Genomic DNA, 72,089 nt, shown 5'->3' on the forward strand with positions numbered 1-72,089 from the left:
ATGTTCGCGACCGGTTCGGTTAAATCAGTCACGCGTCTTGCGGTAGCGGTACAGACATATATACTTTATGGGGTCGGAGATTCTTACCGCTTTGGACTTCTGTCAAATTTTAAAATACAATGATCAATTAAAGATATATTTGCAAAGAAAAAATCGACAGTCTATGAAATAATTCGTATCTTATTCATTTAATAGTACATCTTTTATATTTTGTTGTGCTCTAATTTTTCAAGCCAGATTCATTTGATATAATATTTTTTTTGTTTGAAGTGTTTAAGTATGGGCGATTAACCCATTCCGTGTCAGCAGCCTTTATATTTTCCAGTGTTCCAAGTTTAATTTGATATAACTTGAGAACAAATCTTGGACCTATTTCGCTGAGACTTAATTCTCTATTTATGTTTTTATACTGATGATGTCTAAATATAATGGAATCATTATGGTTTAAGAAGGATATTATTCGTTGGGATTTTTCTTTCGGTACGGGAAACAAGTGCTTTAGTATTTGAACAATTCTTAATCCAACAGGACTTTGGAAATTATTAAAGATCAAATGGGGCTTCTGCTCACTCATATGTCCTATATCTGGAATATCATGACGCATTATAACATCAGATATATTAAAAAATGAGGTTGGACCATATGGAAGATGACAAACCACTAGACTATCTGGTATGCCTCGATGCTCATGTACAATCATAAAATCAGTTACATTATTTGCTCGACAAGCGTGCATAAGCGTAGTCAACTGATATTTTCCCCTGTTCATTTGTTGAGCATTTGGAAAAATCAGACGAAGTTCTTTCATAAACATTTTTAGTCTCGATGAGGGGTTATGTGATGTCGTTAACATTATTTTTGGATCCTGACAACCAGCGTGATCGTATTCATCATTTGAAGAGCGGATTTCAATTCCTGAAAAGCCAAAATATATTTTTAATCAGATACTTAAATTCATTCCCAACAATAATACAGTACAGTATAATATTAAATGGTTATTATTTATTTCATGGTTTAGTGTATTTAATGTATGTAAAAATTTTTTGAAAATGAATATATTTATACCCGTACTCAAAAAAGAGTTAAGGGGTATATTAGATTTGTGGTAAAAGTGGATGTGTGTAACGCAGAGAAGGAAAATTTTCCGACCCCATAAAGTATATATATTCTTGATCAGCATCAATAGCCGAGTCGATATAGCCATGTCTGTCTGTCCGTCCGTCCGTCCGTCTTGTTGAGCGCCTGGATCTCAGAGACTATAAGAGTTAGGGTAACCAAATTTGGTTTCCACACTCATGTGATATCACACTGCTACAAGTGTATTTCAAAATTTCGCCCCGCCTCCTTCCGCCCCCACAAAGGACGAAAATCTGTGGCAGGCACAATTTTAAAGATACGATAAAACTAAAAGAGCAGTATCGTAGAGAATGCCCATATCTACCAGATTGCCAAATCTGAATCAGATCGGATCATAATTATAGCCAGAATGAAGAAATTAATTTTCTGTTGCTTTCCCTGCCCCCCCTCCAGCCAACGACAACTCAACTCATTTTCCATCTCGCTCGCACACTCTGCCGCGTTGAGTGCGCGAGCAACCCCTAGCGGAGGAGATGTAGAATCTAATTGGAACATGTACAATCTACATGTTAGATGTAGAATATATATTGTATATGTAGATGTAGATAGCATATGTAGCAAAAAAATGTAAAATGTAAAATTTTTTTTTTTTCTAAAATTCTTAAAAATCATAAGCTCAAAAATGTATATAGTGACTGAGTACGGGTATAAGTAGAGTCGCGTCCCCAGAAGCGACTCACACGTTCCTTCTCGTTTTTTATTGTAAAACACGAAAAATGTCAACATTTTTTAGTTTTTAGTGCGAGACAGCGTCACTGTTATCGATGTAGAAGCCAAAAAACTCAAAATTGCAAAAAAGGGTAGAAAATAGGTAGGTATATAGGTATAGGTAGAAAAGAAAACAATTTCGGGAATACAAAAACCTACTTTTTTTTAAATTCAATTCAAAGCGGAAAAACAACCCAAAAACTAGATGGTTTGGAAAATACTTTTTTCTCTATAACTGTCTATGAAACGGACCAGTTTTTTAATGAATATTGATAAAAAAAAAAAGAATACACCTAGTAAAAGATACTAAAAACCAAATGATACCTCACACAGTTTACTTTTTATTCTACTTGAAAGATGCAGTGTGTCAATAAAAGTTTAATAAAAGTTAATACGTTTTTAAGCACGGAAATAATGTACCACTTTTATGCTCAAATCTCCTAAAGCCTAGTAGTCAGATCGAAAAACTGTTTGCTAGCAAACAGATGTCATATATTTTTCGAGCGACCAGTGGTGTGACCAGAGGTGTGCACTGCATTCCGAACGGTTCCGAACTGCTCAGACCGCTGCTGGGTTTTGTTTAAAGTTAACAAAATGCACTTCTTCGGCTGGGGCAGCTCTTCCCCAGGCAATCCTGGGCTCCACAATATTTTATTGGCAAGGTAATGTGTCTGACTATCAGCAGCAGAAGATGGCGACGCCACCCGTGCCGACCACCGTGAAGACAAACTGTTTTGAAAGCAATATTTGTTTTATATTTATGAAAATTAATAAAAATATTATATTATAATATCCATATAATTGCCCTTTATATAATGCTGCATTAATTAGATTCTATTTGTCTTCATTATTAAAATATTTATTTGGTTTTTAGTTCTCTTATTGCAATGTTTGCTTCGTGTTTGCTGGCAAAAGATATCAAATTGATATCTTTTTCGAGGTTGGTCGAAACATACCAAAAAAACAAGCAAATACTTCTGATACTTTTCCAGTATATACCGACCTTTTTGTTTTTCTATCCCTTCCGTACAGGCCAGCCTAGAAAACAGTTTTTGCCGTAAAAAATTTCTTATCGGTTTCATACGAATATCAACCCTGATTCTGTTTGCCAGGGTGTTTTGTTTCGAGGCTTAAACGTAAAGTCCGATTTTTTTATTTATTTAATTTTTTTTTTTGGTTTTGCACATTGTATCACCCTTGAAGGTTCTTGCTAAAATTGTCCTTGATATCATTGGCATTTTGAAAGGCTGTTGTAATTTATCTAATTTTAACAGATTTTAAAATAATTTTCTTCTTACGCTCAGTGAGCTTCAGTGACCTACCAGATCGGGGCTTGGACTCACAGGAACCGGATGAATTAAAGTTTTCAAGTACTTTTTGAACCTAGCTCTACCAATTGTGCCTCCGATTTCCCAAATCGTTTTCCCTTTATCACCAAAGGGAAAATGTCAAGATCCATTTTTTTAAGTTTTTTCCCCATTATAAATTTAAACTGTGATCACACGATAAATGTGGACAAAAATTATCAGCAGTAAGTGATCAATGTCACAGCGTAATTACGGTTTTTGCGTGTGCATTCATTTGTACGCATACTTTCTCTGATCGACGAATCAAACGAATTAATTAAGTAAGTTGGAGTGTTTAATCAAAGCAAGGCATAAAAAATATACTATTATTCATAAAAAATTTAAATTTCTAATTGTTTTTTAACGATACATGCAAAAAATGTTTGTACGCATAGTTATTCTGGTAAGTGTATATGTATGTATGTAGGTCAGAAATTACCATCTCTGGAATGCAACATTCTTATAAACAAGTATTACAGCCTGCGAACATATCCTAACTAAAGTAATGTACAATGTATGTACGTACATACATACCTTTATCATTGTATTTTAGAGAGCTATATACATCTATGCCTTTTGTGACAATCGGTGAATTAATCGTTTTGTTTTGGTCTAAACTTTGAACGATACTATCCTGAACCTTTTGTTTTGATTTGAGACGTTCGCTTAGTGCCTTAGAATATAAATATTCCCTTCTTTGCCTGGCTTGTTTTCGTAACATATTTATTTACTAAATTCAACCACGTGTGTAACTCGGTGAGCCGTTATCAGTGTGACCAAATATTGAGAGGGAAGGAAAGACCAACGTAATATATTTAAATTTTTCTCGAGCTGATAATACCATATTTTCTAATGGTTTATGCCCTCTGCACACTGATCCCATACCGGGAGAATGGTAAGAATTTTTGAAAGATGTGAAACACCGATTCAAATTCACTCCATCCACCATCCATGAGAAAACAGCTGATGCTCACAATTTGCGTGCGGTGAAAAATTTGTTCACATCTATAATTTAAATGAATATAAATAACATTGCAATGGTTGTGAATGTGATTCAGCAGCAAAACATATTCTTGCACAAGCTAATCATGTTGCTGGACATGGATGATGATAATGCGGCTAACATTGACGAGGAGAATTTATTGGAGTGGATATCTGTTTTGAAAACAACTGAAGCGTGGTCATTTCAGACTGCTTCTACTAAATCCAATCAATGTTTTAAATACAAATAAATATTCTATGTTTTCTGAGAAGTGATTTGGGACATTTTGGGAGAAAAATGTACCCGAAAATAACGAGGCGTTTTCTATAGATCTAGCATTGTATACTTTGGGCTCTTTTTCTGAGTACAGAGGAGTCGGAAAAAGCGAGTGTAATAACCTGCATGAGTTTTGCAGAGCATTCATAAAAAAATTCCCAGAGGATTCCCGAGTTGTGTGCCTGAGACAATTCTGACATATCAGATGTTATTTTGTTTTTTTTTTTATATTTTCCCGTCTGTCATTGTTTACATTTTCGTAGTGAATTTCGATTTTTTTTTGTGAATGTCAAATATTTATGGTTGTATTTGACAATTCTCGAAAAAATACCGCACAGAAACGTGCGAATTGGGAACATCCCAGATGGATGGTGGAATAACTGGGAAATTTTCGGAACGGCAAAACCTTACGGACCATCCCAGAAATGTATAAATTTATATGATCTATAATAAGAATTCCGGAGTTCAAAAGTAGGTTTTTAAAAAGATTTTTTATTTAACCGAACTTATATTTTAGAACATAGGATATGATAATGAATTCCCCAACTCAATGTTAGAAAGTCTCAAACGGAACTCTCTTCTTGTTCTCGAGTTATTGATCTCAAGACCTCTGTTGGGAAGCTTAAAGCTTATCTCCTTAAGCTTTTGGCTTCGTCTTCGTAATTGAGTGATGATGGCTTCGGCTGAGAGAGCCGAAGCTTCGGTTGCGAGAGGCGTTGCTTTGGTGAGAGCGGCTGATAAGCGATGCGTTGGCCTATGTGTGGGAGGCTTGGGAGATGCGTCGGCTTGGATGAAACAGACAGCCGCAGCTGGTGATTGGTGTCAGCTTTCATCTTGAGAACTCACTTGTTTACAAGAGTTCTCCCTTCTATTGGAGTGTGGGACTGATTCTGAATTATTCATAGTGTGGAGTGTGGGAACGAGCTGATAACGTATTGGTCAGCGACGTTCTATTGCATTCCAGAGTTTTGGGTTGCATGGGACTTCCTGTTGATTTCGGTATGGACGAATCATGCGTTGTTTATTCAGGTGTTGGGGTATCTTCTTATATGTTTATCTTATTTCATATAGATGCGAATATATGGGTGTAAGGGTGAGTGCTAGGCATATGCATAACGTGTATAGGTGTGGGTGTGGTTATGAATATGTCAAGTGCTTAACGTATACTTAATGCGTATGTGGGTGTAGGGAATAAGATAAGGGAATACGATAAGAATTTTCGCCTAGCAAAATGTGTTCGTTAGCTGCAGTACGGCAGTCCTCACAAAAAAATTTAAAAGATTAATATTGATACCGAGAAAAGCATCAGATTGTATTTAACGTTTTTCACATTCACTTTGTGTTTTACTTTACAGCAAAAAGTCATACTCTTCATGCGCTCTGGATTCCGCGAAAGTCGATTTATATACTCTCTGTACTGTTAAACACAAAATTTACTGCTGTTATACCCACGAGTTAAAGCTAGCTCTTACAAAAAGGCGTCTGTTATATATAACAAAGATTTATTGATAACCAAACCAGGCTGCCACAGCTGCCTGAATGAAGACAAATAAATTAAATTTAAGGACGTCAAATGAAGGAAAATTTATATGTATACATTATTAAAATTATTAACTTACATGAATATAAAAAACTTTTGATTGTTGCTCCTCCGCCACAACATGGACTGTCTTTCCCATTTAGTAAAAGCTCATTCTTTTTGTTTTTTGTTTGTCTATTAAGGTACTCTCGTCCCTGTCCATGACCATACTCTTCAAAACATATTATATTCATGGTGGTCGCCAGCACGGGAAGCATCGCCATCTGCTGCAGCTGCTTATAGCTGCTTATAATAACACTAGGGGCAAGCCCCCGCGCACTCGGTTCACTGAAGTACCAGCCCCCAGACTCACTGACCTGGGGATACATTTTTCGCAATCAAAATTTGCTTTTATGTCAAATTACATTTACATTTGTTTGCTGCCAAAACAGTTCTTTCTGTCAGCCATGCATGATTTTGGTATTGTGTTTGTACATCTGGGAACACGCGATAAATGAGCGAATTAAGACAAGGCTACGTTAAGGCGGTAGCTGGAGAGAGAAAACCTGCCCCCAGCTCACTTGGTCCTTCTCATGGCATAGCACAATCCCATCTGGGCAGTGATAGAAGAAGTGGGTGACTGACTTCTCCCCTTCCTCGTCCCTGCAGCTTCTACAGAAGTCATTGTTAGGGGTTGACAGCCTGGCAGCGACTGTGCCAATGTGCCAGTGTCCCGTGATGGCTCGGGTGCCGGTGGAGCACTGTACTTTGCTGAGTGTGTAGAGCTCTTCCGAGCTTCTTCGATCGACTTGGCCTGATCGATCTGGAAATTTTGCAGGTGATGGTTAGCTGCCATCGCCTGTCGCCAATTTTTTCGAAAATTTCGTGCGTTAGAAGGCTTCACTTAGCCAAAGGTATCGACTTGCCACTTGTCCTAACGGAGAGATGTTGTAGTGCCCTGCTTGGCTAGTTCGTCGGCAGCATCATTCCCGTGGATGTCCCTGTGTCCGGGACCCATATTAGGGAGAGACCTAACTGCTCAGCGGTCTCATTTAGAGACCTGCGGCAGTCGTTAACAGTAGTTGAGTTTGACGATATTAAGCCAAGTGCTTTGAGAGCTGCTTGGCTGACTGAAATGACGCACACTGAGTTTCTGTCTGGGGACAGTTTGGAGACGATAGAGATAACCTAATTTTTTTCTACATTCTCAGCTTGGAACACACTATAACGCACGGAGGTCTAACTTTAAGCGAACAGTGTTTGCAAGCGCATTTTCAGGTCCATGTTCGCCCCTCTCCCAGTCCTCCCTTAGTGGGATTGATACCAGGAAAGGTTTCGAAAGTTGGTCACTCGGTATACAGTAATCTTTCCCCTCTTGTAGTTGCGGGAGTCTCTTCAAGATTCCCGAGTGGCCAAACGCGGATGTTTTGTAAGGTTTGGATTCTCTCATTCTGAGAGCGGAAAGTGTTGTTAAGAGAATTTTGCGAATCAACAATTGCAAATTTTATACTGCCAGTATTTGCATTGATAGCAACTTCTCCATCGCCCATCACTACTATTAATTTGTAGAAAAAAATCTGTGTATAAGCGGCTATTTCCGCAACGCGTGCACCAAATTGCATGCTGTCTTTGTAAATGATAGCCGGAGAATGTGCAATGATTGCACAAATAAATTTCTACTTTTCTATAAATAGGTTCCTCAAGAATTAAAAATTAATCAAAAAAAATCTTAAATTTGGTCCAAAAGTGTATGTTTGAACGCATATTTCATTTAATTCCTCCGCAACGCGTGCAACAAATTAAATATGTTTTTTTAAAATGTTATCCAGAGTATGTAGCATTGTTTGTATACAAAAGTTTATATGAACAATTTTGTTTTGAAAAAATTGCAATTTTTGTATGTATATATGTTGCCTTTGGTTATCATTGTTTAGTTTCGATGAATTCCTAAACATGAAATGCATTTTTAAGGAAAGATTTGTTTAATCATATCAAATTGTATACCTTGGGCTCATTTTCTGAGTGCAGAATTGTCGGAAAGCTGTCAGCTTAAAGCGTGTGCAATATACTGCATGAGTTTTGCAGAGCATTCATAAAAGAGTTCCCAGAGGATAGTCCACAAACCGAGTTTTTGTGCCTGAGACAATTCTGACATATCAGATGTTTTTTTGTTGTTTTTATAATTTTCCTGTCTGTCATTGCTGTTTGTCGGATCGTGTCACGTCATCAGTCGAATGTAACGTCAATATGCGACAAAAACAGCTGTTTGCTATCGATACCCCAGCGATAACCGTCGATACCCTAATAATTGCATTATTTTGTAAAAATACTAGAGACAATACGGCAACACTCTCCAATGATATGCCGCATGGTTTAAGATGCTCCACATCATAGTCTTCTTCTATCCACAGGGATCTTATGGGCATCATTGTCGCATATTCCACATAACGGAAAAATCCAATGATGTTAAAAGGCTATTACTGATTTCATACGAATATTAACCCTGATTTTCTTTGCGATCTAAGTACTATGCTCTATTAGAAGCAGTTTTTACTACAGCAGTGACATTTCGCACGATATTTTATTTTCTGCCTCTTCTTCTTAATTTTTTTTAAATAGCACCCCTCTCCTCTTTATTCTTCCTGTAACTCTCAGAGGAGAGTTGGCCACCTCTGTCTAATACGGCGGCTCAAACCGAAGAGAGCCGAACGGTAGAACTCCCAGCTGAAGCTGAGATCGAGTCGAACCTGGGAGCTTTCACTTCAAATTTTGAAGTGAACATCGGAAACAATCGATGTTCGGCTATTTTATAACCACCGCTTATATCGATGGCGCTATCGATTTTTTGCAAGCCATATTTTGCATCACTATTACACTGCATATTATAAACAAAAACCTTAAATTTATAATTTTATACATTTTTAATGTGGAAGTTCTATATTTGTAGTATACTGAATAGAAGTCGTGTGAATTCGTATATGTACATGTATATCTTATAACAATTCTCAACATGGTAAATAAATATGTATGCAAAAACCTTTCGCAATGAAATTATATACATATTTTACTGAGTAGTGCATCATTATTAATGCTGATTGAATACTAAATTGTTTAGTATTTCAGCTCCACCTACATATGTGTTTCTTGTGCCTAATTGGAATAGGGATACTAATTTATTTCGTTCATCAGCGGCCTTCATGTGATTATAAAGGAATGTTATTGAGTCGTAACAAAGTGTACGTATAAAAACTCTTGCATTAAAATTTAATTTTATATTCACATTTATATGGCTCAGACACTTAGATACATAAGCGGACCAATAAAATCCTGATATTTGTAAGCTAGCTTCGAAGCGGCGGGCTGTTTATAATCATATAATTAACCAAAATCGTATAGGATACATTTTTAAATCATAGAAAGGTTCGATATTCATTAATTAACTAGTCGTTTTCATATGGTGTGGGGAAAAGTGTCAACAAAACTAAAAAGTAAAATATGCCAAATAACGAAACCAATATCGCTTTGCGCTAAAAAATGTCAAGTTGTCGCGCTATTAGTTCCTTTTGGCTATTAAGAGTTTTTAATAGCCGTTGAAACTCAGTTATTATTAAGAAAAAGTCTAGCGTTTCAATGGTTAATGTTGTACAATTTATTTCGTATTGGTAAGGGATATAATAAAGTGATGCGATGGATACGAAGATTCCCTCTCAACTAACTACAAGGGCAGATGGGCCGACTTGCCAGCGCCCTATACAGCAAGTCTTGATAGAAAGCGAAAGCGAGAGATGAAAGGAGAGCAGCTCGGGGCAGATGCTAAGCCGAGCACGAACGTCATATAGAACGCGAGAGAGACCAGCTTAGATGCTGCAACTGAAACAACAAAGCGAAGAAGGCGAGATAGATATGAAAGAGCCGCCACTGCCGTGCATAGACATAGGCTAATTAACAGTGATTTGTACAGTGGACATTGCAAATAATAAACAATGAATTCTAAAGAATTTACGACTAAATAACGGGCTGGGAAACCCGACAAGTACCACAGTTGGACTGAGTCATAAAGAGTTCTAAAAGCGTGGTACGATACTCCTCAAAGCAAGATCGAATTCTAAAGCTACCAACGTGGAAGATTGCTAAGAAATTCCTTTTTTAAGCTTTATTATCAATATTATAACATGATGTTGATTTTTTTCAATATGTTTTCTTTTTAGGTAAAAGATTATCTAAGAAAAGTTGGAATTACGGAATGGACTTTCACGGAAATAGTATTGATCTTAATCGGGAGTCAAGAAGTTTTTTTAACAAAGCAGAGACACAAAACTGTAGCTTATCTAGAAAAAATAATGAAAAAAGTGTATAATCAGAAAAAAAAATGCATGACTGCGAAATTAAAACAAGTTATGCAGAACAAACGGCGTCCAATAAAAAAAATATTTTAAATTAAATCCTTAATTATTTAATATGGCTCATGCTTCAACACAAGGTTCACAAAGCTCGAATTGACTACGTACAAACAAAGATTCAGTTATTCGCTCTTCGTGGCTTGAGCTGGAAGCAAATGTTCGGCTATCCCCTTACGTAATAGGCTTTTTCTCCTAAAGAATTAAAAGTATTTCTCTAGTTACTTAAACCATTCTTCTTGTAGTTTTCGTCCACAATCTGCTTAATGAAAATGTCTACTGTGAGGAATGGATTAGCCGTGTTACTTTTACTGTGAAGAATTTTAGCTTTCCAGTTAGTGCCTCTGTTTAGTCAATGCATATGTCCTGCTGAATCGTTTGCTCTAACCATATTAAACTTTATTACCTTAAGTATACGGACAGGTTCTATGTTATAAACAGGCAGATATTAATGGTTTATGGACTTCTTAAATGTGCTTCGAATAGTACATTAGCAAGCCATACAAGTGTTTTTAATCACGTGAACGGTATTTATTGACGTATAAATAATATCCTGCACATATTATCTTTTATTAAACAGGCAATCATCCAGGACACCTCTCTACATCGTAGTAGTCTGCTGTGGTCAACGAGTACAAGAGACACTTGTAATGATCAAATCAGCAATCCTTTTTAACTATGAACAAGAGTATCTCAAATTTTTTATTTTTACGGAGAAAGAAAAGGATGATGAATTAAGAGAAAAGTTAACAGACTGGCAAACTACCATCCTACCATCGTTATTTGCTTTTGAGATTTTACCCTTGAATTTTCCGAGTCAAAATGAGATTGAGTGGATGAATCTGTTCAAGCCCTGTGCCGCCCAGCGTCTATTTTTGCCGGTAAGTCCTAATTCAGTTGCATGACCAATTGTATTTCTATATGTATGGTTCTAAAACATAACAAAATGCCGCTACAGTGCTTTTGCCTTTCTCACGAGACCACCAGTGCAAGTTTTAGGGCTACGCTACGTCATATTTCAATTATGAAATTATTTCGTCTATAATTTAACAACAAATTTAACACTGTTACAGAGGCTTTATATTTCTCTCAAAATTTCGATCAATGTGAAAATAAACTTAACTTGAATGTTGTCTCATACTAAATATTAGTATATGCATTTTTCATTTTCCCTTTTTTAATATAAACTAGCGGACCCGGCGAACTTCGTCTCGCCCAATTTAACACCTTTAGATAAACTTCAGAGTGATAATAGAACATAGATAGTTCCAATTTCAACATGATTATTTAAATGGAATAGAAATCAGCTCTTCATTGAAGAACCTTGTTATATACTACATTTTTTGTTTGTCGCAAGAACAAATAAAGCGGATGATCTGCCGACACGTGAACATGCCACGTACAACTGTCCATGAGAAAAACAGGGATTATCTAAGTTTAGACTACAGACGGTCAACGATGGGCCTTGTGATTAATTAATCGTCATGGCGAAAGCAAGTTGAATCGGGAACTGAATTCGTTTAAACTCAATGGGTATATCCGTTTGGATCTTTTAAACCCTCGGAATAAGGACTAACTCATCTTTAAATTTTCATTTAAGTATCGTCGCGTGAAGCACATTACTCATCAGTTCCATTGCATAGTTTTGGTGGGTTTAGATTTCGAAGCATGATGAGTACCGAGCCCACCTTTACTTGTAAATTGCGCGGTGGTAAACCACGCATATCCAAGGTGTTTAAAAATTCAGTAGGATAATTAGTGTAGCGGATTCCAGCTAATTGTAGTCCACCAACGATTTGATTCTGAAATGTAAAGCTTGAGTCGTTCACATTGCTCGTTTCGTCGACAGGAACACGGTCATTAACCAAAAGTCGGCAATTGCTTGGAGACATCTTCAGCAGATGGGTCGTTCAACAATGCAACTGTCATGTTTGCTGCCAGTTGAAGTTTCTTCACATAGAACCACAGTTTTGATGATTTGAGGCAAGCGTCTTTCTTTTTGATTTATGTAACACACTCCATACAAAATATCAACCAAACGTTTGACAGCCCTAGAAAGGCTTTATACAACAACACTAACGTTTTTCGAGCGCGATTTTCCGTGCGCCATCGCTTTTCCAATGTTTTTAAAAGTTATTTTTCTATTAGGGATGGAGACAAACTCAAAAAATTCAAAGCCATGAAAATCAGTCCAGCCGTTCTAACATCGCGATTTTCCTAGACGCGGTCGCCTTGTCCATAGTCTCACCAACCTGGATGGAGACAAATTCAACAAATCAAATTGTATTAAAATCGGTCCAGCCGTTCTCGAGTTATAACGGACACGACTTTGTTTTATATACGACGACGAATCAATAAGTCCGAGACCTTTTGAATATTTCACCACTTTATTGATATGGCAATCATATTTCTGTCAAAAGGCATCTATGAGCTGATTCCTTTCAATATTTGAAAAAGCTGCGCCAGTTTGTTTGCGTTTTAAAGCCATTGATAGCAAGCTTCCTCGTTCTGTGAAGACAAAATGGAGAAGAGTGAAGTTCGTGCTCGCATTAAGCATTTTTTTTGCGAAAAAAACCACGACTGAAACAAAGAAAAACCTTGATACATACAATGGGATTTCCTCTCTATCGATTTCAAAGGTAATAAAGTGGTTTAGTGTATTTCGTTTTGACCGTACAAGCACAAACGATGACACCCATCCTGAACGCCTAGGTTTGGTCCCACGATATGGTGTTGGCCGATCGGAGATGGAATATGCAAGATATTCTGGAAGCCATAACATCCAGATGGCTAAGTGGTTTCAATTTTGAATGATCACTTGGGTATGAGAAAGCTTTCCGCAAGATGGCTGCCGCGTTTGTTCACAATCGACCACAAACGAACTCAGACAACTTCGAAGGAGTGTTTAAGCACAATCAGGACGAGTTTTTTCGCCGTTTCGTGAACGGGGTTAAACCGTGGATCCACCAGAACACACCAAAAACCAAAGCAGTCAAAACAGTAGGTTCCTCAGGGTGATTCTAAGCAAAAGAAGGCTAAGGTGGGTTTTTCAGCCAATAAAGTCATGGTGAAAGTTTTTTGGAATGATTGCGGTATTAACCACATTGATAACCTTCCGAAATAGTAAAACATACAATGGCGAACATCATGACAACTTATTGGATCGATTTGACAACGACATCATTTGGCCAAGAATAAAAATCTTTTCTACCAGAACAATTCAAGGGCGCAGACATGTGCAGTTTCCATTGCGAAAATCCGTGAATTAGGCTACGAATTGATCCCTCACTCACCCAATTCTCTGCATTTAGTCCTTAGTGAATATTTCTTGTTTTCAAGCCTGAAAAAATGGCTCTGCGGAATAAGATTTGAGTCCAATGATGAAGTCTTTTCCCATCGTATATATAGATTACGGGAATGTAGCAATTGCATTAGTACTCAATATCGTTCCATTGTTTTTTATAAGGGAATTAATACGGGATAGCAAGGAAACACCTAGCGATTTTAGTGCGAATGGATTGTAAGTTGCCTAGAAGTTACAAACTGTCTCCTGTTCTTAACAATTTTGGCAGATAGGATACCTTCAATGGGATTGAGGTTCGAAATTAAGAAGCTTTAGGTCCAGCACCTACACTAAACATATTTTGTGTGCAGGCTCCTGGAATATCGCACGGAATCAGGTTTTTTATCAACGAATGGTCTAGTCTTGGCTCAGAGTTGTTTAGAACAACACATATCTAAATTCTTTTTTAAAATAAAGTCTGCATGAATTGTACAAAGTAACTCTCTGTTTGAATTCCTCAATCCGGAAATACACATTGTAGAAACGCAACAGCTTCGATCTCGAGACAATTCAGAATTACACTGAAGAAGTACAGTACTCTAGAAAAAGAAATGTACACATGTACATACATACATATGGGTTAATCCTGCGTTACGGACGTTACATTCGTACGCAAATTTACTTGTTCAAATTGACACAGCTGGCGTTCACATTGGTATATTTTCATGAAATTTTTACGAAATGCAGTTCTTTGCCCGTTCTTTTAAACTAACTTTAAAATAAAACGTTTACTGTTTTTGAAAAAAAAAATGCTTGCTTAAAGTTCCGTTACGGACGTTACAAAAAATGGAAGTCGACTTTGAGGCCGCATGCATTTGCACATTTTTTAGCGAATTTTGCACAATAAACAAAAAAAGTTCACATACAACAAATTAAGTGAAATATATGACCATATTAATCCAGCAAAGAAAATAAGCATAAGTAGTCCCGTTGAAAAGAAATCGTAATTTTTGTCTGTTACGGACGTTACGTTACGGGTAATTTTCCATCAAGCAAATTGTGTAAATGGAAAATATTTATGTATTTACAAATCCTTTTAACCTTGAAATTATTAATTTATTACATACAAAAAACGTATAAGATATTTCATTACTATTATATTACATGTTTGGGGGGATCTTGGGGGATCACATGTTATTTAAACACACTTTTTTTGTTATTGGTAGGTTAAGTTTTTCGGATTCCCGGCAACCTAGACGAATTTGAAGCCCAGATTCATATTCAGCAGGTGAAAATCCAATTTAAACACGTACTTTCACCTCATAATATTAAAATACAATTTTTGAGTATTCATGCCGTTACGGACGTTACACACTTTGCCATTAGTATTTTTCAAAATAATGTGTAATGAAGGTATTTTTTTTTTCATTAGATTAAAGTGCATAAAAAACTCTGTTTATAAAGCTTGTTTGGAAAACAAAATTGTTCAAATTCATTCTGTTAAAATAAATAAACCCTTTTTTCCGTTACGGACGTTACACACAGTGTGCCCATTTTTAGTTCAAATTTTTTAATATATATTAGATAACTTACAAATATGATTTGTATCTTAAATAATAGAAAATGAAACAAATTTTAAGATTTTTTAAGCGCTAAATACTGTAAAGACTGTTTGCCCACTTTTTTGACCATGGAAAAAATCCTTTTTTTTACAAGAATACTTGAAATCAAGAGGTACGTGTAGGTTAGCCTCAGCCAAGAACAAACAAACCACCGTAAAACCATATTGCTCATATCTTTTGAAGCTTAAATATGTATCTTATTATTCCATTAACAAACATTTGGATTTTGGAAAACTTTAAATTTCTGCCTTTGGTTTAAAAATTTTCGGATTAGCCCATATGCTTAGCTAGAGAAAGATATAGCCAACAGATATATACAACAAAAGTACAAGTCCCTTTCGTTTGTTTTACAGTAAAATTCGATTTTGAGATTTTTCTAAACGATACTTTAAACAAGGCTTAATTATCGCGCCTTTTCGAATAAAATAAAGAAAATAGCAAAAAAAATCATTTTATGTCGCATTTATTTAAACCGAGAAAAAAAATAAACAAACTCATTTTGCTTTTGAAAGCCTAATATTTCCCAACCGGTAAGCTTAAGCATCAAACTTGTAACAGACTTTTGAGAAATAAGTTTGTAAATATTTATGATTTTGATTATAATGATTATGTTAGCGGTATTCCCAAATTCTAATATTTATAAATGCCACTAGATTTGGTGCATTCAAAAAGTTTATTGAAACTTTATTCATGGTGATATCTGAAGAGTGCGTGTACAAGAAGTCGGCAGTTGGTCTAGCTCGTATAGTCTCCGACATTAAGGCGTATCGCAAAATCGACGAGCAAACTAACGGTCAATAGTATCGGCAGCTACGGCCTTTAAAGGTAGACTTCCTCTTTAGTTAATAAACGTGTAGTATATAATTTCAAAACTAACTCACTATTTTAAAATTTACACTAACCTTTTTTCGATAATATACTTTATCATTTTCTAGTCTTTGTTGACCGATGTGGACTCATTGCTATATGTTGACACAGATATATTATTTTTGTCACCAATATCTGACATATGGAACTTTTTTAAAAAGTTTAATGACAGTCAAATTGCCGCGCTGACGCCTGAACACGAGAATGAAAACATAGGTTGGTACAACCGATTTGCACGTCATCCATTCTATGGCCGCCTTGGTGTGAACTCCGGCGTCATGTTAATGAATCTGACACGAATGCGGGAATTTCATTGGGAAAAACATATATTATCTATACACGAAGAGTACAAGCTGCGTATTATATGGGGCGATCAAGACATTATAAATATACTTTTTTATTATTATCCAGACAAACTATTCGTAATGCCCTGTGAATATAACTATCGCCCAGATCACTGTATGTATATGAGTATTTGTAACATGACACACTCTGGTGTTAAATTAATACACGGTAATCGGGGATATTTTCATGCCGACAGGCAACCACTTTTCAAAATTATTTACGAATCCATGGAAAGTTATCAGCTTGGATCAAATGCAAATACCAATTTTTTATTGCCTCTACGCACGGCTTTAAATCGAAAATTAGTAAATGAATCTAGCTGCGGAAAGATCTCAACAGAAGTGCTGAAAATGGCTACTAAACTTTTTGGTAATATCTATTAAGGGATAAAGCACAGATTATCCGTGGGTCGATAAAAAATGAATCTAGAATTATAAAACAAATTGTATACAACTAATATACTTAAGACCTAGAGTTAAATATATTCCTAATTAAAAATAAATAAATAAAATAAATAAATAAATAATAAATAAAAATAAAATAAATAAATTTGAATAAAAACAGCACGAAGCTAAGAAACCTGAAGTTTGAAATTGTTTAACTTATCATTCATGTTATTTTTAGGAAATGGTTTAGAATGGTTGTATGTGGTGCCACTTGATGCTATTGAACTTTATAGTTATTTTTTTTCGACATGAAGTTGGATGAGCTCTTCCCGTACTGCCTTCTCCGCAGCTATGAGTCTGGAAGTTTTTCTACCCAGTCGGTGCTTACACGCCGCACGAACTGCAACATGATTTTTGGGGATTGTACGAGTAGTGTAGCAAGCCGAGAGGGTCGAAAAACGACATGATGACTTGGATAACTTTCCTCTTGGTTGGGACAGCGGAGTTTACAAGCTAGCTTTTAAGCAGTCGATGTACAGAAGAATTGTCACAATGCTCTGTACAAACGTGGCCATTGAGCCATGAAAACATGGCTATTTCGACTCTGACGCTGTAGCGGGAATTCTTGGAGTGCGGCAGCGACGCAAGTGTTCCGATATAAATTATAACTATTTTTATACCCGCACTCAAAAAAGAGTTAAGGGGTATATTGTATTTGTGGTAAAAGTGGATGTGTGCAGCGCAGAGAAGGAAACGTTTCCGACCATAAACTATGTATATTCTTGATCAGCATCAATAGCCGAGTCGATATAGCCATTTCTGTCTGTCTGTCTGTCTCGATGAGCGCCTAGATCACTCATGTGATATCACACTGCTACAAAAGTATTTCAAAATTTCGCTTACGCCTCCACAAAGGACGAAAATCTGTGGCAGGCACAATTTTAAAGATACGGTAAAAATGAACAAAAAATACTTTTTGGAAGGTTGCGAGCCCAACTGCCCATTGGGAACAAAGGAACGCGATCAGGTACCAAATGTACAACCCTTGCTCGTTTGCTTTGTTCCCAATTGGCAGTTTGGCCTTCAACCTTCCAAAAAGTATTTTTTGTTCATTTTTTCCATATTTTAGGTTTGGTTACCGAATTTTAGCTCCAAAGTCTCTCCATAGATTTTAATAAGCGATACCTTAAACGACGCCAAATTAACGCACCTATAGTGATATCGTAAAAAGTCAGACAAATAACACGTTGTTTGCATTTGTGGCAAAAGATACACATTTTACGAAAGGTAAACACACAACGCATCATGGTTAAGATCATTGGTACGATTAACTATACTGAAAAAATATGTAAACTATTTCCCACAAAAACATAGATCTAGGCAAAACTAATGTGTACGCAATTGAGCAAGACCTCTGAATTTATTTTCATTTAAATCCATATGCATATAAAGGAATATGCGCCGGAGAAAAAGCTATGAAATTCGTGGATGTTGCATCAAAATCAATTTGAATTTCAATTTGTACTTCAATTATACGTCAACTGGCCGTCAGCCGTTCGGGTGATACAGGGGGACTAACGGATGAAGGAATGTCTCACCATAACTGTACCCTCGGACTAGGGGTATGGGTGTTTCGGGTCAGGGCTTGCCCTGATCCGATGCGGTCTTGCTCCTGGTTTCTAGGATGCGGGGGGATCACGAGCGACCCGTCACCCGCCGTAACTGTACACACCGGTGGAAGTGCGACTATACTCTCCTCGTGGGGGCGGCTCTATACAGGTCCTGGTACGGTCAAGTCTCTGCCACGGATGCTGGCTAATTGTAGTCGGGCGGAGAAAAGAAAACTCTCGTAGTGAAATTACCCCAATCCACCGTGAAACAGGATATGCTAATGGATGCGTGGCCGAGGGGGATCTCGGTGCTGTATATGCGAACTCTGCCGACCTCCAGTTTAAATTAGGCTTCCCGGGGCAACCGCGCTATGCCTCGGGTGACCATTCCCTTCCCGCCTTCTCGTGAGACCAAACATGTTAATTTCAAATATTAAGCCAAGTAACCTAAAGGAGATCGGTACTCCTCCTAAATTACCGGAGGGAAAAACCAATCCCTCTACATCAACGCCTGGGAAACCGGGTTCTAAGAAGACGAGGAAGGAGACTCAGTCGGTGCGCCGTCTTCTAGCAGCTACCGATGCTAGGAGGGCTCCGATAAGCCAATCGGGCCCATTCACGTCGGGGGGCACCGGGGGCAAACAAGTTATCGGGGTGTCTGCCAAGCAGAACGTAATTGCGGCTGGAAAGCGCCCTGTGACCGGGGAACCCCCGTCAACCTTGGAGGTACTGCACCACAGGGGAAGAAGCCGTCCTACTAAGACAGAAGGCGCGCTGCTTTCATCCTGTCAAACGACGACCCGGATTTCAAGTCGTCGGAAAAGGGGTTGGAGCAGATGCTATGGGCCATCTCGATAATCCGGATCCGAATCCCGGGTTTCCAGCCAGCCAAAGCCGGAAAGGGTGCAGCCAGGGCTCCGACCAAGCGACAACGCTCAGAGGAGGATCCCGCTATACAGCCAGGCTAAGCCCAGCAAGCTAAGCGTTCGCAAAACCAACCCGGCGAACAGATATTTTGCTGCGGTCGGTAATGTCCCTCGGGACAAATGGAGCGTGGGGCTCGGTGAAGCCTGCAGAGCCGCAGAAGATCCTGAAGGTTCTGCAGGTCTGCAACCCCCCGTCCTACAGCCGATTGGAAGGTGGCCAAGGTGGATGAGGTTACTAGACAGGGGCCCCAGATAATCCTCGTCCTCAATGAGGTGTCTCTCGTACTCCTGAAAAAGTCGGATGATGTAGTTTACTATGGCTACCGGAAGGTGACCATAGCCCCCTACAAATCCGACTCTAAGGGCAGGCAAGCAGAGATCCAGCCAGATCTCGAGCTGCCAGAGGTCCCGAAAGCGGAAAGCCAAACCGCGGCGTCGGACGTAGCGTCTGAAATGTCGGACGACATCTTGGACCGCTACGAGTCCGATGCAAGCGACCTAGCCAGGGGTATTGGACGCGTCGATGTCGAAGAGGACACGGAGTCCACCGAGAGCGATGCCTACGACACAATGGTGGAGTCGAGTCTCAGGAATGTCCCTGACACTCCTACAGATAAACCTCCACCATTGTAAGGCAGTATGCGCTGCCCTACTGCTCCACCTAGCCAAGGGTGGAGCCGACTTAGTCCTCATTCAAGAGCCCTGGATCCTCGGAAACAGGGTATCCGGTCTGAGGACTCAAGACTATAAGCTATATGTAGCTGAAACCACAGGTAAAACCCGTACCTGAATTCTTGCAAAAAGAGAGTTAAACTTATTTTTGCTCCCAAATTTCAGCAATGAAGATCGCACAGCGGTGAGTCTCCAAGGCCAGGGGACCTCACTAAGGATGTGCTCTACATATATGGGTCACGACCAATCACATTGTGGGATGCGATGCCAACATACGGGGAAGCGCTAGTTTTTAGCAATAATGCCAAGTATCTTGTGCTGATCCTCGATAGAAAGCTCGATTGGAAACTGAGCACAGAGGATATGGTAAAGAAGGCCACTGTGGCCCTCTATACCTGCAGAAAAATCATCGGACTTAAATGGGGAATGACACCGTATATAGTCCGGTGGCTATATACCGCAATCATACGACCAATCCTAATGTACGGAGTGGTTGTATGGTGGCCAGCACTGGACAGGAAAGCAAACTCAGCCGGACTACGCACAACCCCAAGCGAAGCCCTCGATACCATGTTGTACTTTCTTCCTGTAGAACTCATGGGGAAAAAGGTGGCAACTCTTTCCGCTCTCAGAATGAGAGAATCCACGTTTGGACTCTCGGGAATCTTGACGAGACTCTCGCAACTATCGGAGGGGACAGATTACTGCATGCCGAGTGATCACCTCTCGATGGCCTTCCAGGTATCAATCCCACTAAGGGATGACTTAGAGAGGGGCGAACCTGGTGACCTGCAAAGGCGATCCACATATATACTGATGGCTCAAAGTTAGACGGCTGTGTGGGTGCAGACGGCAGTTCTCAGAGCACTTGGCTCAATATCGTCGAACTCTACGACTGTTAACATATGCCGCAGGTCTCTTAATGAGACCGCAGAGCATTTATATCTCTCCCTAATATGGGTCCCCGGACACAGGGAGATCCACGGGAATGATGCTGCCGACGAACTAGCCAGGCAAGGTACTACCACACCTCTCCTACCGGAGAAGAAGCAAGTAGCGATGCCTTTGGCTACGTGTAGGTTACTAACGCACGAAGCTTACGAGCTACTTGTCGACAGATGATGGCAGCAAACCATCACCTGTAAAACTTTCAGGTCGATCTGGCCAAGTCGATCGAAAAAACGCTCGGAAGAGCTCTACAGACTTAGCAGAGTACAGTGCTCCACCGTCATCCGGGCCATCACGGGACACTGGTAGATCGGCACACACGCTGCCAGACTGTCAATCCCTTATAACGACTTTTGTAGAAGTTGTAGGGACGAGGAAAAGGAGGAATCGGTTCCCCACTTCTTCTTTCACTCCCCGGCCCTGAGAAACCGTAGTCTACGGCTTCCTGGGTCTCCTTTTCTCACCGACATTTCGGACCTGTCCGAAATCAGACCAGGGATCTTATCCAAATATACCCAATCCACCGGATGGGACTGTTCTTAATCTTACAATAATATTGCTCACCCCGGCTTAGGGGAGAAAGGGTACAAGCCAATGCGGCATCACAACGGTCCTGCAACAGGACCAAGTGGGTTTTCTCTGTCTCCAACTAGCTCCGCTTTAACCTAACCTAACCTAGATCTGGGAAGCCTCCTTGGTTTACCAAAGAGTTATCCAGTCTAAAATCAAGACTTAATAAAAATTTCAAGAATTTCTTCTTCTCTCGCTGGCTATGTAACAGCTCGTTCACATTTTTCCGTTCTTAACGCTCAAAGCTAAAAAAATTACCTTTCTCGATGCAGGAAACGATTTTCACAAGACCCCAAACAGTTTTACAGCTTCGCTCAATATGTCAGTAAGTGTTTAGAGTGAGGACGGCGCTGGCCGGGCAACAGCTCTGTGGGCATTCCAGCCACACCACTGTTAGCAATCCAGCTACGCAAGCTGTTGCCCTCGTTCTCGCTCTCACGCTTAGGAGCGTTTTTCCCCCCGGTGACGCGCTCTTGCGCGCATACTCACCACACTTACGCTCCCGCCCACGCTCACGCACCCGCTCCCGACAGCCGTCGGCAGCTGACTTCGACGGGAGTAAATGATTCGCTTTTCCACCCTAAGCAAAACGGCCGGCTTTTGCACGCGACTATATATATACGAATTAACCCTACGAATAAACCTGAAAACTTGTGAAGAAAATGGAACTAGCTGCCTCTTGTATTTATCTGTGGGAAATCATCTGTGGGACTTCGCATCGCCTCTACGCTCAAACAGTAAGCAATGATCATGCAATTGCCGATCTTTTTGCCAAATTTTTCCAAACAACCTATTCTTATGAAAGCTACCCTGGTCAGCCGTATAAATACAGTATACGAAGGTCGAACGGCATTTTTAGCCTCTTGCTAAATGAAAGCTCACTGCTTCATGATCTTCGACTAGTTAAGCCGGTGTTTTCACCAGGTCCCGACGGAGTTCCCGGCTGTGTACTCAGGTAATGTGCCGACGCTCTTTGTGGACCTCTGCTTAAACTATTTACCCTATCCATTAACTTTTCATGCTTCTCCCCCATCTGGAAGGAATCTTTTATTATTCGGCTCCATAGAAAGGTAGCAAATATGATTCAAATAATTATAGAGGTATATCTAAATTATCCGGTATTCCTAAAATTTTTGGAAAAATTTTTACTCCGCACTTGCAAAATCTCTGCAATTCACTTATATCTCCATCTCAGCTGGGATTTTTTTTTTTATTATTACCGAATTTTATTTATCGGATCTTCCCTATTAGAGACTTACGACAAGTATACAAATCTTAGTCTAATATATTTATTAATTAATTACACTTAATTACTTAGAGTACGTCCCTAGCTAAGTATTATTGCTGGGTGGGTCTCTTCGCCGGAGTCGTGTATGGCTAGTGTGCCAAGTTAAAGACTGCGCAAGTCTATTAGGATGGGCTTGAAGCTTGGCCTGGTACTTTGCTTTCACTTTGGCAATTTCATCTTTAACTGATCCTACATTTAAGTCTTTATGGATATTTTCATTCCGTATGTACCATGGTGCCCCAGTGATCGTTCTTAGTATCTTCGATTGCGCTCTCTGGATTATTTCTAAATTACTAACGAAAGCATTTCCCCATAGCTCGGAGCCGTATGTCCAGATGGGTTTGATAACTGCATTGTACAAAAGTACTTTGTACTCCAGTTTTAGTGGTGAACGGGTGTTTATTAGCCAATGTAGATTACTAGCTTTAAATTTAAGTAGATTTCTCTTCGCTTCGATGTGTTTACGCCAAGTAAGCCTTCTATCCAGATGAACACCAATGTATGTTACTTCGGTGGTTTGTGGAATGTTGATATTGTTCAGACATAATGGAGGGCAAGTTTGTCTGTTTAACGTGAAGGTGACATGCTTGCACTTTTGCTCATTAACATGTATCCGCCAGTCTGCTAGCCATTTTTCTAAGGCCACCAGATGAGATGTTAAGTGATCCGTGGCCCTTCTTGGGCACTTTGAGCGACTTAATGTGGCAGTATCATCAGCAAATGTCAAAGTTGTTGTTAGGCTGTTTGTCGCTAGATCTGCTGTGACTATGATATACAGTGTCGGTCCAAGCACGCTGCCTTGCGGTACACCAGCTTCAATTGGATGATATTCAGAGAGAAATTCTTTGCATCGTACTGCGAAACTTTTTTGTTGTAGGTATGACTCCAATATTCCATGGATGTTCTGTGGAAGTAATATTTTGATTTTGTGGATTAAGCCATCTAACCAAACGCGGTCGAAAGCCTGGGCGACATCCAGAAAAACAGCGGAGCAATACTCTTTCAAATGCATTTCGTATCTCAGAGGTTATACGGTTTACTTGTTCAATGGTTCCGTGTTTTTCGCGAAATCCAAATTGGTGAGTCGGGATGGCACCGTTGATGTGTAGGTGTTGTTTGATACGATTCAGGAGCAGCTTCTCAAATATCTTTGATAGGCAAGGCAGTAGGCTGATAGGTCTATATGATGATGGCTTGGACTTGTCTTTTCCGGCTTTATGGATCATTGTGATGACTGATTTCCTCCATTCTTGAGGATAATAGCCCCATTTCATCATGCTGTTGCATATCACAGTAAGGAAATACACTGCACAGCTCGGCAATTCTATGATCATTTTAGGGGAGATGAAATCCTGGCCCGGAGCTTTCTTTTGCTTTGAGATTTGGTCTTTAATGACCCTTGTGACTTCTCCTGATTGGAATATGATAGGCGGAGTAGCTTCGGGATTGTTGGTTGGTGGGAGCACAAAGCTATTTGTTGCTGGGTGTGGTTTCAAGACGATGTTTTCTCACTCTCCTGTTTATGGTACGAAAGCAAATGTATTCCCGCTGATTTGCCGTCTTTTTGTTGCTGCGAGCCCACTCTCCTCCCCATGTTTGAGCTCGGTTTTTTTCATCTTCTAGGGCCCTGCGTAGTAGGTGGTTGGCTATTTTTAGCCGCTCTTTCGAGGCAGGTGATCTGTGTGCTTGCCACTCTCGGCGAAGCCTTCTTTTATCGCGTAACAGCACTTCAATGTGCCTAGAAGTACGACTGCTGTTGGAAAGTTTATTAGATGCTAATATTGGTGTTGAGTGTTTTGCCGCTAGTGACATTGAGGATACCAATGCTTCGACGGACCTATCAATGTCATCTTTACAATTAATGTTTGGGCAGCTATCAATATGAGAGCTAATGTACTTCCTGTATTTGAGCCAATCTGTTTTGCTAGAAGTTAGAAAGTGTGGGCGTTCTGAAAGCTGTGGATGGTCGTAAAGGTGAAGTAGAAGGGCCGAGTGATCCGATGATAGATCTATTAAGTGATCTACATTAATCACTTACAAATAAAGCTTGCAGCACCCTTCGTGTAACTGCAAAATCAATCAAGTCGGGTTGCTTGTTTGGATCTGTGGGCCAATATGTGGGCTTGCCCGGAGAGATAAAGTGTAGTTTGTTTCGTGGGTTTATTATAGCGTTATATAGTTGTCTTCCTTTGGGGTTGGTAAGTCTAGATCCCCAATGGGAGTGCTTGGCATTGTAGTCAACAGCTGCTATAAATACATCTAAAGTCGTTGACGGTTGGATTTATAAGACGATGATATTAGAGTTCACCTATTTTATCATTAAAGGCTTCCAAGGTAAATTGCAGACGAATGTCATTTACACTGATTTCAGTAAAGCATTCGACTCTGTAAACCACTCCCTTCTAGATTGACCTTTTAGTGTTTCCGCCCAATCTTTTCAGATGGATTTCTAGCTACCTTCGTTCTATGTCTCAAAGAGTCCACTTCTAAAACTCCTTCTCTTCACCTATTAAGGTTATTTCTGGAGTACCACAGGGCAGCCATCTAGGCCCCCTACTTTTCACACTCTTTGTTAATGACCTGCCTTCAGTATTAACAAACTCTCGAGTACTCATGTATGCGGATGATGTTAAACTCTATGCCCAGTATGAAGACATTCCATTTCACTCTCGCTTGCAATCCGATCTCAATAACTTTCAGTCATGGTGTTACACCTAAATGCCTCGAAATGCAAAGTAATGACATTTCATCGTTCTATCCCCTTTTTGACCCCTTATAGCCTCTGCGTTGGTTCTCTTGAGAGAAACGCCTTGGTTGATGATCTTGGTGTTAAACTAGACCCAAAGTTAGTTTTCTGAACACATTTCTACCATGGTAAATAAGGCCATGGGTGTGCTTGGGTTTATAAAGAGGTGGTCAAAGGAATTTGACGACCCCTATATAACGAAGACTCTCCACATCTCGCTTTTTTCGTCCGATTTTAGAGTACGGCTCTTGTGTATGGTGCCCCCAGTACAAAGTACACCAGGACCGAATAGAATCAGTCCAGAAAAACTTTTTGCTCTGCGTGGCCTTAACTGGGATGCAGGTGTGAGACTGCGTGAGACTTACGCTCGTAGATTGCTTTAAATAAACCTTCCAACCTTAGTTAGTCGTAGAAAAATGCTTGGGGTGATTTTTATACACAACCTGACCAAGGGTCACGTAGATAGCCCTGACTTGTTGAGCCGCATAAACTTAACGATTCCTGTTAGATCTACTAGAAACTTTATTCCTTTGTTCCTTCCGCTTAGTAGATCGAATTATTCCTTGCACGAACCATTTAGGGCCCTATGCTCGGACTTCAATTCCCTCTACCATATAATATCCACTACTAATTCCCTTTCTCTTCTTAAATCACTAATACTAACATACCTTTCCCGTAATTAATACTATTTCTTAGCTATCTTTGCATGTTTAGCTCTTTGAGTTGTGTTTAGCTCTAATTTTCCTCGAATTTAAGTCTAACACCTATCTTTCCTGCATGCTCCCCTTGGTCGGTTGGGCAGGAGGAGGGGCTGCGTTTCTGCCTGAGTTCGCGCGTAACAGGCTTCGGCTTGATGTCGCATGGGCCACATGATGGTGCAGTCATTGCATATCAACGTCCAGACGAACACTCTCGCAGGACGCCTGTGTTCGACTGGGAGACCTTAAAAGGCAATACGCCAAACCAGGTCACCCATGCCCACCACTCCTGGGCCGTCCGAAAAGCGAAAAATGGACCCCAGGGCAGGATTACAAGTACCCGCAGCGGTCGAATACAGCACGTTCGGCCCGCCCGTCGTAGCCGCCTATTTGTCTAGGCCTCCAGCTACGGAGACCAGCCGCTTGTCCACACAGAGGATCGTGCCAGCCATCGACCCTCCCATAGATGGACCCCACCACAGCCACGCCGCCCACAACGCGTAACAGATTCGGAAATGGGGAATCAGGTTCGACGGACAGGACGACCCACTAGCACTTCTGGAACTTCTCGAAGAACGTGTGATCTCGTATAGGGGGGACAGAAATCAGCTGCCTCGGGCCATGACAGAACTTCTCACCAATCGGGCCAGGTGCTGATACCGCACAAGCCATGGGCATGAGCGACGCAGCCAAGGAGCTGAACAGGATCTACTGGGAATTCCGATGTAGCACATCGCATGATCCCGACTCCCATCGCCAACCCACGCGCAGTCTGTCGCCGGTGTGGTGACTGTCAATATTGGTGACACACATAGAATAGAAATCTGCCCAGTTCGCATACCCTCTACAGAGCGTTTGCAATTGTATAGGCGGCAGGGACTGTTCCGGTCTACTACGAGGTGAAGGCTACGAGCCGGCAAATCCAGCAGTTGTATTTGCTCCAGCCAATGTGAAATGAGAAGGCATGTGATCGCCAGTCCTATCCATTTTATGCCAAATTGACGGCTTCAACGTACGGAAAAGTGCTTGAAACTGGTCGCGCAATGCTAAATTCTCGACAATCCAATTCTTCGAGCAAACCTGCACGGTTTTGAACATGCCCTGCAGCTCCTCGATCTCCTGAAACCTTACCACGAGCATAAAATAGTCGCAAGCCGACAATTCATCCTCCCAAGTGGCACTCAATCCTTTGAGGCCTTCGCACAATTCCAATGCCTTCCGCTTCAGAAAAATCACCCTGCTTTCAGAAGCGGTAGTTGCACTGCCGTTTGAACCATCCAACTCCATAGCAGCGACGGCGTTAGAAAAACGTTTCTAGCGGGAAGATGAAAAACAAAGCATACCGCGCGCAAGAGACGGGAACGAGCACCGCAAGAAAACGTCAATGCTTCTATGCGGTCAAGAGCGGTCGGTGTATATATATGTGGTCGATGAAACTAGAATCCGCAGGCAAAACGACAGGTGGAGGCGTCAACTCTAATGAGCTCAACATTAGTAATTGCTTCAGACTTCCGGATCACTGTAGTGTGTTCCAGGCGAAACCAAGCGTCTCCAAACTTTCTTTAGACAGACACTCAGTGTGCGTCTTCTCAGACAGCCAAGCAGCTCTTAGAGCACTTGGCTCAATATCGTCGAACTCAACGACTATTAACATAAGAAGACCGCAGAGTATTTAGATCTCTCCCTGATATGGGTACCCGGACATAGGGATATCGACGGGAATGATGCTGCCGACGAATTGGCCAGGCAGGGTACTACCACACCTTTCCTACCGGAGAAGAAGCAAGTAGCCTTTGGCTACGTGTAGGCTACTAACACACGAAGCTTTCGAGCTAATTGTCGACAGACGATGACAGCAAACCATCACCCGTAAAAATTTCAGCTCGATCTGGCCAAGTCGATCGAAAAACGCTCGGAAGAGCTCTACAGACTCAGCAGAGTACATTGCTCTACCGTCATCCGAGCCATCACGGGACACTGGCAGATCGGCACACATGCTGCCAGACTGTCAATCCCTTATGACGAATTCTGTAGAAGTTATAGGGACGAGGAAAAGGAGGAATCGGTTCCTCAATTCTTCTTTCACTGCCCGGCCCTGAGAAACCGTAGTCTACGGCTTCCTGGGGCTCCTTTCCTAAACGACATTTCGGACCTGTCCGAAATCAGACCAGGGATCTTGTCCAAATACATCCAAGCCACCGGATGGGACTGCCCTTAACTCCGCAATCAGATTTCTCACCACGGTTTAGGGGGAGAAAGGGTACACGCTCATGCGGCATTACAACGGTCCTATAGCAGGACCAAGTGAGTTGGGGTTTCCCCTCTCTCCGACTACCGCCTTAACCTAACCTAACCTATACGGCAACTCTCTCTACGCCTTGGTCTTTGCTAGGACAAAATTTAACTAGAAGGAACGTTGTACGTCGCTTCTGTGGGCACGACTCTACTTTTATACCCGTACCCAGTCTACACCTAAAATTTAGATTCTACATCTTCTCCGCGAAAGGTCGCGTACTGCACAGGGCAGAGTGTGTGAGAAAAAGAATAAGTAGCGGCTTCAGCGCTGAAAGGGGCCGGGGTAGCAATTGAAAATGAATTTCTTCATTCTGGCTATAATAATGATCCGAAATTCGGAAATCTGATAGAGTTGATCATTCTCTACGATACTGTGCTTTTAGTTTTCTCGAAAACACTTTTATCAGTGTGATATCACAAGAGTCTGAACACAAAATTTGATTTCTCTGAGAACTAAGCGACAAACAGACAGGCATGGCCATATGGACTCGAATATTGATGCTGATCAAGAATATATATACTTTATGAGGTCGGAAACCTTTCCCTCTCTGCGTTGCACACATCCACTTTTACCAAAAATCTAATATACCCCTTAACTCTTCGAGTACAGAAAGCGGCTGGCAGGATGTTTGAATTTTAGAATTAAAAGTCTGCGAGTTACGTATCCAGACGGATTTATGGGAGCGTAATTATTACCGTTATTTGCTATGGCAAATAATTAAGGGTTCCTTTTCCAAAACACAGCACATCTGTATTGTTTTAGTGTTAAAAGTATAATGCTTTATTCTGTGTTTGCTCTTCTTAAATAAGCCTGCAATATGTCGATCACTCTCGGCTTCCGTGACATGTCCAGTACAGTGGACATTGGTGTGCCATCTTGGGGAAGTAGAGATGGTAACTCCTACCCCTTGGTGTGTAGTGTGGCCATAATGGGAAATGGTCGAGACGTCTACAGACGTTACTAGGGATTGCTTAGTCGATTTGGCCACAATTAACAATATAATTTTAATTTCAGTATCGTAATATTAAGGTGTACATTTTGATAACAATATTTGTGCATTATGTGTGTTATGTTAAATTATGTTCTTAAAGTCCTTTGTATTAAGACTAGTTGGTATTTGTATAAAAAAAATTTTTTTAAAGGACCTTCTTCTTTTTTTATATCTTTTTGGTCTTCGATTTGTAAATCTTTTGTCTTTTTGCTGTAGTTATGGTTGTTATGGTTTGTTTCGTCGGATTTCTTTTCTGTAAACTGTATCGTCTTCCTCTAAAGTTCTGTTTTTATTTAGTTTCTCCGTTCTATTCCTTATTAACTTTTCCGCCTGCTGGTGTACCCTTGTATATAATTTCAAAAATTTCCTAAAATTATTTATATAATAGATTCTTTGGAACGCGTGATTGCGTCACGTAAATAGTTCAAAGGGTGTACATTTTGTTGCTCAATGAATTGCGTTGTTGTATGTTGTTAAAGTTTCTGCTAGCATTTCGTCGTGGTCTAACACAACTTTTTCTGCCTTCCTCTTTTCAAAAATTATTCTGTAATCACTTTTATGATGTTTATTATTTATTAAGTACGGTTTTAATGGAGGTTGGTCTTTCAAGATCTATGTGGAATTATTGGTTGACTAGATTTGGTCTAATAAATGACAATTCGGCTCCAGTGTCTATGAGGAATTTGTATGGGTGTGATTTGTTAAGATTCAAGAGTATTTAAGGAAGAGTTGAGTCGTGAGTTATATTATTTATGTAGAACGACTGTTCTTAGAGGCTTTTTTGTAAAAATTTGTGTCCTCATCAATATTATGTAAGTCTGCCATAACTTCTACCGAGTCATCCTCGTCAACGTTATGTAATTTCCTGTTGTTTCTCAAATCCCTGTTATTTCTGTCGCTACCTTTGTAGCGCTGATAGTTATTATTATATTCTTTTGAAATTATTGCCAGAACGTTCCTATTAATTCTTGAGCGAAAACTGTTGCTATTATTTATTGTATCATTTTCATTTGTGTATTTTCTATTAATGGTGTTGTGGTATGGTACTGTTCGATATGATGATCGGTCGTTATGTTTATTCTGTCCCCAATCTTGATTTTATCTATTCTCCTGAAAAAAATCGCACTTTCCTTTGGGGCCTTCCCGTATGCCTCTGTTTCTGTTTCAGGTTGCATAGCCCTAACTGTGGACCCGAGTGGACTTTTCAGTCCAATTCTTTTTTTGTTTTTACTAGAATCGGTTCTAGTTCGTTGGTCTCGGTCAGTTTAAACAATGCTATTTTAATTTCGCAAATATCTTCATAAAACCTTTTCATCCACAATCCAACTTGACGGAGATTATGGAGTTCTAGCATTAGAGTGCACTCGTCGCGTTTGTCAAAACAATGTAACATTAATTCAGATTTTATTTCATCCCTATTTAGAGTAGCTCCTGATTCAATGATAGCTTCGTTTGCCTTTCCTTTGAATTTGTTTCTGAATGCCTTTAGTAGCTGTTTTCCGTAAGGTGTTTTTTGGTTCCTTTAATGAATGTTAATATTTCCTCAACATTAGTTATAAATTCACTTAGATCACTCTTATTACCATCAAACGTTGGTAATTGTCGGATAGCATCCGGAATCCTCATGGGATGGAAAATGTCGCCTGGGTTGGCAGCTACTGCAGGCTGATTACGCTAGTCAACACGACAATTAGGCTGTGGCCCAAAATGACCTTTTCTTATAGTTTTCGGTGTTTACAAATTTTTAATGAATTAAGGTTTTTTTATGGTTTAGTTTTTTTTAAAGAATTTTTTAAAATCTGGTATTTTCTTAATGTTTTTTCAGAGGTACTGCTTTTATTTTTTTTACATAACTTAAGTATGTTATATCTGGTTGCATTGAACTTTGCAGTTCTGAAAAGCTGACAAATGCAGCTATAAATCGAACCCAAACACTTTGTATCTGCAGCTTAGCGCCTGGATGATAAGAAGATATGAAACTCGGGAAAAGTCGAAAGAAAAATAATTCTTCGCATGCATTTTTAATTTTAGATAGACGCATTAATTAGGCGTCGCTTAAGGTATTGTTCACTAAAATCTATGGATAAACGGTGGAGCTAAAATTCGTTAACCAAACCTCAAAGTGAAAAAAATAGACAAAAAATACTTTTTGGAAGGTTGCGGGCCCAACTGCCAATTGGAAACAAAGCAAACGAAAAGCGGTTGAATTTTTGGTACCTGAACGTGTTCCCTTGGCATTGGACCAGCAACTGTATTTTTCAGGTAAAATTAGTTTTGAGTCGTTTTGGTCAATACCTTAACGCGCCTCCTTAAACGACGCTTAATCTAAAACTAATCTAAAAAATTAAATTTAAAAATTAAAATTAATCTAATCTATCTAAAACTAAAAATGTTGGCCAAGAATTATTTTTTTTTTCGACTTTTCACTAGTTTTAAAAGTCAAAATTTCGGGGGGAAATACCGCAAAAACCGCAAAAATTCTTAAAAAAAACTAAACAATAAAAAAAACCATAATTCGTTACAAATTTGTAAACCCCGAAATCTATAAGAAATAGTCATTTTGGGCCACAGCGGAAATGTCATGTTTACTAGTGTAATGTGTATTCGTGTTTCCTATGTGTCAAGCGTGGCATTCCTCAAGGATCTGTCCTCGGTCCATTGTATATATTAATGATCTTCCGAGTGTATTGGCAAATTGTGAAGTACATATGTTTACTGAGGACGCCCAAATGTTTGTTCGTCGTCCTATTAGTAGAATTGATGACTGTGTTCGTCTCTGTAAAAGTGAATTAAAAGCTATAAGTTAGTGGGCAAAAATCAATGGGCTAAGATTAAACCCAAATAAGTAAAAATGTATAGTCATAGGTAAAAGACAGTTCAACACTGACATTCTACAAAAATTACACAAGGGAACGATGAGAAGTTGAACTTGAAAAGTTTGGAAAAAATTTGGCTTTTATTAGCTTTATGAAAAATCATATTAAAGTAGCTTCCAATGTACATTTAATCTCTAAACAAAATAATTCTAATTTAAGAAAATCTTATAAAAGAACATTTTTTGATTAGTTACAAGTACATTATAATACTTATAACTATCTTTTTGGGCTACCGATTGGAATAAAATAAATATTATCTCATTTAAAATATGTTTAACTTAATGTTTTTAATGGCTATGTTTTTTTTGTATTAATTTTTAAACCAGAAAATCAGGGGTACCACAGAAATCACTTCCGCTGGAAAATCACCTCAATTCCATTCCGCCGTGCCACACACAATTTTTCAGCGCAATCAAAATCGCTCAAAATTTATCCAGCGATTTAATTAAATACACTTATAAAACACACCTAAAACGATTCGAATCTTACTTTCCCATAAAGGTTGTTAACCCTCATCCAAATAATTTAACATTACACATGTTGAGTTAATAAAGTAAGCATTTTAGTAAATCACTATTCAATCCGCTGACTGAACTTTCATTTAATGATTCCACTCTCAATTCACTGCAGAGCGAGGTGGCCACCTAGGGCGATTCAGACTTTCGAAGTTAATACAGTAATGCCACCTTTTTTATGTCGAATTCGGAGCAATATATTTAATATTAATTAAATTAATTAAGCATTACAAAAAATAGCTCATTGTAGTAAAACTTCCTTTACGTCAAACGTGTGCATACTTTTTGTGCAAATTGTGAAAACATTTGTAGTCATTTGTAGTTCTAACAGGTGGCATCGCTTCAAAATGCCAAAACAAAACTATCAAACCATTTCTACACATTATTGCCATTGCATTTATGTCAAAAACCCCTGTTCGGCTGAGTGCAGACCAATGGCAGCACAAATAGAAGCATACCAAAAACTGGTAATTGTAATGAACTAAATTAGCAGTAGTTTGAGAAGACAATCACAAAAACCACATACGTATCGTCTGAACGTGAAAACGAGTCCGATGCGCATCTGAGAAGCCTGTGCTGCAAGGTTTGTATTGTAATATGTTGCCTCCGTAGTTCTTCTATGGCCAACAGTCTCGGTAAAAGCATTTTAATTAAGTTCACCGTAAAATTCAGATGTGTGTTTTTTTTGAACAGCTGATTGCTGCATGCATGGAGAGTTGCCAGACAACTGCTAGAGTTGCCGAGTACATTGTTTTGTTTGACTCGCACGATATGGGATGTTTTTTTTTCTTTGAAATTATAATAGCCTTTTTACACTGGGCGCGTCTGCTATCGATATCGGAATAGACACAATGAATCAGAAAAGGCGTTTACATTGGCAGACTCGCGTCTTGAATTTTGTTTTGGGTGCTTGATGACAAGGAAAGTAAACAAATTTTGAGAAATCAACAGAATTATGCAAGACGACAAGAAAATGGACGAAAGAGAATTGATTCTTATATTTATTTATTATTTTCAGACATTTCTTTGTAGAGCTTGTGGGAGTTCTTCTTAAAATTATGAAAACCATCGAAGTTCGTCTCCAGCAGTGTCTTAATGGCATCAGGGGATCACAAAAATGTCGTATGATAATAATACAATCAGTTTCAAGTATTTTATTTCATGATTTTATGTATATTTTCACCTTTTTGCACAACCATTCATTTTAGCGCCAAAATTTGATTTTTTAACTACAAGTTTTTGTTGTTCTTAGAGGTGATAGTTGCGCTGATAGGCAGAAAAGTGCAAAAATGTGCAGTTAAGCGCAAAAGCAATCGAATATATCGAATAGACGCACATGAATCAGAGACCGACGCAACTTTTTGCCACCACTAGGGCCCCATGCTTAACCTATGTAAAAAAAACTGCGTCTTCGCCAAGACGCAAAGAAGCATGACGCAGTCCCAATGTAAACAGCCTATAAAAGTATAGCTTTGAAAAATCAATTATTTTATATCATAAAAGAAAAAAATTAAAAACCAATTGCTTTGATATAATAAAATCAATAAAACTGCAAAATGAACCCTATTCGAATTGAATCTTGAAAGGTGTCAACCCTAGCCTTAGTTCGAATTTGGTTTGTGACAATGCTAAGAAACATGAAATCGCTCGGAATTCTGTGGCACGGCGGAAATTTTGAAGCGGAAATCCTCTGCGCGTTTCCCATTTCACTAGTGATTTGTTTCGCATGTTTCGTTCCCATTCTCCCTCGTGAGACCCTATGTTATCCATTATCCCATCCGGATGCCCTTATGAAGCCTGCGATCCGTCTGGGACTGATTGTAGACATGTCCGAAATGTCAGTTAGAAAAGGAGCGCCCAAGCATTGAAGTCTCCTTCTACTGAGAGCCGGGCAGGAGCAGAACAGGTGTTCCACAGTCTCCTCCTCGTCCTCATCTCTACAGCTTCGACAGAAGTCGTTATATGGGGCGCCCAGCCTGTTTGCATGTGTGCCTATTAGCCAGTGTCCCGTGAGAGAGCGTATGACTGAGCTGCACCTACTCCTACTGAGTTTGCAAAGCTCATCGGTGCGCTTCTTATTGATGTTAGGCCATGTTTGCCGAGTTATGCGACATAGTGGCACAGTTTGCCATCTGTCATTGATTAGTCGCTTAAAATGTTCTTTTATTTTGAGCTTGCAGGTGACCATTGGCATACGAATATCCTCCCTATCATTGAGAAGGGGGATTGTTATTCCAGCTCTGGCCAGCTCGTCTGCTATGCAGTTGCCTTCAATGTCCTGGTGGCCCGGGACCCATATTAGGCTGATGACGAACTGATAAGCCATCTCATGAAGAGATTTGCGACAGTTTGCCACAGTAGCCGAGCTTGTTGCTATCGCATTCAGCGATTTGATCGCAGCTTGGCTATCACTATAGATATTTATGTGAGTTGCCGCAGGGGTTAGTTCCTGAAGACAGCTCAAAGCTTCCTTGATCGCTATGACTTCCGCTTGGAAGACACTGCAGTGATCCGGGAGCCTGAAGGAGTGAACTATGTTCAGCTGTTCGGAGTAGATTCCTCCTCCGACCTTGTTGTCCAGCTTTGAGCCATCAGTAAAGATTCGAATGGCTCCCTTTGGACCAGGTGGTCCCTCAAGCCAGTTGTTTCTGTGAGGGATGATTGTTTCAAAGGGGGTATCTGTATACTCCCTCGGAACGCAGTAGTCCGTTTTTGTGGGGACGATTTTGTTTCCCTTTAGGATGGACGCATGACCGGTGTGATGTGACACCCATTGGTCAGAGTCTCTAAGACGGATTGCTGCCATTTCTGCCTGCTCCTTACCTGCAAGGTCAAGGCTCTGCAGGCATAGTATAGCATTTAGCGCATCCGTTGGTGTTGTGCTCAGAGCTCCACTGATGCATAGGGCTGCAGTACGCTGCACCTTGCCTAGTTGTTTAATGATGGTCCCCTTCGATAGGGCAGGCCACCACACTGCGACTCCGTAGAGCAGTATTGGTCTTACTATTGCTAGGTAGATCCATTGGACTATTTTTGGGTTCATGCCCCATTTTAGCCCAATGGCCTTCTTGCAAGTGTAGAGGGCTATTGTAGCCTTCTTCACTCTGTCTTTGATGCTCAGGTTCCAGCTAAGCTTTTTATCAATTACCAATCCTAAGTAACTGGCACTGTCGCTGAAGGAGAGCCTGCATCCGTTTAGTATTGGGGGGTTGAGGGACGGGATTTTGTATTTGGTTGTAAACAACACAAGTTCCATCTTAGAGGGATTAACTCCCAGTCCACGCGACTTTGTCCATTCTGACAGTCGCGCGAGCTTCGCGGTCATTAGATCGCAGAGTGTTTGAGGGAATTTTCCCGAGAAGATAATGGCAACGTGGTCTGCGTATGCTACCACCTTGCAGCCCTCCCCCTCCAGGTCACACAGAATCTTGTTGACTGCTATGTTCCATAGAAGGGGAGACAGGACACCACCTTGCGGGGTGCCTCTGTTGACATACCTTGGCTGAGTGGACGATCCCATTGATGATGTCACTGTCCTGTATGTGAGCATTTGATCTATGAGCATCACTAAGTGACGATCCACTCCCAGGTCAGTCAGGGCCTCTGTGATGGCTCCTGGTATGACGTTGTTAAAAGCTCCCTCAATGTCTAGGAAAGCGATTAAGGAGTATTCTTTGACATGTAGAGATTTCTCTACCGCCGAAATTACTTCATGGAGTGCCGTTTCCGTGGATTTTCCTTTTCGGTAGGCATGTTGAACGCCTGACAGCCACTGAGGATTTATAGTTGTCCTCAGCTGCAGCCCGACTAGTCTCTCAAAGGTTTTGAGAAGAAAGGACGATAGACGTATTGGTCTGAAGTCTTTTGGGGTTGTGTGTGAGGGTTTCCCTGCTTTGGGGATAAAGACTATTTTAGCCTTAAGCCAAGCACGGGGGATTTTTCCCACTGTCAGTATCTTCCTGAAGATACTTTGCAGCCAGATGATGGCCATGTCCCCGGCTTTTTGTAACTGAGCCGGAATGACTTGGTCCGGGCCAGGCGATTTGTAGGATTTAAAGCTGTTTACTGCCCAGCTAATATTCCGTTTTGTGAGGATGTGCCCCATCGAGGTTTCCGGGCCTTCACTTGGGGTGTCTGCCGGCTCGATGGTCGTACACCCAGGAAAATGAGTATCGAGTAGAATGTGTAGGGAGTCCTCACTAGAGTTTGTCCACGTACTATCCGTTCTCTTGAGGTATCCCACCGAGGGTGATGTTTTTGACAGGATCTTGCGTAGCCTTGCGGCTTCTGACGTGTCCTTAATTTCGGAGCAAAATTGTTTGCCAAGAGGCCCTTTTTGCTCTCCTTGTTTCTTTTTTGTATAGGGTTAGCTTACTTTTGTAATTTTGTCCTGCAGTCTTTCCGGAGGGTATCTATATGTTTAGACCACCAGGGGGGTTTCTTTTTCCCTCTTGGTTTGGTTGAGGGGCAAGCTGCCATGAAGGCCTTGTTGCAAGCTTCCGTGAAATTTGTCCACAAGACGATGAAGATCGTCTTGTGTGTCCGGGAATTTTGTGGCTAGGGGGGGGAGTAATTCCTCCATTTTTGCACTATACGTATCCCAGTTGGCTTTCCTTGGATTAATATAGCTAGTGGGTATGGTGCTTTCGAGCGATAGGATTGTCTCGATGTACCTGTGGTCGGAGAAGGAGTGGTCCTCTAGGACTCTCCAACTTTCCATTATGTCTGACAGTTTGTGAGACAATAGAGTGAGGTCAATAACCTCTTGACGGTTTTTTATGATAAAAGTGGGGTCATTACCCCGATTACCAATAATTAGGTTGGAGTTCAGGATGAAGCTGAAAAGTGACTCACCCCTTACATTTGTATCCGAGCTCCCCCATTGGGTGTGATGAGCGTTGGCATCGCAGCCTATTAGTAGGCACCTTCACCCGCTGGCTGTCCGGGACTGCTTATTTCGGTACTCTCCCTCAGAGCCAACTTAGTTGATACTCTTTAAGATGCCCGCTTATTCGCAGCTGACCTACCCACTAGGGTAGGCCGTTCGCTATCCGCAACCTGCGACCCGTCCGGTGGCCACAGCTAGGCCCCCTCTGAGCCACCTCAAAGCCCAATAGGATCATCGGATACAAGTATATAACAAAATATTAAAAATAAATGTAACTTCGTTAAAAGAAGAAACAAAAACTATAAATAAAAAAAAAAGAAAAAAAAGACATTTTTTCGGTTCTGCCAATCCTCGTATGCAACACGCTTGATACGGTCGGATCGGCGCAAATAGCACAAGCCAATTGGCGGTATCGTTCGGTTCTACCGTCGCTTCGGATACAGCATGTTCGACGCGAACAACTTAAGTTGTTTGAACAGGTCACTTTACGTGTTGTGGAGTTGTGGTCGGATCGGGCGGGACTTTCCCATACTGGACATGGGATGCTATCGGACCATTGCGGTTCGTTTGAGAATCCATTCGGTCGGCAATAACACTACTCGACAAAATCGAACTTTTTTTTTTTTCCTTCAAGGATCCAAACCGACTTTTTCTGATAGATATGCGACTTTACATTTTTTTAAAGAATTATGGTTTTTTTTTCTATGGCAGAATTTTGTGCGGTATTTTTTAAAAATGTTGACTTTAAAAACTCAGGAAAAGTCGAAAAAAAATTATATCATGTTCTTTATTTTTTCGTATATTTTGAAAAGGTAATTAAAACAGCTAGAAGTTAAGCCCAAATACTTTGTGATATCAGCTTACCGTCTGGGAAATATAAAGCATTGAAATGCAAAAATGATGATCTTTGTGCGGTATTTTTTTACAAAATTTTGACTTTAAAAACTCAGGAAAAGTCGAAAAAAAAAAAAAAATTACATCTTGTGTCCTCTATTTTTTTGTGTATAGGTGCGTTAATTTGGCGTCGTTTAAGGTATCGCTCAATAAAATCTATGGAGAGACTTTGGAGCTAAAATTCGTTAACCAAACCTAAAACATGGAAAAAATTAAGAAAAAATACCTTTTTGAAGGCGGCGGGCCCAACTGCCAATTGGGAACATTGAACATTGCCAATTCCCAGACGGTAAGCTGTAATTACAAAGTGTTTGGGCTTAACTTCTAGCTGTTTTAATTATCTTTTCAAAATAGCAAAGTTCTTTACAACCAGACGTAAGATACTAGAGTTATGTGAAAAAAAACAAGCGCTATCTCTGAAAAAAAAAAACCTTAAAAAAAAAAAAAAAAAATACCAGACTTCAAAAATTCTTAAAAAAAAGTTCTGCCATTGAAAAAAAAAAAACCATAATTCCTTAAAAAAAATTTTAAAGCCCCATATCTATCAGAAAAAGTCGGTTTAGATCCTTGAGGAAAAAAAAAAAAAAAAAAAAAATGTTCGGTTTTGTCGAGTGGTGTTACAGTTAGAATTATAACAGACAGAATATATTTAATTTCACTTCTATAGGTCTCGCTCTCTCTTCATCCATCCCTACTATTAAAAAGTTTGAATTATAAGAGTTAGGATGTGCGCTGATGAGCCTCCAGTGCGATCTTGAATTGCTTCGCGCCCCTTTTGGCCTTAAGGCCGTGGGGAAGTTGGTTCCAAATGCGGACAGCATATACAAAGAATTCCCGCATTGTGAAGGAGTACTTGTATTTAACTGTCATAATGTTTCTAGTCCTTCTTGACACGCTAAACCTAAGTCTTTCATATAGGTAATAAGGTTCAATGTCAAGACCCTACGGTTTGTCCAGTATTTAAGTGGCATATCGAATATCTTAATCATTACGTCAGAAATAGGTCAGTTCTTTGTCTATTATTAATATATCTCGCGATATTATTAAAAGCAACTTGCCGCTTTCGTTGGCTAGCGGAGTAACAGTGAATTCATTATTCGAATTCGAAAGAAGTACTGGTGTGAGGCACATTGTTGCAATTGTTTGTTTGATTTTTAGTAGTAAAAAGTCTTTCGTTATGTATAGCGATCTACGGATTTCATATGTTTTTCCGACTGATTTACTTATGTGGTCATCCCATGTCAACGTTTGATTAAATGTAAAACCCAAATTATAGGCTCGTTTTACATATTCTATAGGGATATTTTCAGACGTTCGTCATGAATTTTGATTTGGGTGCTTGATGACAAGGAAAGAAAAACAAATTTTGGAAAATCAACAGAATAATGCAAGACGACAAGAAAATGGACGAAAGAGAATTGATTCTCATATTTATTTTCTATTTATTTTTCAGACATTTCTTCTTCAAATTATGAAAACCATCGAAGTTCGTCTCCAGCAGTGTCTTAATGACATCAGGAGGTCACAAAAATGCCTTATGATAATAATACAATCAGTTTCAAGTATTTTATTTAATGATTTTATGTATATTTTCATCATTTGAACAGCCATACATTTTTAGCTCCAAAATTTGAGTTTTGATCTACAATTTTTATTTTTTATTAGTGGTGATAGTTGCGCTGATAGGAATAAAAGTGCAAAAAGTGCAGTTAAGCGCAAAAGCGTTTTGCCACCACTAGGGCATTATGCTTAGCCTAAAAAAACAAACCTTAAAGCTGCATCTCCGGCAAGACGCAAAGAAGCATAACGTAGGCTCAATGTAAACGGCCTATAAGATAACACTACTCGACAAAACCGAACTTTTTTTTTCCTCAAAGATCCAAACCGACTTTTTCTGATAGATATGGGGCTTTAAAATTTTTTAAAGAATTATGTTTTTTTTTTCTATGGCAGAACTTTTTTTTGAAGAATTTTTGAAGTCTGGTATTTTTTTGTAAAGCTTTTTTCAGAGGAAGCGCTTGTTTTTTTCACATAACTCTAGTATTTACCAAACCTAAAACATGGAAAAAATGAACAAAAAATACCTTTTGGAAGGTTGCGAGCCCAACTGCCCATTGCGAACAAAGGATCGCGATCAGGTACCAAATGTACAACCCTTGTTCGTTTGCTTTGTTCCCAATTGGCAGTTTTTTCCATGTTTTAGGTTTGGTTAACGAATTTTAGCTCCAAAGTCTCTCCATAGATTTTATTGAGCGATACCTTAAACGACGCCAAATTAACGCACCTATACACAAAAAAATAGAGGACACAAGATATAATTTTTTTTCGACTTTTCCTGAGTTTTTAAAGTCAAAATTTCGTAAAAAATACCCCACAAAAATCATAATTTTTGCATTTCAATGCTTTATATTTCCCAGACGGTAAGCTGAAATCACAAAATGTTTGGCATCAACTTCTAGCTGTTTTAATTATCTTTTCAAAATGGCAAAGTTCTTTACAACCAGACGTAAGATACTACAGTTATATGAAAAAAACAAGCGCGACCTCTGAAAAAAGCTTTAACAAAAAAAAAATACCAGATTAAAAAAATTCTTCAAAAAAAAGTTTTGCCATAGAAAAAAAAAAATATCATCAAACCATTTCTAAGCCCCAAATCTTTAAGAAAAAGTTGGTTTTGTTCCTTGAGGAAAAATCGTGTTGACCAGTGTAATCGGGGATGCTGAATCCAGCCCTGTACTTGGTTTTTATACCCGTACTCAAAAAAGAGTTAAGGGGTATATTAGATTTGTGGTAAAAGTGGATGTGTGTAACGCAGAGAAGGAAACGTTTCCGACCCCATAAAGTATATATATTCTTGATCAGCATCAATAGCCGAATCGATATAGCCATGTCTGTCTGTCCGTCTGTCCGTCTTGATGAGCGCCTAGATCTCAGAGACTATAAAAGCTAGAGAAACCAAATTTGGTTTCCAGACTTATGTGATATCAGACTGCTAAAAGTGTATTTCAGAATTTCGCCCAGCCCCCTTCCGCCACCGCAAAGGACGAAAATCTGTGCCAGGCACAATTTTAAAGATACGATAAAACTGAAAACACAGTATCGTAGAGATAGCCCATATCTACCAGATTGCCGAATCTGAATCAGATCGGATCATAATTGTAGCCAGAATGAAGAAATTCATTTTCAGTTGATTTACCCGTCTCCCCCTGAATGAAACACGCTACTGATTCTCTTTCTCGCTCGCACACTCTGCCTCGTTCAGTGCGCGAGCAACCCCTAGCGGAGGAGATGTATAATTTAAATGGAACATGTACAATCTACATGTTAGATGTAGAATATACATTGTAGATGTAGATAGCAGATGTAGCAAAAAAAATGTGAAATGTAAAATTTTTTTTTTAACTCTAAAATTCTAAAAAATCATATGCTCAAAAATGTATATACTGACTGAGTACGGGTATAAGTAGAGTCGCGTCCCCAGAAGCGACTCGCACGTTCCTTCTCGTTTCCTATCAGATCAAGTTTTCGTAATATACCGTTATATCCAAAATTTAGGCACTTCCCTTACATATAGTGGACTAACTTAAAAACGGTTAACCGTATTCAGCTAACGAAAATCCAAAACTCGCCAACAATACTGTCTTTAAGCCGTGCCTACATTGGTTTTGAATTTGCCCAACACATTCAGTGATATCGTTGCAGTTTAAAAAAAAAAAACAAAAAAATTATTCAGGGGTGCCACAGAAATCACTAGTGAAATGGAAAAACGCGCAGAGGATTTCCGCTTCAAAATTTCCGCCGTGCCACAGAATTCCGAGCGATTTCATTTTTCTTAGCATTGTCACAAACCAAATTCGATCTAAGGCTAGGGTTGACACCTTTCAAGATTCAATTCGAATAGAGTTCATTTTGCAGTTTTATTGATTTTATTATATCAAAATAATTGGTTTTTAATTTTTTTCTTTTATGATATAAAATAATTGATTTTTCAAAGCTGTACTTTTATAATTTCAAAGCAAAAAAAACATCCCATATTGTGCGAGTCAAACAAAACAATGTACTCGGCAACTCTAGCAGTTGTCTGGCAACTCTCCATGCATGCAGCAATTAGCTGCTCAAAAAATACACACACATCTGAATTTTAAGGTGAACTTAATTAAAATGCTTTACCGAGACTGTTGGCCATAGAAGAACTACGGAGGCAACATATTACAATACAAACTTTGCAGCACAGGCTTCTCAGATGCGCATCGGACTCGTTTTCGCGTTCAGACGATACGTATGTGGTTTTTGTGATTGTCTTCTCAAACTACTGCTAATTTAGTTCATTACAATTACCAGTTTTTGGTATAATGCTTTTATTTGTGCTGCCATGGGTGTGCACTAGGCTGGGCCAAAATTTGACCAAAATGGCAAGCGCATTTTAAGGGCCCCCCAAATCTGTTCTTTGTTATTCAATAAAATTATAAAATTTTTTTTTCAAATTTTTAGTTTAATGTTTGGGGGTTGCTACCACGGAAAGAAAATAAAAATTTTTGGGTAAATATACATTTAAAAAAAATTGAATTCGTCGGTTTTCTCAAATAATATTGAAACTTAAAAACTAGTTCATATTGATAATAAGGTATATTCATTTTTTTTTAGTTACTGTTAAAAAATTAACGATTGGTAAAAATCAAGAAGTTCAGCTGAGGTTGATATATTTAGTTAACTAGTTCGGAAAAACTTGTGCATGTTTTTTACTGCCAATAACTGATTAATGACGATATGAATGGTATATGCAATAGATTTCACCAATTATCCACTCATTCAGCAAATAATTTTTTCTTTATTTCTTGATTAAATTTTTTTTTTAAATTCGGTAGCAACTTCTAAAAAATAAAAATAAAAACATGTAAATTACTATTAAATGCAAAATAACAAAACTAGTTTTGTTACCTTGGATTTAATATTAATTTACATGTTTTTATTTTTTTTTAGTGATATGTATATGGGCAGTTCCTATCTGGCGTTACGTTACATTCGTACGACAAAATGTTGAAAAAAATAGTCAAACAACTGAAATTTGGGAAAAAGATTATCCTCGTTGAATATAATTTGGTTAGACCTATATTATCCAGAAAAATGGCAATAATCGAGCGTACGGTTTTCAAGATATAAGACATAAAACAGAAGTGGTTTTCGAGGTTGGGGTACAAAATGGCAAAACTCTGAGAATTGGATAGGGCTATCTGTATAACATTTTTTGTGCTAATAAATGAAGTATTGAGAGTTAATTTTCAAACTTATTAAATGTAAAAACTTTTCCTGTTTTTTTGTTAAAAATCCGCGGAGGCATCTGGCGAACGTTACTGGCGTTACGTTACCAAATTCCGCGATTATAAAAGCCTAAAAATATACTGTTAGCCAAGGTTCGACCAACGTTCTGATAATGGTTTTAGGTAGTTTAATATATTAGAAAGAATTTAAGGAGAAACTTTTATCAAGAATATTCTTCTTCCTAGGAGATAATAGTAAGAGAAAACATGTCTATAAAAATACCAGAAAATACCAAAAACGTGAACTTTTGCTTATTTTCATCGGTTTAAGGATGAAAGTTAATGAAATTATATGTGAATAAAGTAAATTAAATTTCAATAAATTTAGAAAAAAATATCCGGAAAAAATTATATAGAAATCGGTTTTTATTGACTTTTTATGATTTTTGGCCTGGTGGACCTTTTGGCGGAACTGCCCATATGTACATACATATGTATGTTTTTATATAACTTATCTTAAGATTTTCTTCATCCATGCTGTTATACTTTGGTTCTTCCTTCTGACAGAAGGTCCCATTTTTCTGTCAGAGGGCCTCTTCGGCTGTTCCAGTGACGTATCCAGACGGATTTATGGGAGCGTAATTATTACCGTTATTTGCTATGGCAAAAAATTAGGGGGTTCCTTTTCCGAAACACAGCACATCTGTATCGTTTTAGTGTTAAAAGTATAATGCTTTATTCTGTGTTTGCTCTGCTTAAATAAGCCTGCTATATGTCGATCACTCTCGGCTTCCGTGACATGTCCAGTACAGTGGACATTGGTAACGGTGGACAGTCAACAGTAGGTGTGCCATCTTGGGGAAGTACAGATGGTAACTCGCTCGTGCCCTCTGTCTAAGGGGAATCTGTTAGTGACCATTACTTTAACGACTATTTTGAGTTGCTACGCATCAAAGAATTTTATTCTTAAAAAAAACTGCAGCTAATGTACTGGCTCTTCTTAATTATATAATTCATGAATTTCACTCCCAACTTTCCCATGCCCATCTCTAGTTTAAACATTTCTTCGATGCCAGAATACGCTCTGAAAATGTATACTGTAATGTCCTATCTCAGGCTGAAGTATGCTTCAGTCTGTCCAGGGTCCTGAATTACAAGTTATTTATAATTCACAGGACTTTATTTGGGAAAAACCAGGAACTTTGCCAGCAACTGAAAATGGGTTAGCGAAATCACAACACTATTGGTTACTTTACTTTTAACAGATATCTTTATTCTTCCGTATTATTATTCTACCCGGTTATGTTATGTATTATGTTATTTTATTTGTTCTACGACGCGTCTGGTGGTTTGACTTGCGGGTTTGTTATTTGCCTGACTGCTGTGGCTGATCGACTCTTCTACGATGGCTGATGGACTGCCTGCCTGCGATGACTGACGGTTACATGAGGCACTCCGCAGGGCGGAGTTATATCTCTTCTGCTGTGGAACCTTGTCCTCAACGACCGTCTTCTTCAGCTGGGGAGGAGCGGGTATGAGGTCACGGCCGATGCGGATGATCTAGAAGTACTGGTAACGGGTCAATTTCTGCCCACAATAAATGACCTTCTAGAATCTGAACTGGGCACCACCGCCAGCTGGGCACGCAAAAACGGTTTGGGGGTCAATCCTCAAAAAAACAGAACTGGTGCTGTTCTCACGAAGATATAAAATACCGAGATTCAAACTACCAGCAATTGGTAGAACGACACTCGAAGCTATCAAGCGAAGCCAAGTATCTTGGTGTCATCCTTGACTTGAAACTCTACTGGAAGAGAAACACGGAGGAAAGGAAGAAAAAGGCAATGGCAGCTGTAGGAAGAATTTTGGACGAACATGGGGCTTACAGCCGCGCATCATCCACTGGATGTATACAGCGGTATAAAGACCCACCCTGACATACGGAGGCATGGTATGGTGGAAAGCGGCTAACACCAAATCCCACCTGTAGAACCTCAATAGAGTCCAACGGACGGCATGCCTTGGGGTCACCGGATCTCTCAAATCCACCCCACAGGCAGCTCTGGACACCATGCTAGGCCTGGAAGCGATAGACCTCCATCTTAAGTGCAAGGCTGAGATAAGTGCAGCTAGGCTACAAGCCGCGCAGTTCTTCAAGCCATCGCCTTATGGTCACGCCACAATACTCCGTGAGGAGGATGGTGGAACGACTTGGGGGAGTGACTACTGTGTTTCAGAGTTCTCATGGAAAAAAAACTTTAAAGGACACATTTCGGACAGGGAGAAATGGAAGAGTAACACGGCACTGGGGCAGAACGAGCTCTCCATTTTCACCGACGGGTCAAAGACGGCCGAAGGGACAGAAGCTGGAATCTTCTCTGAGGAAAAAGCAACCAACACATCCCTAAGACCACCAGACTGATGCAGTGTATTCCAGGCCGAGATATATGCAGTATGGCAAGCGGCTAAGTTGGTATTCACCTTAGAGATACCTCCGAGGAACATAGCAATCTGCGTCGCCAGTCAGGCTGCCATCCAAACATAGCGGGCAACGAGAGTGCGGACGAGTGTGCCAGAGCTGGATGGGCCAAGCCAATGGCGGACGTAGTCAGCGACATACGGAGGCCACTACGAGTCATCATCTCGAAGATGATGGGCCGAGCATGAACGAGATCGGACAGGAGGTGGAACACCACACCCAACTGTGAGATCTCTCGCTTGCTTTGGCCCCACTATGACCCTATACGCACCAAGACTCTCCTAAACTTCAGGAAGAGTCGGGTGCGATCACTGACGGGAGTTATAACGGAGCTCTATAAACCTAACCTAACCTAAGAGAAAAGTTAACAGACTGGCAAACTATCCTACCGTCATTATTTGCCTTTGAGATTTTACCCTTGAACTTTCCGAGTCAAAATGAGATTGAGTGGATGAATATAATGGAATATAAATTAGCGAAGTATTTAAATCAATTTTTTGTATTTTAAAATGTTTTTATAAACATTAATTAATTTAATTAATTTAATTTTATATTAATACAAAAAAAGGTATAGGTCAAAAATAAAAAATTTTCTTTGTTTTTTTAAGTATTTTAAATTTCTGCGGTACACTTCACTCAGAAGCAAAATTACTTAATTTTTTTTTTATTCGCTAACAATCATTTTCTTTGAGTTCGTTTTTATCAATTACACTAGTCAACACGATTTTTCCTCAAGGAACAAAACCAACTTTTTATTAAAGATTTGGGGCTTAGAAATGGTTTGATGATATTTTTTTTTTTTTTCTATGGCAGAACTTTTTTTTGAAGAATTTTTGAAGTCTGGTATTTTTTTGTAAAGCTTTTTTCAGAGGAAGCGCTTGTTTTTTTCACATAACTCTAGTATCTACCAAACCTAAAACATGGAAAAAATGAACAAAAAATACCTTTTGGAAGGTTGCGAGCCCAACTGCCCATTGCGAACAAAGGATCGCGATCAGGTACCAAATGTACAACCCTTGTTCGTTTGCTTTGTTCCCAATTGGCAGTTGGGCCCGCCGCCTTCAAAAAGGTATTTTTTCTTAATTTTTTCCATGTTTTAGGTTTGGTTAACGAATTTTAGCTCCAAAGTCTCTCCATAGATTTTATTGAGCGATACCTTAAACGACGCCAAATTAACGCACCTATACACAAAAAAATAGAGGACACAAGATATAATTTTTTTTCGACTTTTCCTGAGTTTTTAAAGTCAAAATTTCGTAAAAAATACCCCACAAAAATCATAATTTTTGCATTTCAATGCTTTATATTTCCCAGACGGTAAGCTGAAATCACAAAATTTTTGGCATCAACTTCTAGCTGTTTTAATTATCTTTTCAAAATGGCAAAGTTCTTTACAACCAGACGTAAGATACTACAGTTATATGAAAAAAACAAGCGCGACCTCTGAAAAAAGCTTTAAAAAAAAAAAATACCAGATTAAAAAAATTCTTCAAAAAAAAGTTTTGCCATAGAAAAAAAAAATATCATCAAACCATTTCTAAGCCCCAAATCTTTAAGAAAAAGTTGGTTTTGTTCCTTGAGGAAAAATCGTGTTGACCAGTGTAATCGGGGATGCTGAATCCAGCCCTGTACTTGGTTTTTATACCCGTACTCAAAAAAGAGTTAAGGGGTATATTAGATTTGTGGTAAAAGTGGATGTGTGTAACGCAGAGAAGGAAACGTTTCCGACCCCATAAAGTATATATATTCTTGATCAGCATCAATAGCCGAATCGATATAGCCATGTCTGTCTGTCTAGATCTCAGAGACTATAAAAGCTAGAGAAACCAAATTTGGTTTCCAGACTTATGTGATATCAGACTGCTACAAGTGTATTTCAGAATTTCGCCCAGCCCCCTTCCGCCACCGCAAAGGACGAAAATCTGTGCCAGGCACAATTTTAAAGATACGATAAAACTGAAAACACAGTATCGTAGAGATAGCCCATATCTACCAGATTGCCGAATCTGAATCAGATCGGATCATAATTGTAGCCAGAATGAAGAAATTCATTTTCAGTTGATTTACCCGTCTCCCCCTGAATGAAACACGCTACTGATTCTCTTTCTCGCTCGCACACTCTGCCTCGTTCAGTGCGCGAGCAACCCCTAGCGGAGGAGATGTATAATTTAAATGGAACATGTACAATCTACATGTTAGATGTAGAATATACATTGTAGATGTAGATAGCAGATGTAGCAAAAAAAATGTGAAATGTAAAATTTTTTTTTTAACTCTAAAATTCTAAAAAATCATATGCTCAAAAATGTATATACTGACCAGAGAACTGCAAAAATCACATATTTCTTGATTTACTCATGAGCTAAAGTTTTTGCTCACATGCAATCGTTCAAAATTACTCAGCGTTGAATAAACTCAACTTGCGCTGTCAGACGCTTCGTTCGGATCACTTTCTTGCTTAGGGTGTTTCTTGGTGTACTCATATATAATCACTCAAAAATACTCAGTGTTGAATAAACTCAGCTTGTGCTGGCAATCGCCTCGTTCGCATCAATTCTTACTCACTCACACAAATCTCAGCTTCGTGTACAATACAATCATATCCAACATGTATGTGAAAAGGTTTACACGCATACATGCAAAGTCGACGCAGACGGATTTGGCCCGAAGAGCCGAGCGGTAAAAATTTCCAGCCGACAAGGTCTTCGGGCTCCTCTCGCAAAAAATTCCTTTGGAATGTCTTGTTTTCAGTTGGGAAACTCAGCTCATTCACACTCACACAAATCTCAGCTTCGTGTACAATACAATCATATCCAACATGTATGTGAAAAGGTTTACACGCATACATGCAAAGTCGACGCAGACGGATTTGGCCCGAAGAGCCGAGCGGTGAAAATTTCCAGCCGACAAGGTCTTCGGGCTCCTCTCGCAAAAAATTCCTTTGGAATGTCTCGTTTTCAGTTCGGTCGCTTAGTGAGATTTTTGAGACAATGGCAGACGAATCATTTGTTCTAGAGCAAGTTAAAAAAAATGCGTACACCTTGTCACTGCGACAAAAGGGAAGAAGCGTAATCTGGAACATTTTGGCAGACATTATTAAAGAAGATGGAACTGTTTTGGATAAATATCTTTACTGTCGGTCGTGCAACAACCTTTTAAAGAAATCGGCGAAGAACTCTTCAAATTTAAGCCGACATAAATGTTGCATAGCCCTCAAGACGAAAAAAAGTGTTAAAATTATTACGGCAGAAGATAAGAAGGCCGCCATAGATGCCTGCGTAACTTGGGTTACTGAGGATTGCCAACCATTTTCAGCTATTAACGGAGCTGGATTTGCAAAGCTTGCTCAATTTTTTATAGAAATGGGAGCTAAATATGGAGACGCCGTTGACATGGAAAACCTTCTGCCTGATGCCACGACAATTTCAAGAGCAACACATAAAATTGCAGAGGAAAAGAAAAAACAAGTTAAAGAAGAAATTGCCGATATTGTGCATAGCGGTGGAGCTTCTGCTACAATTGATTTGTGGACAGATAATTATGTGCACAGAAACTTTTTGGGAATAACGCTGCACTTCCAAAAAGATTTGAAACTGTTTGACATCATTTTGGGAATGAAGTCTATGGATTTTCAGCGCTCAACTGGTGCTAACATTCAAAGCAAGTTGAACTCTTTGTTTTCTGAGTTGGGATAACCAATATGGACAAAATAATGTTTGTAACAGACAGAGGCTCCAACGTTGTAAAAGCTTTGGAAAACAACATTCGTTTAAACTGCAGCTGCCATTTATTTGCGAATATACTGGAACATGCTTTTAAGGAATCGTCGGAGCTAACCGTACTTTCAGAGGCTTGCAAAAAAATTGTTAAGTATTTCAAAAAAGCCAACTTACAGCATCACTTGAAGACCTCGCTAAAAAATCAGTGCCCTACACGCTGGAACTCAAATTTCACTATGTTTAAGTCAATAGTAGACAATTGGTTTAACATTAATGAAATCCTTAAGGAGAGCACGAGAGCCAAAGATTATTACTTATATGTATTTCAACCCTTCAACAGCTAGTTAACCTTTGCAGTGATTTTGAAGTTATATTTAAGAAATTACAGCTTTGCAGTTCACCCTCTCTATGTTTCGTTGTACCATCTATTGAAAAAGTTAAGCTTATATGTACACCTAATCCAACAGATGTACCATCCATAGCGTCTTTAAAAGAAACAATTTTGCATAATGTTGATGACACTTGGATTCCAAATTTAACGCTTTGGCATAAAACTGCTTTTTTTTTATTTCCTCCTGCATTAAATATGCAAGCATCAGATAAGGAGGAAATTATTCAATTCTGTGTTTCCCAAGTAGCGATCATTTATATCTCCACAGTCATCAACCTGGTCTATTCCAACTAGTCCATCTACCCAAAATTCTGATTCCATTCTCGAATTTTCTTTCCTGAAAACAGCAATTCATTAGACACGAGCATTGCGTTTCTAATCAATCCAATAATCCAGACACTCAATTTTTTTTCCCTTATTTGCTACAAAAATCATTACTGACAACATTGAAAACACCTGCCGATGAAATAGAAAAATATTGTAAAGAAAATGTGGAAATAACAGATGAATTTGATGTTTTAAAATGGTGGAAAATTAATGAACAAGTATATCCAAATCTCTCAAAATTGGCCCTTAAGGTTCATTCAATCCCAGCAAGTAGTGCAGCAGCAGAACGAGAATTTTCCTTAGCTGGGAATATAATAACGGAGAAAAGAAACCGTCTTGGCCCAAAATCCATAGATAGCCTTATATTCCTGTACTCTTACTATAAAAATTTTAAACTTTAACTGCTTAAATCAAAAGATAATTATAAAAAATTGTTCCTTATTTTACTTCTAAGAAAATATAAAAATAAATATTTCGTTACTCATTTTATTTGATTTATATTTTGCATTTCTTTTTCCACCACTGTCAGCAGCAATAGAATAACATTATTTCGTCGTTTTACGCATACAAAAGCAATTAGACACATTGTGCATGTATGTGTGCCGACCGTTCCTTCACTTGAATAAAATCATACGAGCTGAGTTTACTCATTTGCGTCTTTGCTTATAATCGTATTGGCTCATTGCTGAGCCGAAGTAACAGACACCCGAAACACCGAAAACGAACGAGCATGAATAAACTCAGCCAGAATAAAAGAAGGCAAAGCTTGAGTGATTTAAAATCATCTGGAAATATGTGCGCATGCAAGTGTGTATCCGTCAACGCCGAGTCAGTTTAATCGGGTGATTTTTTTGTGTAAACTTATTTGCAATCACCCAATGCCGTTCTCTGATACTGACTGAGTACGGGTATAAGTAGAGTCGCGTCCCCAGAAGCGACTCGCACGTTCCTTCTCGTTTCCTATCAGATCAAGTTTTCGTAATATACCGTTATATCCAAAATTTAGGCACTTCCCTTACATATAGTGGACTAACTTAAAAACGGTTAACCGTATTCAGCTAACGAAAATCCAAAACTCGCCAACAATACTGTCTTTAAGCCGTGCCTACATTGGTTTTGAATTTGCCCAACACATTCAGTGATATCGTTGCAGTTTAAAAAAAAAAAACAAAAAAATTATTCAGGGGTGCCACAGAAATCACTACTGAAATGGGAAAACGCGCAGAGGATTTCCGCTTCAAAATTTCCGCCGTGCCACAGAATTCCGAGCGATTTCATTTTTCTTAGCATTGTCACAAACCAAATTCGATCTAAGGCTAGGGTTGACACCTTTCAAGATTCAATTCGAATAGAGTTCATTTTGCAGTTTTATTGATTTTATTATATCAAAATAATTGGTTTTTAATTTTTTTCTTTTATGATATAAAATAATTGATTTTTCAAAGCTGTACTTTTATAATTTCAAAGCAAAAAAAACATCCCATATTGTGCGAGTCAAACAAAACAATGTACTCGGCAACTCTAGCAGTTGTCTGGCAACTCTCCATGCATGCAGCAATTAGCTGCTCAAAAAATACACACACATCTGAATTTTAAGGTGAACTTAATTAAAATGCTTTACCGAGACTGTTGGCCATAGAAGAACTACGGAGGCAACATATTACAATACAAACTTTGCAGCACAGGCTTCTCAGATGCGCATCGGACTCGTTTTCGCGTTCAGACGATACGTATGTGGTTTTTGTGATTGTCTTCTCAAACTACTGCTAATTTAGTTCATTACAATTACCAGTTTTTGGTATAATGCTTTTATTTGTGCTGCCATGGGTGTGCACTAGGCTGGGCCAAAATTTGACCAAAATGGCAAGCGCATTTTAAGGGCCCCCCAAATCTGTTCTTTGTTATTCAATAAAATTATAAAATTTTTTTTTCAAATTTTTAGTTTAATGTTTGGGGGTTGCTACCACGGAAAGAAAATAAAAATTTTTGGGTAAATATACATTTAAAAAAAATTGAATTCGTCGGTTTTCTCAAATAATATTGAAACTTAAAAACTAGTTCATATTGATAATAAGGTATATTCATTTTTTTTTAGTTACTGTTAAAAAATTAACGATTGGTAAAAATCAAGAAGTTCAGCTGAGGTTGATATATTTAGTTAACTAGTTCGGAAAAACTTGTGCATGTTTTTACTGCCAATAACTGATTAATGACGATATGAATGGTATATGCAATAGATTTCACCAATTATCCACTCATTCAGCAAATAATTTTTTCTTTATTTCTTGATTAAATTTTTTTTTTAAATTCGGTAGCAACTTCTAAAAAATAAAAATAAAAACATGTAAATTACTATTAAATGCAAAATAACAAAACTAGTTTTGTTACCTTGGATTTAATATTAATTTACATGTTTTTATTTTTTTTTAGTGATATGTATATGGGCAGTTCCTATCTGGCGTTACGTTACATTCGTACGACAAAATGTTGAAAAAAATAGTCAAACAACTGAAATTTGGGAAAAAGATTATCCTCGTTGAATATAATTTGGTTAGACCTATATTATCCAGAAAAATGGCAATAATCGAGCGTACGGTTTTCAAGATATAAGACATAAAACAGAAGTGGTTTTCGAGGTTGGGGTACAAAATGGCAAAACTCTGAGAATTGGATAGGGCTATCTGTATAACATTTTTTGTGCTAATAAATGAAGTATTGAGAGTTAATTTTCAAACTTATTAAATGTAAAAACTTTTCCTGTTTTTTTGTTAAAAATCCGCGGAGGCATCTGGCGAACGTTACTGGCGTTACGTTACCAAATTCCGCGATTATAAAAGCCTAAAAATATACTGTTAGCCAAGGTTCGACCAACGTTCTGATAATGGTTTTAGGTAGTTTAATATATTAGAAAGACTTTAAGGAGAAACTTTTATCAAGAATCATCTTCTTCCTAGGAGATAATAGTAAGAGAAAACATGTCTATAAAAATACCAGAAAATACCAAAAACGTGAACTTTTGCTTATTTTCATCGGTTTAAGGATGAAAGTTAATGAAATTATATGTGAATAAAGTAAATTAAATTTCAATAAATTTAGAAAAAAATATCCGGAAAAAATTATATAGAAATCGGTTTTTATTGACTTTTTATTATTTTTGGCCTGGTGGACCTTTTGGCGGAACTGCCCATATGTACATACATATGTATGTTTTTATATAACTTATCTTAAGATTTTCTTCATCCATGCTGTTATACTTTGGTTCTTCCTTCTGACAGAAGGTCCCATTTTTCTGTCAGAGGGCCTCTTCGGCTGTTCCAGTGACGTATCCAGACGGATTTATGGGAGCGTAATTATTACCGTTATTTGCTATGGCAAAAAATTAGGGGGTTCCTTTTCCGAAACACAGCACATCTGTATCGTTTTAGTGTTAAAAGTATAATGCTTTATTCTGTGTTTGCTCTGCTTAAATAAGCCTGCTATATGTCGATCACTCTCGGCTTCCGTGACATGTCCAGTACAGTGGACATTGGTAACGGTGGACAGTCAACAGTAGGTGTGCCATCTTGGGGAAGTAGAGATGGTAACTCGCTCGTGCCCTCTGTCTAAGGGGAATCTGTTAGTGACCATTACTTTAACGACTATTTTGAGTTGCTACGCATCAAAGAATTTTATTCTTAAAAAAAACTGCAGCTAATGTACTGGCTCTTCTTAATTATATAATTCATGAATTTCACTCCCAACTTTCCCATGCCCATCTCTAGTTTAAACATTTCTTCGATGCCAGAATACGCTCTGAAAATGTATACTGTAATGTCCTATCTCAGGCTGAGGTATGCTTCAGTCTGTCCAGGGTCCTGAATTACAAGTTATTTATAATTCACAGGACTTTATTTGGGAAAAACCAGGAACTTTGCCAGCAACTGATAATGGGTTAGCGAAATCACAACACTATTGGTTACTTTACTTTTAACAGATATCTTTATTCTTCCGTATTATTATTCTACCCGATTATGTTATGTATTATGTTATTTTATTTGTTCTACGACGCGTCTGGTGGTTTGACTTGCGGGTTTGTTATTTACCTGACTGCTGTGGCTGATCGACTCTTCTACGATGGCTGATGGACTGCCTGCCTGCGATGACTGACGGTTACATGAGGCACTCCGCAGGGCGGAGTTATATCTCTTCTGCTGTGGAACCTTGTCCTCAACGACCGTCTTCTTCAGCTGGGGAGGAGCGGGTATGAGGTCACGGCCGATGCGGATGATCTAGAAGTACTGGTAACGGGTCAATTTCTGCCCACAATAAATGACCTTCTAGAATCTGAACTGGGCACCACCGCCAGCTGGGCACGCAAAAACGGTTTGGGGGTCAATCCTCAAAAAAACAGAACTGGTGCTGTTCTCACGAAGATATAAAATACCGAGATTCAAACTACCAGCAATTGGTAGAACGACACTCGAGCTATCAAGCGAAGCCAAGTATCTTGGTGTCATCCTTGACTTGAAACTCTACTGGAAGAGAAACACGGAGGAAAGGAAGAAAAAGGCAATGGCAGCTGTAGGAAGAATTTTGGACGAACATGGGGCTTACAGCCGCGCATCATCCACTGGATGTATACAGCGGTATAAAGACCCACCCTGACATACGGAGGCATGGTATGGTGGAAAGCGGCTAACACCAAATCCCACCTGTAGAACCTCAATAGAGTCCAACGGACGGCATGCCTTGGGGTCACCGGATCTCTCAAATCCACCCCACAGGCAGCTCTGGACACCATGCTAGGCCTGGAAGCGATAGACCTCCATCTTAAGTGCAAGGCTGAGATAAGTGCAGCTAGGCTACTAGCCGCGCAGTTCTTCAAGCCATCGCCTTATGGTCACGCCACAATACTCCGTGAGGAGGATGGTGGAACGACTTGGGGGAGTGACTACTGTGTTTCAGAGTTCTCATGGAAAAAAAACTTTAAAGGACACATTTCGGACAGGGAGAAATGGAAGAGTAACACGGCACTGGGGCAGAACGAGCTCTCCATTTTCACCGACGGGTCAAAGACGGCCGAAGGGACAGAAGCTGGAATCTTCTCTGAGGAAAAAGGAACCGAGATTCCAGGCCGAGATATATGCAGTATGGCCAGCGGCTAAGTTGGTATTCACCTTAGAGATACCTCCGAGGAACATAGCAATCTGCGTCGCCAGTCAGGCTGCCATCCAAACATAGCGGGCAACGAGAGTGCGGACGAGTGTGCCAGAGCTGGATGGGCCAAGCCAATGGCGGACGTAGTCAGCGACATACGGAGGCCACTACGAGTCATCATCTCGAAGATGATGGGCCGAGCATGAACGAGATCGGACAGGAGGTGGAACACCACACCCAACTGTGAGATCTCTCGCTTGCTTTGGCCCCACTTTGACCCTATACGCACCAAGACTCTCCTAAACTTCAGGAAGAGTCGGGTGCGATCACTGACGGGAGTTATAACGGAGCTCTATAAACCTAACCTAACCTAAGAGAAAAGTTAACAGACTGGCAAACTATCCTACCGTCATTATTTGCCTTTGAGATTTTACCCTTGAACTTTCCGAGTCAAAATGAGATTGAGTGGATGAATCTGTTCAAGCGCTGCACAGTGGTCGATTCTGCCAATCTGGCAGGCAATAATTAATAGCTCAAAAAATAAATGAGTAATATTTTTTTAAAAATATTTTTGTATTTTGGAATATAAATTAGCGAAGTATTTAAATCAATTTTTTGTATTTTAAAATGTTTTTATAAACATTAATTAATTTAATTAATTTAATTTTATATTAATACAAAAAAAGGTATAGGTCAAAAATAAAAAATGTTCTTTGTTTTTTTAAGTATTTTAAATTTCTGCGGTACACTTCACTCAGAAGCAAAATTACTTAATTTTTTTTTTATTCGCTAACAATCATTTTCTTTGAGTTCGTTTTTATCAATTACACTAGTCAACACGATTTTTCCTCAAGGAACAAAACCAACTTTTTATTAAAGATTTGGGGCTTAGAAATGGTTTGATGATATATTTTTTTTTTTCTATGGCAGAACTGATTTTTGAAGAATTTTTGAAGTCTGGTATTTTTTTGTAAAGCTTTTTTCAGAGGAAGCGCTTGTTTTTTTCACATAACTCTAGTATCTACCAAACCTAAAACATGGAAAAAATGAACAAAAAATACCTTTTGGAAGGTTGCGAGCCCAACTGCCCATTGGGAACAAAGGAACGCGATCAGGTACCAAATGTACAACCCTTGTTCGTTTGCTTTGTTCCCAATTGGCAGTTGGGCCCGCCGCCTTCAAAAAGGTATTTTTTGTTCATTTTTTCCATTTTTTAGGTTTAGTTAACGAATTTTAGCTCCAAAGTCTCTCCATAGATTTTAATGAGCGATACCTTAAACGACGCCAAATTAACGCAAATTAACGCACAAAAAAATAGAGGACACAAGATATAATTTTTTTTCGACTTTTCCTGAGTTTTTAAAGTCAAAATTTCGTAAAAAATACCGCACAAAAATCATAATTTTTGCATTTCAATGCTTTATATTTCCCAGACGGTAAGCTGTAATCACAAAGTGTTTGGGCTTAACTTCTAGCTGTTTTAATTATCTTTTCAAAATAGCAAAGTTCTTTGCAACCAGACGTAAGATACTAGAGCTATGTGAAAAAAACAAGCGCTACCTCTGAAAAAAGCTTTAAAAAAAATACCAGACTTCAAAAATTCTTCAAAAAAAAGTTCTGCCATAGAAAAACAACCATAATTCTTTAAAAAATTTTAAATCCCCATATCTATCAGAAAAAGTCGGTTTGGATACTTGAGGAAAAAAAAGTTCGATTTTGTCGAGTAGTGTTATCAATTAATTGAATGAAAACATGGATCCAACTCGCTTTAGCTTTTCTTTCTTACTCAGTTTCCATGCGCCATATCGAAAAAAGCGCGTTTTTCGAAACTGACATTTGTCCTATAAAATTAAATAAATTAACGTGTTGCACGTAGTTGCAATTTGTTTTAACACAGAAGATTCAAAAAAGACTGGTTTCATAAATAAAAAAAGATTGATGGCGGAAGGGGACGGATGTCAAAAGATCTATTCCATGCAATGTCGGGTATGATATTAATAGCACACTAAAGGAAATGTTAAGTTCTACAACGATTTACCACTAATACATGTAAGCACAGGACCAACACATATATTTTTTATTGAATACTTACTAACTATGATCAAAATGGATGGTAATTTTAATACAATTCACAAAATATTAATATTTATTTTGCTTTACAAAAAGACATAAAAAGGCGGTAAAATTTACTTAGGTATGGACATACAAGTTTTTTGCGATTCAACCGCGTGCAGGCACTGGACTATCGATACGAAAAATATATAAATATAGCAATAAATATCAGAGAGATGTTTACTTTCCAAAAAGTAAAAAAAATTAACAAGATGCGACATTTTAATTTTTGATTTATTGCCTGCCAGATAGGCAGAATCGACTACTGTGCGCTGTGCCGCACAGCGTCTATTTTTGCCGGTAAGAATTAATTAGAAACATTAACTGATATTGAAATTTTGAGTATGCAGCTTCCTTTGTTGTGCAATGTTACGCAATTCGAACCAAACATTTAACACTGTTACAGAAGCTTTAAATTTCTTTCAAAATTTCGATAAAATGTGAAACTTAACTTGAATTTTGTCTCATACTAAATATTAGTACGCGCATTTTTCATTTTCCCTTTTTTAATATAAACTAGCGAACCCGGCGAACTTCGTCTCGCTCCAGGTTAAACACCTTTAGATAAGCTTCAGAGTGATAATGGAACATAGATAGCTTAAATTTCAATATGATTATTTAAATGGAATGGAAATCAGCTCTTTATTGAAGAACCTTGTTATATACTAAATTTGTTGTTTGTTTATCAGTCGCAAGAACAAATAAAGCGGATGATTTGCCGACACGTGAACATGACACGTAAGACTGGACATGAGAAAAACAAGGACTTTCTAAGTTTAGACTACAAACAGTCAAGGATTGGCCTTGTGATTTATTAATCGTCATGGCGACAACTCTTTTTTTAGGAGATACAAAATTGAAGAAAAGCTGAAAAAAGTTTATAGAGCTAAAATAAGACCATGTTGATAAATAAAATGATTGTGTATCAAAACAACTGATTTTAATCCAGAAGGTCTTTAACTTATTGAACATTATGCATGCATTTGTACTCAATATCGTTCCATTATTTTTTATAACTGAATTAATACGGGATGGCAAGGAAGCACCTAGCGACTTTAGTTCGAATGGATTTATATTCGCTCATTATCGTTTTACTTCCATTTAAAGTTGCCTAGAAGTTACAAACTATCTCCTTTTCTTAACAATTTTTGCAGAGAGGATACCTTCAATGGGATTGAGGTTCGAAATTAAGAAGCTTTATGTCCAGCACCTACACTAAACATATTTTGTGTGCAGGCTCCTGGAATATCGCACGGAATCAGGTTTTTTTTATCAACGAATGGTCTAGTCTTGGCTCAGAGTTGTTTAGAACAACACATATCTAAATTCTTTTTTAAAATAAAGTCTGCATGAATTGTACAAAGTAACTCTCTGTTTGAATTCCTCAATCCGGAAATACACATTGTAGAAACGTAACAGCTTCGATCTCGAGACAATTCAGAATTACACTGAGGAAGTAACAGTACTCTAGAAAAAGAGATGTACACATGTACATACGTACATATGCATAGCTAGAGAAAGATATAGCCAACAGATATATACAACCGTGGTCTCGTGATATCAACCGTCAACCGTCAACGACTTCAGACGTATTTTTGTATAGCTCCGCCGTGAAAATCAATTAATCGCTATTAATCATAAATTAATTCGCGAAAAAGCGCTCGGGGTAGGCATGGGTACTAGTGAACGTGCTGCCCATGAATACCATCCAATCGTTTAATAAAGATTAATAGAAATAATAGAAAAGAACAAATGTCAACGTTTAAGAGCACCAGCTCGGTAAAGAGCACAAGCACTGTAACCAAAGCCAAAATGAGCCAAGCCCGGCAACAACAACAAGACGAGCGTCGGCTCTCGCAAGCAAAAAACAACGCGTACTTCTCTATACGCTCGCCAAAGGCAGCAGTATCAACAAAAACTGCATCACTGCAAGTGAACGAGGAGAGAGCACGCTCTCTCTCCCCTGCATTGCAAAGTGGGTCATGGAGTGCTCAGTGCCCATCCCCCGACTCGTACTGCCTAACCAGCGATTTGCTAAAATCGACAACAACTAGTACAATGCCCTCGCTCAAAACTGTGTCTTCGACCACAACAACGACAAAAACCACAACAACAACCATAGCAATTGCTCAGCGCCCGATCCTATCGACCCACTGCGACAAGCCCCACCTCTCCCAACCAATAAGTTAAAAAAATGCTAATTCAAACTGGGCTCGATCGCTATGTGCAAATCAAGAGAAAATTTAGCCCACAAAATGTGAAGAACAACAATGCAGCTAAAATAACTAAAATAACCGAGAGCACTGTGCCACATAAGGCACTAGCAAACAATAGATTTGCGATACTAAGTGTCCCAAATGAAGATGAGATCGCCCAAACACCCAGGGCCAAAAAATTAAGACCGCCACCTATTTATGTTCGACAGGCAAATTGTGCTGAACTGGTCAAAAAAATAACTGATACAATTGGCGCAAACACATTCTATGTCACGTCCATAAAACAGGGTAACATAAATTAAATAAAAATACGAGTCAATGACGAACAAAACTATTGATCAGTTGCGAAATACCTCGAAAATGAAAAAATGAATTACTAAACGAAATGGACCGGTCCAATGCACAAATTGCCAGGAATATGGACACACGAAAACCTATTGCACTCTGCGGTCAGTCTGCGTTGCCTGTGGTGATGTTCATCTCACTGAGGCCTGCCCCGTAAATAAGGAGGACCCATCTGCCAAAAAATTTAGCAACTGTGGGGGAAACCATACTGACAACTATAGAAGTTGTCCTGTCTATAAAGAATTGAAAAATCGCCTAAACCAACAAACAACTGCAGCTCGAAACCTGGTCGTCCGAAACTTAACATATATACCATCAACTACGACTCCAGGAGTTTCTTTTGCTCAGGCGTTAAGTTACAACAACGGGTCGTACGCCTCAGTCTCTAAGCCGACACTTCAACCAACCACAGCTGGAAATCAGATCCCAGAAATCTCTGCCCAACATACCCCTGCTAATCCATCCCAATTGCCTAGTGGAATTGAGTCAATGCTGGTAACTATAACTAACACAATTGTAGCAATACAACAAACGATGCAGGAGCTTATGCGCAACCAAAATCTCCTCCTGGAGCTCCTAATCAAACAGAAATCTGTCTAAATGGCCTGTCTGAATATATGTTTCAGGAATGCAAATGGCATTTCGCAGCACAAATGCGAGCTCTTACAGTTCCTCAACACGCTCACCTAACAAATAAAAATTATTTTCACCTCGATGGCTATAACTTCTATGCAACACATCATCCCGATGGTAAGGAAACATGGAGGTACTGGCGCTCTGATCAAGAATCGCATTAGGCATTATCCATTGCCTTCATTTGCTACACCTTATCTACAGAATTTGTAACATTCTTCGACCTACTAGGTGACCGATTTATAGCAGCTGTTGACTACAATGCCAAGCACACCCATTGGGGATCTAGACTTACCAACCCCAAAGAAAGACAACTATTTAACGCTATAATAACCCCACGAAACAAACTAGACTTTATCTCTCCGGGCAAGCCCACATATTGGCCCACAGATCCAAACAAGCAACCCGACTTGATTGATTTTGCTGTTACACGAAGGGTGCTGCAAGCTCAGATTAATGTAGATCTATCATCGGATCACTCGCCCATTCTACTTCACCTTTACGACCATCCACAGCTTTCGGAACGCCCACACTTTCTAACTTCTAGCAAAACAGATTGGCTCAAATACAGGAAGTACATAAGCTCTCATATTGATAGCTGCCCAAACATTAATTGTAAAGATGACATTGATAGGTCAGTCGAAGAATTGGTTTCCTCAATGTCACTGGCGGCAAAACACTCAACACCAATATTAGCATCTAATAAACTTTCCAACAGCAGTCGTATTTCTAGGCACATTGAAGTGCTGCTACGCGATAAAAGAAGGCTTCGCCGAGAGTGGCAAGCACACAGATCACCTGCATCGAAAGAGCGGCTAAAAATAGCCAACCACCTACTACGCAGAGCCCTAGAAGATGAAAAAAACCGAGCTCAAATATCCTATATGGAGCAACTCTCCCCAACTAGCAAACGATTCCCACTGTGGAAAGCAAAATCAGGCGTATGCCCACCAATCGAGAGTGAATCACCTTTGCGTACACAAACAGGAGAGTGGGCTCGCAGCAACAAAGAGAAGGCAAATACATTTGCCGTCCATCTAGAAAACGTCTTCAAACCGCACCCAGCAACGAATAGCTTTGTGCTCCCACCAACCAACAATCCCGAAGCTACTCCGCCTATCATATTCCAATCAGGAGAAGTTACAAGGGTCATTAAAGACCAAATCTCAAAGCAAAAGAAAGCTCCGGGCCACGATTTCATCTCTCCTAAAATGATCATAGAATTGCCGAGCTGTGCAGTGTATTTCCTTACTATGATATTCAACAGCATGATGAAATGGTGCTATTATCCTCAAGAATGGAGGAAATCAGTCATCACAATGATCCATAAAGCCGAAAAAGACAAGTCCAAGCCATCATCATATAGACCTATCAGCCTACTGCCTTGCCTATCAAAGATATTTGAAAAGCTGCTCTTGAATCGTATCAAACAACACCTACACATCAACGGTGCCATCCCGACTCAGCAATTTGGATTTCGCGAAAAACACGGAACCATTGAACAAGTAAACCGTATAACCTCTGAGATACGAAATGCATTTGAAAGACGGGAGTATTGCTCCGCTGTTTTTCTGGATGTCGCCCAGGCTTTCGACCGCGTTTGGTTAGATGGCTTAATCCACAAAATCAAAATATTACTTCCACAGAACATCCATGGAATATTGGAGTCATACCTACAACAAAAAAGTTTCGCAGTACGATGCAAAGAATTTCTCTCTGAATATCATCCAATTGAAGCTGGTGTACCGCAAGGCAGCGTGCTTGGACCGACACTGTATATCATAGTCACAGCAGATCTAGCGACAAACAGCCTAACAACAACTTTGACATTTGCTGATGATACTGCCACATTAAGTCGCTCAAAGTGCCCAAGAAGGGCCACGGATCACTTAACATCTCATCTGGTGGCCTTAGAAAAATGGCTAGCAGACTGGCGGATACATGTTAATGAGCAAAAGTGCAAGCATGTCACCTTCACGTTAAACAGACAAACTTGCCCTCCATTATGTCTGAACAATATCAACATTCCACAAACCACCGAAGTATCATACATTGGTGTTCATCTGGATAGAAGGCTTACTTGGCGTAAACACATCGAAGCGAAGAGAAATCTACTTAAATTTAAAGCTAGTAATCTACATTGGCTAATAAACACCCGTTCACCACTAAAACTGGAGTACAAAGTACTTTTGTACAATGCAGTTATCAAACCCATCTGGACATACGGCTCCGAGCTATGGGGAAATGCTTTCGTTAGTAATTTAGAAATAATCCAGAGAGCGCAATCGAAGATACTAAGAACGATCACTGGGGCACCATGGTACATACGGAATGAAAATATCCATAAAGACTTAAATGTAGGATCAGTTAAAGATGAAATTGCCAAAGTGAAAGCAAAGTACCAGGCCAAGCTTCAAGCCCATCCTAATAGACTTGCGCAGTCTTTAACTTGGCACACTAGCCATACACGACTCCGGCGAAGAGACCCACCCAGCAATAATACTTAGCTAGGGACGTACTCTAAGTAATTAAGTGTAATTAATTAATAAATATATTAGACTAAGATTTGTATACTTGTCGTAAGTCTCTAATAGGGAAGATCCGATAAATAAAATCCCGTAATAAAAAAAAAGAAGATATTTACAACAAAAGTACAAGTCCCTTTCGTTTGTTTTGCAGTTGGACTAGAAACCTACCGATCGCTATTTAACAGTAAAATGCGATTTTGAGATTTTTCTAAACGATACTTTAAACAAGGCTTAATTATCGCGCCTTTACGAATAAAATAAAGAAAATAGCAAAAAAAAAAAAACATTTTATGTCGCATTTATTTATACCGAGAAAAAAAATATAAACAAACTCATTTTACTTTTGAAAGCCTAATATTTCCCAACCGGTAAGCTTAAGCATCAAACTTGTAACAGACTTTTGAGAAACAAGTTTGTAAATATTTATGATTTTGATTAAAATGATTATGTTAGCGGTATTTCCAAATCCTAAAATTTATAAATGCCACTAGATTTGGTGCATTTAAAAACTTTATTGAAACTTTATTCATGGTGATATCTGAAGAGTGCGTGCACAAGAAGTCGGCAGTTGGTCTAGCTCGTATAGTCTCCGACATTAAGGCGTCTCGCAAAATCGACGAGCGAACTAACGGTCAAGAGTATCGGCAGCTACGGCCTTTAAAGGTAGACTTCCTCTTTAGTTCAAAATTTTCAAAACTAACTCACTATTTTAAAATTTAAACTAACCTATTTTTTTATCATTTTCTAGTCTTTGTTGACCGATGTGGACTCATTGCTATATGTTGACACAGATATATTATTTTTGTCACCAATATCTGACATATGGAACTTTTTTAAAAAATTACAATTTAATGACAGTCAAATTGCCGCGCTGACGCCTGAACTCCTGAATGAAAACATAGGTTGGTACAACCGATTTGCTCGTCATCCATTCTATGGCCGTCTTGGTGTGAACTCCGGCGTCATGTTAATGAATCTGACACGAATTCGGGAATTTCATTGGGAAAAACATATTTATCTATACACGAAGAGTACAAGCTTTTTATTATATGGGCCGATCAAGACATTATAAATATACTTTTTTATTATTATCCTGACAAACTATTCGTAATGCCACTAACCATACAGTATAATAATAATACAGTATAATAATAATATATAATAATCAAATAATGAATAAAATAAATAATAGCCACTGAAAAAAAATACAAAATAGAGGAGGGCCCCAGATTGATGGTTGCCCAGGGCCCGGTTGAGGGTTGATCCGGCCCTGAATAGGTCGCTACATCACATCAGCCCTCAAAACAAAACGAAAAACCAATTCAACCAAATTCAACAATTGTAGAGCCCACACACAAGCACAGTATGTGTGAATACATGGCACACACATATTTACGTAACCTGGAAATGAAACTCAAAACTGTTTCGGAAAATAAGAATTGATACAAAATTTCGTCGTGTCTGTTTACACACATACATTTGCAATTCTCAGCTTGCTTTCGCATCTCGTCATGAATCGAACATGTCGAAAAAATGCCGAACGTCTCAGGCCCACGACCCGAACGCCTCAGCACCACAGCCGAATGGTCCCAGCACCCTAGCCGAAGACCTGGGGGTGCTGGGACAGAAACCTCAGCTGCGCCCCTTTCGTTGTATGAACTGGCACATCTATACACTGTATGGTTAGTGTCTATAGTCTCTGAGAACTAAGCGACAAACAGACAGGCATGGCCATATGGACTCGGTTATTAATTCTGATCAAGAATAAGATATATATTTATGAGGTCGGAAACATTTCCCTTTTTGCGTTGCACACATCAACTTTTACCAAAAATCGAATATACCCCTTAACTCTTCGAGAAAGCGGCTGGCAGGATGTTTGAATTTGAGAATTAAAAGCCCACGCGTGCCCTCTGTCTAAGGGGCATCTGTTAGCGACCATTACTTTAACGATTAGTTTGAGTTGCTGGGCATCAAAGAATTTTATTCGTAAAAAAACTGCAGCTAATGTACTGGCTTTTCTTAATTATATTATTAATGAATTTCACTCCCAACTTACCCATGCCGATCTCTAGTTTAAACATTTCTTCGATGCCAGAATACGCTTTGAAAGTGTATACACATTGTTTGGGTTTTATTTGGTTCGCAATCAGTGTATAAAGTGGTTTGGTCTACTTCGAAAAAATTACGAACAGATTTGCATTTCTGAATAAATTTGGATGGGAACAAGCGTTGTTTTACCGAACAACGTACCAACCTACTAGACAATTTGGGACCATTTGCCTTTTAAATGCGTGGGTTTTTTTTAGAATGTGATGTTAACAATGTATTACTTTTTTTTAAAGTAACAATTTAAAACCTTTACAAATTTTTTGGGTAGCAAGGAAACTCCGCATTCAGCATTTATGTATATGTAACATTAACAAGACATAGATTGGCGATATATATATATTCAATTATATTTAGAGTTTATTTCAAAGTTCTTTTTCCTTTAACGACAACCGGCCTGTTTCGAATATAGCCCTTGCGACGTTTTGAGTTCTGGAAATATATGTTCATTATTATATTGCGAACTGTGTATATTGATTACAATACCTTTCTAGATATAAAGTTTGTTGGGGGAAAAACTCTTTCGTTGCCTTTCAAAGAAGGTCTATTGAACTCGAACGGTTTTTTAACCCTGTATATACGCACTAACCAGTGCTCTGTGGTATAAGCTTCTTCGAGATAAGTCAAATCGAAATCTTTATTTCCGATCACTGCATTCCGAGTTCGGTCATATCCAGAAGGTCCTCTGTAAAATAAATGTATTTAAATATATTTAATTATATTACAAACTAATAGTAAGCTAGTGGGAACGTTATAAGATCAACGACACTCAGATTCATACAACTCTTTTTTAAATATCATATTGATGCTCCAAAACAAACATTTTATTATAACGTTGGGGGCGTCGGCGATATTTTGAAATACACTTGTAGCAGTGTGATATTACATGAGTCTGGAAACAAAATTTGGTTGCTCTAGCTCTTATAGTCTCTGAGATCTAGGCGATCATCGAGACGGACAGACGGACGGACGGACAGACGCACATGGCTATATCGACTCGGCTATTGATTCTGATCAAGAATATATATACTTTGAGGTCGGAAACCTTTCCCTCTCTGCGGCGCACACATCCACTTTTACCTCAAATCTAATATACACTGGCCCTCGCTTAACACGAACTCGATCTTACACGGCTATAAAATTGTTCCCTTTTCCTTTTTAACACGATCAAAATCTCGTTCTTACACGATTGCAAAGTATCGAAATTAATTTTTTTTGTCAATTATGCCTAAGTGTGTTTTTGTACGCATGGGGAGTGCGTAGTAAAGGGGAAAGCTCTCATGGATCTGTCAGATGTAATAACAGTAGGCAACAGACTTTAATTTTTGTTCCGCAGTGAATAAAAAAAAAATTGTTCAAATTGTATATAATGGCTCTGGCGGATGAGTCAAAACGGGTAATTTTACCTTTCCACCAGCGCAGCATATGCCGGGGGTCTCCGATTGAAACTGCAATGCATTACAATGGTGGCATACGACAGACAATGAACCGATATTAACGCAGCTAAGATTTTGGTAGGCTATTCCGCAATCGTATTCGAAAGCAGCACGATTCAAGTCTACTGGTCGAATTTGAGGTTGTTATTGTTCAGCGCGAACCTGTGCAATATGGTCACGTCTTCATTCATTTACTTCTGCACGTTCTTGAGTTAAATTATTAAGGACATTCCGATTACTTATTTCACGACGTGTACGTCGTCCAAGGTTTGATCGTCTAATAGCAGGCATATTATAACTCAATTGATGAATAATATCTCGAGTTTAGAACTCATCTTCAACTACGACAATTTCCTCTTCAACTACTTCCATAAAAGAAACAAATACAAAATCCCTTTTTTCGCGATCGAAGGTTGTTTTTCCAAAATATTCTTTCGTCTAAACATTCTCTTGACAAATACGAAAATTTTAGCTTTTTCATTACAACCAAATGTAAGATACTTGAGTTATGTGAAAAAACAAAGAGCTACCTCTGAAAAAGGCATATAAAAAAATACCAGTTGTTAAAAAAAATCAAACTCTAAGCACCAAATCTTTCAGAAAAAGTTGGTTTGGTTCCTTGAAGAAAAATCATGTTGGGTATATATACATCTATACATCTTTTACATATCTTAGGTATAAATGAAAACCTGCTTTGAAATCTTAGCTACGGGAAATGTCGATATTTACCTGTAGTCGAGTTTTAGCTCTCCAAATCTGTAGTAGCTTAGCTTATACATAAGGCAGTTAAGCAAGGCTGGAGCCCCTTCAGAATCTACCCTAAATTCACCTCTGTCAGTAAAGTAATCGCTTTCTTTAATGTCTTTGGGGTGCTCTCCTTCGGCAATTCTAACCATCCAAAGGAACTTGTTTATATCATCACCAGAGTACCCAATGACGCCACCAAATATTACAAGAACGTAATCCACATCCAGAGATGTCATGATTTCATACGACTTCTCTTCAGTAGAAGACATAGCCTTTCCGACTAGTGCTATGTGACTGTTATTCCAGGTATTGTTGTCCACTAAAGTTGTTCTGTTTGCCATGCCCGCTATCTGGTACCCATAATCCCACCATGACATTATTCTTGCATCATCAGCCGTATTTTGGGAAAGCCAGTAATATGCCTCCCGAAAATCATCCAAGATATTCCGAGATCTGAAAATAACGGTAAAAATTTAATAAGTAACTACTTGCTTTAATAAAAACTACCAAATATTCATAGTCATAACAATATCAGACTGGACTAATAAGAGAGGGATAGCGCGGCCCCAACCAAACGACAACGATTCTTGCATGTGCAATGTTCAGAACAAATTTTAACATTTTGAGCTGACACCCACACACTAAAGAAAGTTGTGCCGCGCCGTGACACCCCATTCCCGGCGAATAGTATAGTCGGTCGTCGGAGGAACTGATTATCGACGAGAAGAGGGCCCCTCATCCAGTACTTTTGAGGGCCGGCGGATACCGTCTTTCACACCAACACTGCAAAAGGAAGGATTCTAATCTTGTAGCATCTTCATACCTTTTCTCAGCATACCTGCTTTATGAGGCAGATGTTTCCCCTCGGACAACCTGAACTTCTTCAACAGAATCAGTGGGTATGTTATACACAGTCATTATATCAAACAGTGACTGCCTGTGATGATCGAAATGTGGCAGGTCAGTTCTTCTTCAAGGACTATTATCGGATGTAACGGTGGGGATCCGTGATCCCATACAAGGAGTATACGATAGTATAAGTTTATTGTTTGTATCATAAGTTTCTTCCTATAAATTATAGTATTACAGCCGCATGAAGCGGGCGTTCAGTTGCCACTAAAGGGTTCCGAGAGCACGATAGAACCACGCGAGCTTTACGGCAGGCGGCGCTGATAGCGGAGAGATGAAAAAGAAGTGAGGAGCAATAAAGGCGAGAAAGAAGCGAAATACCGAGCGAACATTTTCGGGGTTCTTATTTGTGACAGGTAAATCTGGAGGGCGAGACTGTGAGTGTGCTCGCCTGTAGCAGACTTATTTGTATGTATGTATGGTTAAGAAAATCCCTGGTATTTACGAAATTGTACTGGGTATAATGACTAACGTCACAAAATATATTACTTACCCATCTTGACTGTTGTGAAAAGCAAGCACTATGGACGGGCTGGAGTACGCATTGCTCGTTACCCAGGTGCAGTGCACAGCAAACATCATTAACAGCATTAAAACTGCCAAAATGACAATACTCTTTAAATTTGAACTTATTCCATTATCCTGTGGTGAATCGGGTTTAGTTCGGTGTTTTAATTTTCCAGCCTAAAAATTAGAGTTTGAATAATTTGAATACGCAGGATTAACACGTCATAATACATCTTCGACCAAACTAAAATATTTTAATTATATTTACACGAATTTAAGATTCACTTGTACCAAAGACAATATAATACTAAGATGCGTAACACTCATGCATTACAATTTCCATATGCAAACAAATTTTTGGCAAGCGACGTCGCGCCATCTCGCTCGCACAAATTTTAGAGCGTAAAAATCTAAAAATAGAATGCGCTTGCATGTGTGTGCAAATCAAACAATTTTCGAGACGAAAAGATTTTTTGAAACTTCTTCGAAAATCTTTTTGCGATTGACTGATTGGAAAATAAAAAAACCATATATAATATAATACATAGATATAATTTCTTAATATTATGTATTTATTTGTATCTTAAATAACTGAATAAGGTCGTAAAATGATTTTACACCAACCCTAATTTAGGTAAATACATTTAAGGAAGATCAGAAATTTTGACAAAACCGGGCTTCACGAAAATTTTCTTACTGACACGACGCACGTAGAATACCCTAATGACAGTTGCATGTATGTAGTCATGTATAAAATATTTTATCATTATATTCATACATTCTCTATTTAAAAAATAACTGCACATAAAATATATACAAACTATATACGATTTTTTATATTGGACTGCAAGCGTCTATGAAAAGTGTCATACCACTATACAAAAATTCTTAAGTGAAGGGTATATTTCGACAGCGCTGTAAAAAATCGTATGCATGCAGGCAGATCTAGAGTGCTTGAGAATACGTGTGCACACATACTGTCGTCGGCTGCCGCTGTATGCATACAAGAGTGCGGCTGGCTATAGAGCGCTCTCTCTACGGCTTTTGAGTAGAGAATTTTAAGAATATTTGATTCAAAAATCCTTAAGCCACCAATTTAGGTGACAATTTAGTCTGATAAACAATAATGAACTGGTGACTCAACTATAACATTTCAAGTATAGATAGATTGAATTGAAAATGTTTCGGATTCCTTAAGCATGACAAATTTCTGCGACTTCTTTGTAATTTTCCATTAGCCAACGATTGAATACACTAGCCGAAATCATTTTTCTGCTTCGAACCAAACAAACTTTTTTTGATAGATTTGGAGTTTTAAACATACTTAAAAATAATTTTTGTTTTCTATGGCAGAACTTTTTTTTTTAAAGCCTAGTACCACTAACCATACAGTATATAGATGTGCCAGTTCATACAACGAAAGGGGCGCAGCTGAGGTTTCTGTCCCAGCACCCCCAGGTCTTCGGCTAGGGTGCTGGGACCATTCGGCTGTGGTGCTGAGGCGTTCGGGTCGTGGGCCTGAGACGTTCGGCATTTTTTCGACATGTTCGATTCATGACGAGATGCGAAAGCAAGCTGAGAATTGCAAATGTATGTGTGTAAACAGACACGACGAAATTTTGTATCAATTCTTATTTTCCGAAACAGTTTTGAGTTTCATTTCCAGGTTACGTAAATGTGTGTGTGCCATGTATTCACACATACTGTGCTTGTGTGTGGGCTCTACAATTGTTGGCCGCTTGAATTGGTTTTTCGTTTTGTTTTGAGGGCTGATGTGATGTAGCGACCTATTCAGGGCCGAATCAACCCTCAACCGGGCCTTGGGCAACCATCAATCTGGGGCCCCCCTTTATTTTGTATGTTAATCAGTGGCTGTTCTATTTTTTATCCATTATTTGGAGTTTTGTTTTTTCAACAAATTTTTCTGTTAGCCCTAGGGGGGCCCTAGGCAACTGCTAATCCGGCCCTGGACCTATTCCCGTCGTAAGACTTCATATTTTCTTGGTGTGTTCTGTCGCTCTGAATAGCAACAACAATCATTACTAATTACTATATAGGCTGTTGTTGCGTCGGGCGCGCGGGGTATTTCTTCCATTCTCTTTTAGGCTAGCCTTTGCCTCTGCTTTCGGCTCGACCCGCGTCGAGTCGAGTCGAGCGACAGAACACACCAAGAAAATATGAAGTCTTACGACGGGAATAGGTCCAGGGCCGGATTAGCAGTTGCCTAGGGCCCCCCTAGGGCTAACAGAAAAATTTGTTGAAAAAACAAAACTCCAAATAATGGATAAAAAATAGAACAGCCACTGATTAACATACAAAATAAAGGGGGGCCCCAGATTGATGGTTGCCCAAGGCCCGGTTGAGGGTTGATTCGGCCCTGAATAGGTCGCTACATCACATCAGCCCTCAAAACAAAACGAAAAACCAATTCAAGCGGCCAACAATTGTAGA

The 72,089-nt window shown here is 39.0% G+C and overlaps 5 protein-coding genes across 10 annotated transcripts in view; 2 read left to right on the forward strand and 3 right to left on the reverse strand.

Moving 5' to 3' along the window:
* Positions 1-172: 172 nt before the first annotated feature.
* On the reverse strand, positions 173-3,976 carry LOC111078993 (U3 small nucleolar ribonucleoprotein protein IMP4). Its single transcript, XM_022373970.2, has 2 exons — positions 3,726-3,976; positions 173-915 (listed from the first exon to the last, which is right to left on the reverse strand). The coding sequence occupies exons 1-2, from the start codon at positions 3,910-3,912 to the stop codon at positions 221-223; spliced, it is 882 nt and encodes a 293-aa protein (XP_022229662.1). The 5' UTR covers positions 3,913-3,976; the 3' UTR covers positions 173-220.
* Positions 3,977-8,812: 4,836 nt separating this feature from the next.
* Positions 8,813-16,992, forward strand: LOC111078991 (glucoside xylosyltransferase 2). 6 transcript variants are annotated; one of them, XM_022373968.2, is made up of 4 exons: positions 8,813-8,993; positions 9,092-9,204; positions 10,946-11,246; positions 11,324-11,495. In XM_022373968.2, the coding sequence occupies exons 1-4, from the start codon at positions 8,979-8,981 to the stop codon at positions 11,408-11,410; spliced, it is 516 nt and encodes a 171-aa protein (XP_022229660.1). In that variant the 5' UTR covers positions 8,813-8,978; the 3' UTR covers positions 11,411-11,495. The 6 variants fall into 6 exon arrangements, with proteins under 6 accessions (XP_022229660.1, XP_041449506.1, XP_022229661.2 ...); XM_041593572.1 differs by lacking the exon at positions 11,324-11,495 and adding an exon at positions 15,924-16,081 and having other exon boundaries at positions 8,814-8,993; XM_022373969.2 differs by lacking the exon at positions 11,324-11,495 and adding an exon at positions 14,875-14,942 and having other exon boundaries at positions 8,814-8,993.
* Positions 16,993-34,766: 17,774 nt separating this feature from the next.
* LOC121404276 lies at positions 34,767-36,767 on the reverse strand (the record flags this gene model as incomplete). Its single annotated transcript, XM_041593650.1, has 1 exon — positions 34,767-36,767. A coding segment is annotated over one exon (2,001 nt), but the record flags the coding sequence as incomplete, so codon positions are not given.
* Positions 36,768-56,469: 19,702 nt separating this feature from the next.
* Positions 56,470-65,923, forward strand: LOC111078997 (glucoside xylosyltransferase 2-like; the record flags this gene model as incomplete). Its single annotated transcript, XM_041593611.1, is given in 5 exon segments — positions 56,470-56,592; positions 58,461-58,508; positions 64,679-64,943; positions 64,946-65,037; positions 65,888-65,923. Coding segments are annotated over 5 exon segments (564 nt in total), but the record flags the coding sequence as incomplete, so codon positions are not given.
* Positions 65,924-66,041: 118 nt separating this feature from the next.
* LOC111078990 (dolichyl-diphosphooligosaccharide--protein glycosyltransferase subunit STT3B) overlaps positions 66,042-72,089 on the reverse strand; it is a 13,101-nt gene continuing 7,053 nt past the window's right edge. Inside the window, exons 2-5 of the mRNA XM_022373963.2 lie at positions 69,625-69,815; positions 68,205-68,675; positions 66,526-66,724; positions 66,042-66,471 (exon numbers count right to left, since the gene is read on the reverse strand). Of these exons, the coding sequence (XP_022229655.1) occupies positions 66,400-66,471; positions 66,526-66,724; positions 68,205-68,675; positions 69,625-69,815 (933 nt within the window). The 3' untranslated portion in view covers positions 66,042-66,399. The remainder of the gene's footprint in view (positions 66,472-66,525; positions 66,725-68,204; positions 68,676-69,624; positions 69,816-72,089) is intronic.

Source organism: Drosophila obscura, unplaced genomic scaffold (assembly GCF_018151105.1).
Source record: "Drosophila obscura isolate BZ-5 IFL unplaced genomic scaffold, ASM1815110v1 contig_192, whole genome shotgun sequence".
Lineage (NCBI taxonomy): Eukaryota > Metazoa > Arthropoda > Insecta > Diptera > Drosophilidae > Drosophila > Drosophila obscura.

Bases quoted from the DNA above. Each gene is read 5' to 3' on its own strand.
- LOC111078991 (XM_022373964.2), top strand. The intron at 9,205-10,945 runs GTACGTATAAAA...TTTATTAAACAG, and splicing joins TTATTGAGTCGTAACAAAGT to GCAATCATCCAGGACACCTC. The intron at 11,247-16,205 runs GTAAGTCCTAAT...ATCATTTTCTAG, and splicing joins CCCAGCGTCTATTTTTGCCG to TCTTTGTTGACCGATGTGGA.
- LOC111078993 (XM_022373970.2), bottom strand. From the start codon at position 3,912: ATGTTACGAAAACAAGCCAGGCAAAGAAGGGAATATTTATATTCTAAG. The intron at 916-3,725 runs GTATGTATGTAC...TTGGCTTTTCAG, and splicing joins TCTAAAATACAATGATAAAG to GAATTGAAATCCGCTCTTCA.